The 72,089-nt window shown below is 34.1% G+C and overlaps 5 protein-coding genes across 7 annotated transcripts in view; all 5 read left to right on the top strand.

Moving 5' to 3' along the window:
• The window catches only part of LOC127097857 (glycine dehydrogenase (decarboxylating), mitochondrial), a 5,919-nt gene extending 4,523 nt beyond the window's left edge, over positions 1–1,396 (top strand). Inside the window, exons 11-15 of the mRNA NM_001426970.1 lie at positions 78–155; positions 244–369; positions 457–555; positions 701–818; positions 938–1,396. Coding sequence (NP_001413899.1) covers positions 78–155; positions 244–369; positions 457–555; positions 701–818; positions 938–1,032 — 516 coding nt within the window. The 3' untranslated portion in view covers positions 1,033–1,396. The remainder of the gene's footprint in view (positions 1–77; positions 156–243; positions 370–456; positions 556–700; positions 819–937) is intronic.
• Positions 1,397–4,651: 3,255 nt separating this feature from the next.
• LOC127097856 (uncharacterized) lies at positions 4,652–7,193 on the top strand. 3 transcript variants are annotated; one of them, XM_051036343.1, is made up of 3 exons: positions 4,652–4,944; positions 5,158–6,193; positions 6,592–7,193. In XM_051036343.1, exon 2 carries the CDS (start codon positions 5,177–5,179, stop codon positions 6,185–6,187), a length of 1,011 nt encoding a protein of 336 aa, XP_050892300.1. In that variant the 5' UTR covers positions 4,652–4,944; positions 5,158–5,176; the 3' UTR covers positions 6,188–6,193; positions 6,592–7,193. The 3 variants fall into 3 exon arrangements, with proteins under 3 accessions (XP_050892300.1, XP_050892299.1, XP_050892298.1); XM_051036342.1 differs by having other exon boundaries at positions 6,553–7,193; XM_051036341.1 differs by lacking the exon at positions 6,592–7,193 and having other exon boundaries at positions 5,158–6,509.
• A 23,810-nt stretch (positions 7,194–31,003) lies between these two features.
• Positions 31,004–34,887, top strand: LOC127097855 (protein CHUP1, chloroplastic). Its single transcript, XM_051036339.1, has 7 exons — positions 31,004–31,951; positions 32,544–33,443; positions 33,582–33,713; positions 33,806–33,987; positions 34,077–34,188; positions 34,274–34,417; positions 34,577–34,887. Exons 1-7 carry the CDS (start codon positions 31,223–31,225, stop codon positions 34,655–34,657), a joined length of 2,280 nt encoding a protein of 759 aa, XP_050892296.1. The 5' UTR covers positions 31,004–31,222; the 3' UTR covers positions 34,658–34,887.
• Positions 34,888–42,586: 7,699 nt separating this feature from the next.
• LOC127097854 (probable serine/threonine-protein kinase SIS8) lies at positions 42,587–51,264 on the top strand. The gene is made up of 13 exons (XM_051036338.1): positions 42,587–43,186; positions 43,980–44,420; positions 44,814–44,917; positions 45,917–46,983; positions 47,287–47,327; positions 47,590–47,658; positions 47,742–47,842; positions 48,095–48,173; positions 48,667–48,765; positions 49,784–49,852; positions 49,977–50,026; positions 50,107–50,283; positions 50,746–51,264. Exons 1-13 carry the CDS (start codon positions 42,761–42,763, stop codon positions 50,837–50,839), a joined length of 2,817 nt encoding a protein of 938 aa, XP_050892295.1. The 5' UTR covers positions 42,587–42,760; the 3' UTR covers positions 50,840–51,264.
• A 2,223-nt stretch (positions 51,265–53,487) lies between these two features.
• LOC127097853 (uncharacterized protein ycf36) lies at positions 53,488–56,890 on the top strand. The gene is made up of 4 exons (XM_051036337.1): positions 53,488–54,058; positions 54,278–54,306; positions 54,464–54,520; positions 56,554–56,890. The coding sequence occupies exons 1-4, from the start codon at positions 53,584–53,586 to the stop codon at positions 56,761–56,763; spliced, it is 771 nt and encodes a 256-aa protein (XP_050892294.1). The 5' UTR covers positions 53,488–53,583; the 3' UTR covers positions 56,764–56,890.
• Positions 56,891–72,089: the final 15,199 nt, after the last annotated feature.

Genomic DNA, 72,089 nt, shown 5'->3' with positions numbered 1-72,089 from the left:
TTACATTTTGTTTTATTTTCTTGTTAGTTTCATGCACGATGAGCTTTGGTCTTATACTTATACTTTGACTTCTATAGAGTTATTACCCAGTTCTTTTCCGCGGAGTCAATGGAACAGTTGCTCATGAATTCATTATTGACTTAAGAGGATTTAAGGTTAGTCCACTTGATGATTGAAATTGTTTTTCAAGTAATCATTATAATTATTCAAGCTGTGATTAACTGTAAGGTATTTCCTTTGTAGAATACTGCTGGAATAGAGCCTGAAGATGTTGCGAAACGTCTCATGGACTATGGATTTCATGGACCAACAATGTCATGGCCTGTCGCTGGTACACTCATGATTGAGCCTACTGAAAGTGAAAGCAAGGTATGTTATTTATGGAAGTGAAAGAATTATCCTTGTTTGCAATTTCTCGTGTAACCTCTTATCTGATTCAACTAAACATTATTGCAGGCTGAGTTAGACAGGTTTTGCGATGCTCTTATTTCCATTAGAAAGGAAATTGCTGAGGTTGAGAAAGGAAATGCTGATGTTCACAACAATGTTCTCAAGGTAAAGAATTTCTTCTCCGATCTTTCAAATTCTTTAACTCTTAGCTCAAACGAGTTGACACTTATATGTTATTAATAAAAGATAATTTGCCGCATTTTTTGTTAACAAATTCAACCTACGAGTGATTATCTAAAATGTTGTGCAGGGAGCCCCTCATCCACCATCACTGCTCATGGCTGATGCATGGACCAAACCATACTCCAGGGAGTATGCAGCCTTCCCAGCTGCATGGCTCCGTGGTGCAAAGTTTTGGCCTACCACAGGTAATGAACTAATCATATTGCTTAAGTAATTATATGACCCCTTGGTCGACATTTGAGTAAAAAAATGGTTTGATTAAGTGCTTACTCAATAAGCTATTGTATGTGTTTTTGTGTATCAGGACGTGTTGATAATGTGTATGGTGACCGCAACCTGGTTTGCACCCTTCTCCCAGCATCACAGGCCGTTGAAGAACAAGCTGCTGCAACTGCATAATAGTGTTATTCCTTTGTTACCTATATTTCATTTTAATTTCCAGTTGTACATAGACTCTTCCTATTCATCATACAGTCACAGTCACTGCAGCTGCTATTGACTTTTGCTTCCTCCTTGATAATCATGATAATCCACTTCTCTTATTAAGTTTCATATCATGAAACTGTTTTATCCAACCATAACTCATATCACTCTCCTCAGCCTAAAAGGCTAAAAGCAAGATGAAAGTTATTCCTATGCAGAAAAAAAAGCTAAAAAGTGTATCTTATATTGCTGTTGCTATTTGGATTTTAGAAATGTATCTTATGCATACATGTCACAGAAATCTTTTGACTATCTCGTAAGAGCTTAATTTGTATTCTTAACTTATTTTAAATGTTTGACAATTCACACACAATAACTAAGAACACGTTCATATAAATGAACCATTCTCCATCATAGTTGTCTTACCAAACTTCTCCAATGTTACAAATTTTTTAAAAATGTTCATCTGTTTTTGCAATGTAAAAAAAATTAACACTATTGGAAACAATCTGATATGAGAAGAGATCTTTTTGTAATTAGGGCTTGTTTGATTGTGTTCTGTTTTTAGTTTTTAATAACAATTTTATAAATCTTTCAATTGCATATGATATGTAGGTTGTAACTATTTACTTTATAGGAAGTCATGTAAAAAGCATCGGAGGATAATTAAATGCTCTAGTGGCGATTATACATGATAAAAATATTGGCTTGACTTGGGATCTTTGAGATAATCTATAGCTAATCGATGATAGTCTGTAGAAAATAATCAACGACATTGCACCATTCATACAAGATGTGTTCTAATGCTGATTCCCTGCTAAAAATTGAAAAACACAAAGTAGAGTATTTGATGATTGTTTCCGCAATCATCGGGACTATGTTCATTTTTATCACATAGTTTTCCTCTTTGTCATGCTTAGTAAGTTTATTTTTAAACGAAAACACTTCATTAACTATCAAAAGCAGAAGAAGGAACAACATAAACTTCTAAGGCGGGGATATAATCCAAGTTCTACGACCAACAACTTTTTCAATCCCAACCATACGGTGAGCATTGGAATTTGACTCTTTCATTAACAAATTACAGTTCTGAATTATAGTTTCAAAACAACTAAGACACTTATGTGAGCCACAACTAGAGCATCTGAATGGACGATGATCTTGTTGAGCTTTAAATCGAGAGTCAGTTGAAGACCCCAAGCAATGGCCATTGCTTCTGCAATACTTGCATCAACCGAATTTTCAATCTTTTGCACGAAGTCATTGTTACCTGCAAGTCCGTGTTTCTGATAACACATCCCATAACTAGTGTACCATTCCTGAAACATCCAACATTGACCTGAATAATATGACACTCAGAGGGATTTTCAAGAGCCCCATGACAATGATCCTCTTTTCACACGTAGATGATGGTTGGCTTTGTTAAATTCCAACATGCGGTCCATAACTTCTATGGCCACCACCCGAGGATTAGGGGTTTTGTTGGAAAACACACAATCATTCCTACCTTTCCAGATTCTCCAAAGGATGGTATAAACAAGTTGAACACCAATCGGATCCTTTAGGTCAAGACCCTTCTCCAGACACTTGAGAGGATCAGGGTTGTAAGGAATACGAAATCCAAGAGGAGAGGAGAACAAGCCAAGTTTGGAAAAATGACAATCCAAGAAGACATGTTAAATTGTTTCAGAGTACTCATAACATAAGGGTCAAGAAGAATTGATTTTCATATATTTTTTCATTAGGATGGCCTTAGTAGGGAGTATATTCTTTCCAAAGTGCCAGACAAAGTTTCTGATTTGAAGGAGAATAAGAGCTTTCAAAATTTTCCTCTAAAGGGAAGCATTATGCATTGCAGAGGGACATTCTTGTAGTCCTTCTCTTCTGACTCTAAGCAAATGATAAGTTGATTTCACATAGTACTCATCATCTCTTTCCCAATGCCAAATTAATTTGTCCAAACATTTATTTCTGGAAGTTGGGATGCTCACTATCTGGCTTGCTTCCCAAGGTTCAAATCATTTCTTCGTCAAATTTATTTTCTAGTAACCCAAATCAGTGTCAATTAGATTAGCAATAAGAGCCTCCCGATTCAAACCCCGACTTGCACTAAACACTTTGAAGTTAGTATTATTTGGGGTCTAGTTATCCCCCCACACATTAACTTTGGATCCATTATCAATTCTCCAACGGGAACCAACCAATACCACCTCCCTGGCGCTCAGGATGTTTTTCCTAACATACTTTGGTGCAAAACCAACCTTTCATGCTTTGTAAATTAACTTCTAAATAAATAGTTAATTTTCAAACACACTCCACGAGACTTACTTTCTTTCACGAAACCAATTGAACAAAAATATAAAGAAATTGATATTTTTGAATTTTTATATAATTTATGAAAACCATGTAGAATATAAACAATAAATAATGTCCACTTCAATTAAAGTTCGTTTAAGACAAAATCTATTTTTTTATAAATAAAACCAAAAAAATTTAAATAAAATATTCAAATAATCAACATTCTAAATTATTTATCAAAGTAACCATATTTTAAATATAAAAAAATCATTCTTACCTTTCCAGATTCTCCACAGGGTGGTATAAAGAAGTTGAACACCAACCAAATCCTTTAGGTCAAGACCCTTTTCCAGCCACATGAGAGGATCAAGGTTGCAAGGAATACAAAATCCAAGAGGAGAGGAGAACTAGACAAGTTTGGCAAAATGACAATCCAAGAAGACATGTTGAATTGTTTCAGAGTACGCATAACATAAGGGTCAAGAAGAATTGATTTTCATATATTTTTTCATTAGGTTGACTTTAGTATGGAGAATATTCTTTCTAAAACGCCAGACAAAATTCCTGATTCGAATGAGAGTATGAACTTTCAAATTTTTCCTCCAAAGGGAAACATTGTGCATTGCATAGGGACATTCTTTCAAATCCTTCTCTTCCGACTCTAAGCAAATGATAAGCAAATCTCCTAGAGTACTCCCCATCTCTTTTCCAATGTCAAATTAACTTGTTCAAATATATATTTTTGGAAATATGGATGCTCGCTATTTGACTTGTTTCCCAAGGTTCAAACCATTCCTTCATCAAATTTATTTTCCAGCAACCCAAATCAGTGTCAATTAGATCAGCAACAAGAGCCTCCTAATTCAAACCCCGACTTGCACTAAGCACTTTGAAATTAGCATTATTTGGGATCCAGTTATCCCCCCACACATTACTTTGGATCCATTACCAATTCTCCAACGGAAACCATCCAACACCACCTCCCTGGCGCTCAAGATGTTTTTCCTAATATAATTTGGTGCAAAACCAACCTTTCATGCTCTGCAAGTTAACTTCTAAATAAATAGTTGATTTTCAGACACACACCACGACACTTAGGTTTTCTCACAAGATCAATTCAACAAAAATGTAAAGAATTTGATATTTTTGAATTTTTATAGAATTTATGAAAAATAATGTAGAATATAACACAAATAAATAGTGTTAAAAAATAAATAATACTTCAAAAAGAAAATCGTTATAAATAATATACACTTTATTTTTAACCCATATATCATGATCTCTGATGCATGCATTAGTATTGTACTAATGTTTTTAGTCATGTTTTCGAGACCTAAAAGAAGAGGTCAATTTAAAATATAGAATGAGATTTTATAATCTCAATGAAAAGTCTATAGCCCTCGATACAACAAATAAAAACATTTCAACTAAAAAATCTAAAACCCTAAAACAACCACTCATCAAATCAAAACCCTCATTGCATAGGAAACAAATAGCAGCGCACTGAACATAGCAGGCCGGAAAACGCCGGCGGACTTGGTCGGCGCAGGGAGCATCTCCACCTCCAGAAACAGAGACAAATCCGTCTAGGTATTCCTTTTCTTCTTCATATCTTCCTTCCCCATTCCTTTAGCTTCTGCGATTAATCGATTTGCGGCCGCGATAGCTGCTATCAAACCGTAACAAACCAGAGAATCGCGTTTCAGCAAAAGCTATCCTTTCCGATTTTCGCAGTGATTGACTTGATAGTTTAGTTTTTTTTAACTGTTTATTGAATTAGTCTAGCTATATATGTGTGTGAAGGTGAGAGAAGAAGAAGAAGATGAAGACTCTTTCGGGACGATGTGAATCATCTAAAGAGATATCACTTTCCAAAGCTACCAAAATTCTCTCCAAATTTGTCTCCGCTGACAACGGTGCTTCGCAAGTCATCAATGCTTATCTCCATCGTGCCTCGGATGCTTTCAATGAGCTCAACCAGCTTCATAGGGAGCTTAAACCCTCCTCGCAGTCTCGTAGGAAGAAAAGCCGAAGCCACACGACAGATGATAGTGGGAGAGTAGGTGAAAGTTCTTTTATAAGTGCTCATGTGAAATCTGAAATCGGGATTATAAGGGAAAAGGTTCGTGGTGAGAAAGAGAATGTTAATGAAAAGTCAATTGAGAATGATGTTAAATTGAGTCCAGAAATTAATGGTTCTGTTGTGGGTGGAAGTGAGAAGCCTAGTAAGAAAGATAAAAAGAAGAGTGAATTTGGAGACAAGGAAGGTGCTGGAAAACTACCGAAAAAGGAGCAAAATGAAAATAAATTGGGTCAGGGCGATGAAGGAATGGAGGAGGGAAAGAAACCGAAAAAGGACAAGAAGAAGAAGGACAAGAATCTAGAAGGTGAGAATGCAAAGGGACGAGAACAACAGAAAGATATAGAAACAAAGATAAGTAACACTGGAAAAGTAGCTGCTAGGGTAAAAAATGAAATTGAATTAAGTCAGGGCAGTGAAGGAGGAACGGATGAGGGAAAGAAGAAAAAAAAGGAGAAGAAGAAGAAGGAGAAGAATCTAGAAGGTGAGAATGCAGAGGAACAAAAACAACAGAAAGATATAGAGAAAAAGATGAGCAACAATGTGAAGGTTGAAAATGGAGGGCTGGTTGTTCCTCAGGATATAGAAATTAGGTCCAAAAAGAGACATGAAGCAGGGAGTGAGAATAAATTACAAGCTGAAGAGATAAAGACGGAGCAAAGGAAGAAGAAGAGGAAGAATGAAGATGTGGAAGATAGATCCGAGGAACAGTCCAAGAAGAAAATGAAAAGGAAACATGAGGGTCAAGCTTAAATTTAGGTCTTCATTATATTCTCTTGATAGCTGTTACATTTTTTTTCCAATTTTGATCAGGAATTTTCACTTGCAAGAATGCTTACATTGTTGCATCACTTTTTGTACTATCATAGAACATGAGAGGAGTTTGCTTATTGATTCCTCTTCATTTTTTTGTCATACTAGGGCTATGTCTAATTTTATGTCTTTACCAAAGTCACTTGATAGTTGGTAAATCTTTTCAAAATTGATGAAGTGTTTTCTTTCATTTGTAAGGTTGCTTACATTGTAGCATCACTTTTTGTACTGTTATATAACATCAGAGTAATTTGCTTCTTGATTCCTCTCCTTTATTTTGTTTTTGTGGATATATTTCTTTGCAGTCTTACAACTCTTACTACAACAAAATACAATTTTTCAAGGTAACCCGATATCACGGACTCACATTCTGGAGGCTTGCTTCCCCAAAGTTTGGTGTTTGGTAGTTGCGCACACCAGAGGAGAGATTGCCACCACTCCTTCATAGTTGCACCCAAAACTCTTGCCACCCCTCCACATCATGCCTCTGACACCAACCAATGTGGTTTCCGTTTGCCCATCTAACTCCATCATGACACTCAGCCTTTGCTGTCAGACAGTCCACTCACAACTGTCCACCACCGCATAATTTCTTCTTTTGTATGGAGGAGGATCCTCTGACTTTAGTGCGGGAACTGCACTCTGCCTTTCCCTCTATCTCTCTCTAAAATGGCAGTACTTCTCTTGTTGTTTCCCTCCTTTTCTCCATAACTTTTTCACCTCTCTCTTAATTTGCCTAAAGTTAGGGGAAGTTAGAGAGACCAAAGTTAGAGGATCTGCTTCCGTGTTTAGGGATATTGTCCTCTGTAGCCACTGGCGTTTTGTGTCCTGGTGGAGATTTATCATTTGTATTTGATGATGTTTTTATGCCTTCTCTGATGGCTTCCTTAACTAGTGCTCATTTGAATTGTTAGACGAAAGATCTTTGTGACACATTTTTCTACTATATGACTCTGTTTGATCTCATATATAAGCAAACATTTTATATTTTATGTTAATTAAATAACTGATTTATCTCTTCTATATATAAAAGGTGGTCTGGATGATAAGTATTCTAACAAAATTGATATAATTAGTTTTCAAAATTATGAGTAGTCTTTCGCAGGTATTTGGTATCATGTTATCAGGTGGGTCGGATTGCTTGCAGTATTCCCAAAGACTGCATCGACCATCTTGACCAATTTGAAGCTATTCTTGGCAGCAGAAAATCTACAGTAAGCAAAGTCAAGGCGGTGTGGTGTGCATGCATTTTGAGCATTTGGAAAGCAAGAAACAATTAACATATTTAAAACAAGGCTGTTTTGGTAGACCAAATGTTCGAATCTATTCAAAGGTTATCATGGAATTGTTAGAGCACGCTAAATCTAAATTTCTAAATTGCTGGATATCTCAATGGTACTTGAATCCAAGAGGAATTCTAGAATATGTGATTGAGGGAGGAGATCAGAAGAGTTTCGATCCAAACCAGGAGCAGGTGCAGGTCTGGTTTGTTCAGAAAGTGCAGTTTTGGGAGGCCCTTTATTTTGCATCAAGCAAATCTTGGAATATCATCGAAGTTGTGTGCTGACCAGCATCGGATCTTCTATACATTCTGCATACCAGAGTTATTTTGCTGCTGTTCCGTGTTTTTCGATTATTAAGTGTTAATAGTTTTGCAGGAATTTAGTCTCATTTTATCAGGCGACTTGGCTTGCTTTTGGTGCTGCCAAAAGATAGTGTGGATCATCTAGATCAATTCGAAGCTCTTATTGGCAGTGGAAGAAATGCAGTTAACGGAGCCAGAGCGGTGATGTTTGCTCGCATTTGGAGCATTTGGAAAGCAATGAACAATAACATATTTAAAACCAAGGCTGTTCCTGTCGAACTTTGGTTTGCTTGCTGTCCAAAGGTGATCGGGAGTGGAGTCCGAGCGAGGTTTAGACTCATCATAGGAGCCGCTGCAAAGGATGATTGAGCTTAATTGAGCAGAAAGTGAAGACTTATTCTATAGTATCCTATCGGCGGGACTGACTATATTTAGCTTTGAAGCGGGGTGCAGTGTCAGGTTCATAGTGGAATCAGGTTGCAGCAGTCAGATTGTTTTGTTGAGTGTTGGCAGCATATTGGTCCGGTAGTTCTTTCAATTGATGGAGCAGGTTTTTCCTGTGGGGATTTGCTTCAGTTTGGCTGTTGTGGGTGTTTCAGAGCTTGTTTGTTGTTTCCGGCTGTTCTTCGTAGATATTTTCATTGTGCTTTGGAGTTTCTTTGTGCCTGTTGGCGCTGTGGAGAGTAGCCAGTGTTTTTTGTGTTTCGTCCAGCTGCAGTTTTGCTCAAGATGGGTGGGTGTCTGGGAACATGATACGGACAGAGATGGGAAGAAGCTTGTTAAAGATGGTTGTCAGAGTTTTTGAACTTCTACCTATAATTGGGAAACTCCATCCATCTTGGCATTATTATGCTAGGAATCAAGCGGAATTCTTTGTCTCACAGGCTCAAGTTTACACAGATGGGCTCCTTATTCTGACTGAGATGTTGAGTTTGCAAATTTTTTAATTTTATCCTGCTATTTTTCCTGAGTTCTTCTAAGTAAAGAACAGTCCTATTTCATCCTTCGTTCGGTGAAGATTTGCACTCCAGTTCGGTGGAAGGGGTTTGAATCGTGGTGTCCTTATCATTTGAGTGCGGCTTGGGGTTTGATGGTAAGTGGAGAATGCTCATGAAATCAAAATAAGAGTTGGTGCTGGACATTGAGCTTGAGCAGGTGCAGTGCAGGTAGTAGGGTTTTAAGTCTGCAGCAAGTGAAGTTGTCTTATTGTTTAGTAGTTCTATTGAATCATCTCACCAGCTAGTAGATCTTAAACTTTTGTTGTTTGTGGTTTGCAAAAGGTTCTTTTGCTGTCCTTATTTTGTGAATTGTTTGCTTTTTCGTCTGGGCCCAAACTCTTTGCAATTTTTTGGCTCTTTTATTAGCATGTCTTGTGCTTAGACTAGAGTTTAGTAGTGTATTTCTTTGCATCTTCAAAAAAGAAAAGAGTAGTTTTTCTGCAAATTCAATAGGGAACTTTGGAGCTTTGAAATGTGGTAGCAATCCTGAAATCCAAGTGAGATCCATGTTGCGACTACAACATCGATTTATTGCCTCATGAAATTTAAACTAGAGCATGATCTTAATTGTCTTGAGATCAAATTTAAATTGTGTTTTTATTTAACTACAACCTAAACAATTCTCTATACTATAAACACTACATAAATGTAATGAAGATTTGAAAACAAGAAGAAGAAGAAACAATGGCTAAAAGGTTTTGTTAGTATAATCTTTATAACATGGATAGTTTATAATTTTATTTGATGGATAGTTTATAATCTTATTTGGGAATGTTATCTGAGTTAAATATGTAATTCTTTGTGTTGATGTCAAAATAGTGTGTTTGTATTTGATCGGTGTCGAAGAGTCCATATTAAACTATATTTGACAAAAAGTCAAATACAACTCGTTGAAGCATATAGTCGAAGTATGTAGTTGTCGAAGAAGTCGAAATATATTACCTTAACTTAGTTTTAGTTAAGTTATTTATTTTGTGATTGCTTACTGTTCAAGTAATTTGATCTATGAATAGAGAGGAACTTTATATCATTTGAATGTGAGAATATCAAATTTTGTAGTAGCATTGTATAGCTTCATAAATTCTAGTTGTCATTAACACACATTGTAACAAACACTTAGAGTGCAGTTTGTACAACAATACATTCTTCTTCTTCTTCCTCAAGAATTTTTTTTTCTCTCATTTTCAATTGTCTTATTTTCTTTTTTTAATTCTTTGTGTAGTGTAGAATCATCTTGCAACCAAAGAGTGATTGTCTCACATGAGTAAATGGTGAAGAACAAGAGGCGTGATCAATCAGAAAGACTGATTCTTGTTCATAAAGATTAATTCAGTTAACTTCAAAATGAGAGTTTTTCCAACATCTGATATCTAGAGCACTGGCAGTGTGATCTTTGGGACGCATTGAATCACGATGAATCATCTGAATGGGAATTTTCCAGCGAATCTTCCAATCTCAAATGGTAAGAATTATGAAAAATTATGTAAGCATATGAAGATGAAGGTTATTTTCTATTATCAAGATCTTTGTGATCTTGTGAAGAATGGAGTAACACCAATTGAAGAGAATGTTATGCATAAACATAAGGATGCACACAAGACTTGAAGAAGAAAAATTACAAGACATTTTTTTAATCTATCAATGTGTTGATCCAGACAACTTTGAGAAATTTGGTGATATAGATTCAACAGAGGAAGCATGGGATATCCTGAAAAAATCATTTGGAGGTGCTGAGAAAGTGAAGGAGGTAAGGTTACAAACTCATAAAAGAACGCATGAATTGCTTCAGATGGAAGACAATGAAAATGTGACTGATTTCTTCACCATAGTAACGAAACTGGTGAATCAAATCAAAACATATGGAGAAGTGTTGACATTAAAATCTGTAGTGTCAAAGATTTTGAGGTTGTTACATCCAAAGTCGATCAGGTGGTAATAGCCATAGAAGAATCGAAGGATTTGTCAAGTATTACAAAAGAAGAGCTTCAATGAACTCTTGAATCTCACAAACAAATAATGGCTGAAAGAACTGCAAGCAAGTCAAAGACTGGAAATGGCAGAGGAAGTTATAACAATTTGTCTGCTAGAGAAAACCATTAAGAAGGTAGTTCATCAAATCAGAGACAATCTTCTAATTGAGACAATCATAGAGGTGGTGGTGCAGGTAGACGAAGAGGCGATGGAATAAAACATGATAAAAATCATATTCAATGTTACAATTGTCAAAAGTATGACCATTATGCAAGTCAATGTCGATGAGGCAAGGAAAATTAAGAAAGTGACGCAAAGGTTGCAGAAGACGAAGTGATACTAATGGTCATAACAAACGAAGAAGAAAAATTCAAAGATCAATGGTATCTTGACTCAGGTTATTTGTCACATATGTCTGGAAGAATAAGGTAAAATTTACAAATGACAATACCTTATAGCTGAAGGTATTTGTGATGTTCTGATCAGAAGAAAGGATGGTAAAAGATCAGAAATTTCCAATGTGTTGTACATAACTGGCATGAAGAGTAATATGCTAAGTATATGTTAGTTGATTGAGAGGAACTACAAAATATTGATCAAAGATAGAATGATGAGAGTGATCGAATTGAAAAACAGGTTAATATTGAAGGCTCCTATGTCTCAGAATATAATCTTCCTGTTATGGTTAATCATTTTCAAGCAATCACACTTATGTAAAAATAAAACATAAGCATCAATATGGATTTAACTAGTTGACAACATACGTATTGCAAGAAAAGAAATATACCTCTCAATGCCAGACATGCCTAGCAGCATGCTTTGCATAATTATAAAGTAATAATGTGTCAAATGCCCCTTCTAGATAAATCTCTAATGGGGCATCCAGATCGACTTGCTCCTGGACTTCAGGGGTAACACAAGCCTCAGGAACCTTAAGTTCAGCTTCATCATATGCCTGAGATGCCTGAAACAGTCGGCTACAAGAACCAGATGGTTGGGGTTGCGAAGTAGATGCAACATCAAACGACTTATTAGTAACTCGTGGCCTCGTGGTCCTCATTGCGGCCTCTCATGTTATACTAACGCAATTTAGGACACACGTCTGAGTCTAATCCGACTAGTGATGTCTTCATCCATTGCACATGCATTATAAACAAATACACATATAAACAACATGTCAGGAGAAATTACTAGAATCCACAAAATCACCCAATTTTTTGACTGAGTACAATCTGGAGATGCATATCCAAGTATAGTTCAGAGGAAATCCGGAGATGCATCTTCAGATAAACCTTCGAAGGTCTCCCATGGTCACAACCCATTTTCTGCCCTAATAGTTCCAAAAATCCTTATTGCTTGTTGTTCTAACCTACAAATTTTGTTTGCGATACTACCTAAAGTGACTAAAATAGCTAATGTATCCTAAAAAACTAACTACAAATCAAAACATAAAAAGAAAAGAAAATTTGAAAAACTGACCAAATGAAATTGATTGATGAGAAGGATAAGCTTGGATGTTATGTGATGCTGGAAAGGAGGAGAAAGAGCTTTATTGATGATTCAATACAATGAAGAGATGCTTCAATGGTTATGAGAGGCAGCGCTTAAATGAGTTTTTTAGAACTTTTGAGAAAATGAAGAAGGAATGAGAGAGAATGGTATGGCGCGGGATATGAAAGAATAACATCCAGATATGCATCTCCGGACCACCAACATGACTTTTCAATAAATGGTGTTTACGAAGATGCATCTTCAGACGCACTTTTTACACATAAAAAGATGCATCTTGTAACTCCCCACACTGCTTTCAGGATTACCGACTGATCCCACAAACCAACACAAGTCTTTTAAGTATGATTTGTCCTCACTCACACGCTTTCTGAGAAATTCCCAGAAGCTCGCCCATCAAAATATTACTCCAAGTTAAACCACCTTAATTATGAAGTTCTTATTTGTTAGGCTATTGAAAAGAAGTTGCATCTTATTGGAATAGGTAGTGTTAACCATTCCTTATAAGCCTTCCTTCAATCATGTAGTACCATCCCTACATAGCCTCATGATCCCTCTCATTCCGATGTGAATTTAGAGACCTATCTCCGCTCTCTTAGGTCTCAAGCATTACATCCACTCTCCTCACTCTTAGACCTCTAGTGTTTCATGCCCACCAGCTTCTACTTAGTTCGTCCCCAAACCACATCGTATTGGGAGATGTTTGGCTTTGATACCATTTATAACGCTCCAGACAACTTTTAGGATTACCAACTGACCTCACAAACCAACACGGGTCTTTCCAGCATGTTTTATCCTCACTCACACGCTTTCTAAAAAGCTTATAAGTAGTTCATCCATCCAAATACTACTCCAAGTCAAGCATGCTTAACTATTGAATTCTTATTTATTAGGCTACTGAAAAGAAGATTCATCTTGTTGGTATAAGTAGGACAAATCAATCCTTATAAGCCTTCCTTCAACCATACAATCCCATCCCTACATAGCCTTGGGATCCCTCTCATTTCCATGTGAATTTGAGGACCACTCTCCATCCTCTTCGGCCTCAAGTGTTACATCTACTTGGTGCACTCTTCTCCCTTAGGTGTTTCATATCTCCTGATTAAATTTTAATGTAAAAGAGGTTTCTCTTCAATTTGGTCTGAGAAATGACAAAATAGACATGTGTTAGATCAACTGAGAAGAAAGTTGAATGATAAGTCGAGTCAAATGATCCTAGTGGGATATCATTCGACTGGTGGATACAAACTATTCGACCCAGTGAGCAAGCAAGTCTTGATCAGCAGGGATGTGATCGTAGATGAGTTTAAGGAGTGAGAATGGACTAAGAACGTCAATAAGAATTCAACGAGAATCATGTGTGATGAACCAACTAGTGAAGTTGTTAGAGAAGTTCGACAAGAAGTTATCGAAAGTCAAGCTAGCACAAGCAGACCTTAGAGAACCAGAAACATGTTTGCAACACTGCATGAATGTGTAATCACATCAGATGATATGGTCGATGATGAATGTGAGTCAGCACATTATGCCTTTTATGCAAATATTGAGCCAATCAATGCAGCTGAAGTATTGAAAGACTCAATGTCGATGAAAGCCATGGTAGATGAGATAAAATCCATAGAAGACAATGATACATCGACACTAGTCGAATTTCCGAAAGGGAAAAAGTCAATTGATGTGAAATGGGTATACAAAGTCAATCTAAATCCAAAAGGTGAAGTAATTCTACACAAGGCAAGACTTGTAGCCAAAGGGTTTCTTCAGAAAGAAGGAATCGACTATGATAAAGTATTTTCACCAGTAACTAAAATCAAAACAATCAGGTTGGTTGTTGGTCTAGCCAATATGTGTAACTGGACGATATGTCATATGGATGTGAAATGTGAATTCTTGAATAGTCCTCTAGATAAAGATGTGTATATAACACAACCAGTTGGGTTTGTGAAACATGACCAAGAAAGGAAAGTATACAGGTTTCATAAATCCCTGTATGGACTGAAATAAACTCCAAGAGCCTGGAACAAGAAAATAGATGGATTTCTAAGAGAATGAGTATGATAAGTGCTCGAAAGAGCATGTTATGCATATTAGGAGAAGCGGGAACGAGTTGTTTAAACTATGTCTCTATGTCGACGACCTGTTGATAACAGGAAGTTGAAAGAAGGAGATCGCGGATTCAAACATGACTTAAGTAATGAGTTTGAAATGTCATACTTGGGAAATCTCTCATACTTCCTTGGTATCGAATTCTACGAAAGTAGTAGAGGCTTAATGATTCACCTAAGAGGATATGTAGGAGAAATACTCAAGAGATTTGAGATGCAAGATTGCAACCCAACTTCGACCCCAACTGAGCCCAAATTGCAACTAATAAAATATTTGACTGAAGATGATGTTGACCCAACGTAGTACAAAATACTCATTGGATCATTTAGATATATATGTCACACAAGGCCAAATTTAGCCTATTATGTAGGCATTGTCATCGTATTCATGCAAAAGCCAAATGTATCCCATCTTACAGCCACCAAGAGGATACTAAGGTATCTCAAAGTAACACTCGACTATAGTGTTTTATTTCCTTCAGTCAATGAAGGAAAAGAATGCAAGCCTGTGGGCTATACTGACTCTAGTTGGTATGGTGATGCTGAAGATAGAAAATTGGCAGCATGATATGTGTTCAAGTTAGGTTGTGCCCCAATCGTGTGGATTTCGAGAAAGGAACCAGTGGTAGCTTTATCATCATGTGAGACAGAATACATAGAAGCTTTGCTATGTGCATGCCAAGCAACATGGATGGTGAATCTAGTCGAAAAAATTACAGGGAAGAATCGTGGAGCAATGACCATGAAGATCGACAACATGTCTGCTATCAATCTGACAAAGAATTTGATAGCATACAAAAGAAGCAAACACATTAAAATGAAGTTCCATTACCTAAGAGAGCAGGTAGCGAATAGAAGGTTGAGTGTTGAGTATTGTAGATCAGAGAATCAGATTGCATATATAATGACGAAGGTTGTGCAGGTTGAATTGTTCAAGAGATTAAAAATAATGATGAATGTAGAAAGGTTAGACACAATGAATTAAACAGTGTGTTAAATATGTAATTTTTTGTGTCAAAGTTGAAATAACATGTATGTATTCAACGAGTGTCAAAGAGTCTGTATTAAATCATATTTAACAGAAATTCAAATACAACATGTTGAAGTTTACAGTCGAAGAATGTAGTTGTCGAAGGAGTCGATAGATTTGAAATAAATTAACTTAGATTAGTTTTAGTTGAGTTAGTTATTCTGTGATTGCTTGTAGTGCAAGAAATCTCATCTATACATAGAGAGGAACCCTATAACATTTATATGTGAGAATATCAAGTTTTGTAGTAGCATTATGTAGTTTTAGAAATCACAGTTGTGATTAACACATATTGTAACAAACACTTAGAGTGCAGTTTGCACAACAATACATTCTTCTTTTTCTTCCTCTAGAATTTATTTTTCTCTCATCTTCAATTATCTTGTTTTCTTCTTTCAATTCTCTATGTAGTGTCGAATCATCTTATAACCAAGAAGTGGTTGTTTCGCCTGAGTAAAAGGGTGAAGAACAAGAGGCGTGATCAGGAAGACTTATTCTTGTTCATAAAGATTGATTTGGTTAACTTCAAGATTTGAGTTTTCCCAATAATTTGAGCACCAGAAAATTAAAATTGTATTTTACACCGTAGATCAATTGTATATTATGGTATCAATCTCTCTCCTACTTTTTAATCTCATACACTTGCACAAATTTCAAAAATACATTAATAAGAGTATACCATAAACTTATAAATGACACCTTTTGACACTCGATGTTAGATATACAAATATCATTTATTTATTTGAAAGATTAAAAAAATAAAAATCATTCATATGTAATGTTAGAGATTTAAATTCTTTAACTAACAAATAATTTTTTTTTGTTTTTTTCTTCTAAATAAACTATCAAAAGTAAAAATTAAGATGACATGTATCTTTGATAAGGTTTGTGAAATGAGTACTAAATAATGATTTTAATACTTTCTCAGCGTGTTAATGTTTTCTTACATCATTATTTTCTATACTGCTTATGCAATCTAAATGATTTTCGGCTAGATTTATTTCAAAAATATAATTTTGAATTATTATTATTTTTTATAAAATGAAGACGTGGTTTAAAAATGTCTGAATTTTGTGTATTTGAAGTCCGCTCGAAGATGTATTTCTAAATTTTAAAAGTATTTTGGATTTCTTATGAATATGTGATGGTAATATATAAGTTGTCTTAAGTATTTTTCTATATTTTTTTATGACTCAATTTTGTGTTCTTTTAAAACTAATGTTAGCTTGTGCTCTAAAAATTAGTTGGAAGAAGAATGTTCATATCACTTGGATTTTGATGATAACAAAATACTTAAAGAACAAATGGGTATACTGACATATGTTCAAGTGTGCAGAATCACAAACATAGAATTTATTATAAATTAATCATGTCAAAAGCATATGTGGAGAAGTAATATAACTCTGATTTTGATTGATCAGAATCTGATAAATTTGAATTTGTTCATCATCCTCTGAAGGTTCTGACTTTAATCGTGTATTCTAGCCTCTGGTGACTGCTCAGACTCTGAAGACTTGAAGAGCCTCTGATCTGTACACTATACTAAAGCAGACCAGTCTTATCAAAATGCCATATTTCTGGATAGAGACAACTAGGGTTTCATTTTGCAAGGCTCAAGGAATAGTGATGTGACCTCTTCAATTTGTGCTATCTTTTGGTAGATACATAGTACTTTGAAAGGTGTTGTGAATAATCCCATTATTCAGTGGACAATGTTTCTAACCAGATACATTGTACAACGTCGTTCTTTGCATGCTTATTCACTAAGTTTTCTTTTATGCTCAACCCTCTAATGACTCTTTCTCTACCTTTATAAAAGGAAGCTGAAGATTTGAAGGAAGGTTATAACAATGCAATACAATATCTTAAGCATAACTTTGAGCCTTAATTTGTAAATATTATTGTGTAAGGTCTTAAGATTTCTTATTTTTGCTTATCTTAGAAATCTTAAAAGGTTAAAAACCTTTGTGGTTGTTGCACAACTACTATACTTCTGATTGTGTATTCAAGTGGTTATCTTTTCTACTAAACTTTTTGTTTAAAGTATATGAAGTATTTTTCTTGCGTGCTTGAGCCATGAAGTCTCTTGTCTGTGTACTTGAGTAGTGAAGTCTCTTTCTAGGTTGATTGAGCAGAAGTCTCTTGTAAGGTTTCTTGAGCAAAAGTCACTTTCTAGATTAATTAAGCAAGTTAAGTCTCTTGCGAGTGTGCTTGAGCAAAGTGTAATTGGTTGATTATAGTGAAAAGCTCATGTTGAGGCAATGGGATTAGACTACTCTCAATTAAGGAGAGGAACCAGGATAATCTTTGTGTGTTGCTTTCTTTTACTTCTGATCATTATTTTTTCTGCTTGTGTCACTATTTATGATATCAAACTCTGAACGTTGTTCAGATTCAGAAGTTGCATTATCAGAAGTGAAACGATTTTTGGCATACACAATTTAACCCCCATTCTTGTGTATTTTTCTCACCTTCAATTGGCATCAGAGCACGGTCTGTACTAACACTTAACTGTGTTGCAGTAAACGATCCCGAGAAAAATAGACTTGCATGTTGGGTGCTTCTGTTCCTTATGACTATAGTGCTAATGAGAAAAGTCATTATTCTGCTAAACCACCTCCATTCAGTGGTGATTCCACTCAATTTGAATGGTGGAAAAGAAAAATGTATACTTACATCATTGGCCTTGATGATGAGTTATGATACATGCTTGAAGATGGCATAGATATGGTTGTCGATGGTGTTGGGATGGTTAAAGACAGGAAAACTCCTACACCATCTTAAAAGAAAGTGTATAGAAAACATCACAGAGTAAGTGGTATTCTGATTGAGGCTCTACCTCACTCGGAATACATAAAAATCATTGATAAGTCTACTGCCAAAACTATCTTTCAATCATTGTATTCGACTTATGAAGGGAACCAACAAGTGAAAGAGGCTAAGGAAAATCTTTTTGTTCAACACTATTTGTTGTTCAGGATGAAGGATGATGAAGAAATTGGAACCATGTTTTCTAGGTTTCAAACTCTTGTATCATGCCGTCAGATCCTGAGTAAAAGTTACACTACAGTTGATCATGTAAAGAAGATCTTGAGAAGTCTTCCTTCTAAATACAGACCTAAGGTCACAGCTACTCAAGAGACTAAAGACCTGAATACATTGAGTCTTAAAAGTATGATAAGCAATCTTTAGAGCCATGAAATGGAACTGAATGGAGATGAGCCGGTGATGAAATCCAAAGCACTGACGTTGAAATTTGTGGCTAGAAGATCTGGTTGTAAAGCCGCCAGATCCTCTAAAGTCTGGAAATCAGAAGAAGCTTATGATGAAGAAGTTTATGATGGCCTTTATCACAAGGAGGTTTCAGCAACTGACAAGAAAGAACAAAAGATTCTCTGGTAAAAGCAATGGCTTCAGAGGGTCTAGTTCTAAAGACAAAGCCGATGATCAGAAGAACTGCTTCAGCTGTAAGAAGCCTGGTCATTTCAGGGCTGATTGTTCTTATCTGCAGAAAGAAAGATCAAAGAAAGGAAGCTTCCAAAAGTATAGCTTCAGAAGCAAATTCAAGAAGAGTCTCATGGCAATATGATATGGACTTAATAACGAAGATGGATCATACAAAGATGAGAGAAAAACAAATATGGATCTAATGGCCACCACACCCTCAGATACAAAATATGAGTCAACCTCTGATTCAAATTCAGATGGAAAAGATGAGGTATTTTCTAATCTATCCTATTCTAATTTAATTTATTTAACTCAAGAGCTCATGAGTCGTTGTCAAGATAAAGTAAGACTCATGAAGACAGTGAATTATGAAAGAAGAACTAAAAATTTCTCAAAATAAAGTTGAACCTTTGGAGAAAGATCACATTACTCTAGTAAATAAAATATCTGATAAAAACTTGAATGAGAAAGAGATAGCTCTTCAAGATTTTATCATAACTGGTCTTGAAAGGACAAAACTTTCTTCCATGATATATGGAGTAAGTAAGAGCAAAGGAAAATGTTTGGGTTACAATGAGAAATGTGTTAATGCTAAAGCTCAACTCATGAAAACCTCATGTGTTTCTTCTTCAAGCAGTGCTCAAACATGGTTGAAAACTTGTTTTCTGCCTGCTTCTGACAAAGGTAAAAGTCTGAACAAATCAGAACCTAAGATAAATGAATCAAAGGTTTTGAAGAAATCAACACCTACGATGTAAAAATCAAATGTAGTGAAGAAATCAGAACCTAACATTAAAAAATCAAAGGTTCTGAAGAATCTAAAACCTAAAAATCCCAAGTCTAAGGTTCTAAAGAAAGTGGAATCTAAGACCTATGAACCAAAGGTTCTAAAAGGTTTTGATGTCAATATTATCCTAGACAAAACTTTTATAAGCAAAAAGTCTAGAATGAGTATAGACCTTTTTATCAAAAGAAGACTCAAAATAAAAGAAATCATGTTAGAACTAACAATAGAGGACCCATAAGAGTATGATTACCTGAATATCAAATTGGTTTTGCTATAGATATGCCTAAACATGGAAGCAAGGTAACAATATTGGTACCTAGACAGTGGCTGCTCATATCATATGACAGGAGAAAAGCTTATGTTTCAAACTCTTACTCTAAAAGAGGAAGGCATTATGGGGTTTGGAGGAGGATAAAAAGGAAAGATTATTAGTATGGGCACTATTGGTAACTCTCTAATCTCTAGCAATAATGTTTGGTTAGTGAGTGGATTTAAACATAACCTTCTAAGCATAAGTCAATTTTGCGACAATTGTTATGAAGTTTTGTTTGATAAGAACTTTTGTTCTGTTATCAATGAGTATGACAAATCCACCATGTTCAAGGGTAAGAGGAATGTAAATGTTTATAAAATTAATCTTTCTGAATTGACTGATGCCTTATGTCAGTAAGTGATGAAAAATAGGCCTGGCACAAAAGGTTAGGCCATGCTAACTAGTCCAAACTTATCAAGCTAAAACTTGTTAAGGGGCTGCCAAGTCTTGATTATTACTCAGATGCTCTATGTGGAGCATGTCAAGTAGGAAATATTAACAAAACTTCTTTCAAATATAAAAACACTGCCTCAACCTCTAGACTCGTAGAATTACTTCACATCAATTTATTTAGTTTTGTTGGGACTGCTTCAATCAATGGAAAAAAGTATGGATTGGTCATCGTTGATGATTACAGTAGGTGGACTTGGGTTAAATTCCTCATATCTAAAGATGAATCATATAAGGTATTCAACATCTCCTGTACACAATTTCAATATGAAAAGAACTAAAAAATTTAAAAGTTAGAAGTGATCATGGTGGTGAGTTTAAAAGAGAGCCTTTGAGAGTTTTTATGATAAACATGGAACTATCCATGTGTTCTCTTCTCCTAGAACTCCACGACAAAATGGAGTTGTAGAAAGAAAGAATATGTCGTTGTAAGAAATGGCTAGAACTATGATCCATGAGAATCATCTTCCTAAATACTTGTGGGCAGAAACTGTTAATACTTTTTGGTATGTTCAGAATAGGATCTATATCATACATATTCTGGAAAAAAAACATCATATTAGTTGTTTAAAGGAAGAAAGCCAAAAATATCTTACTTTCATCAGTTTGGATGTACTTGTTACATTATGAACAATAAAGTCGATCTAAAGAAATTTGATCTTAAGGCTTAAAAGGGTGTTTTTCTAGGATATCCGGATCACTCTAAAGCATAAAAGCGTATAACTATGAAACCAAGATGGTTGAAGAGTCTATACATGTAAAATTTGATGACAAAGGGCCTGACCATGATATGCTAGAGCATGTTTAAAGTTTTATAGTTTTTTAGGTTTCTGAAGAACATCCAGAGGTTGAGCCTTCAAAAGTTAGTATCTCAGAAGTTAGAGATTCATAAGCACTTATATCAGCTGACCATATATCTGAAGCCTCGCCAAAAGTTGAGGATTCAGAAGATGCTCAAGAGGTTTTAGAAGTGTCAGCTCAACCCAAGAAGTTCTTCAAAATAAAGATTCTCGTATAGAAGATCTAATAATTGGAAATGAGGATGATCCCTTAAGAACTAGATCAACTTTCAGAGATGATAATTGTATGTTAGGGTTTATTTCCTTGATTGAGCCAACTTATATGGATGAAGCTTAATCAGATGATGAATGGATTGTGGCTATGCAAGAAGAGTTGAATCAGTTCCATAGGAATGATGTTTGGGATCTGGTTCCAAGACAAAGTCAGAAGAACATTATTGGAACAAAATGGGTATTCATAAACAAGTTGAATGAGAAAGGAGAAGTGGCAAGGAATAAGGCTCTACTGGTAGCTCAAGGTTACAATCAGCAGGAAGGTTTATATTTCTCTAAAACCTCTGCTCTTGTATCAAGGTTAAAGGCAATTAAACTTCTTCTCTCTTATGTTGTTAATAATGATATTGTTCTATATCAAATGGACGTTAAAAGTGCATTCTTGAATGAAGTCATTTCTGAAGAGGTGTATGTCAAACAACCCCCTGGGTTTGAGGACTCAGTCCACCCAGATTATGTATTTAAACTTAAGAAATCACTTTATGGACTCAAACAAGCTCAAAGAGCTTGGTATGAGAGATTAAGCAATTTATTGTTGGGAAATGGTTTTGAAAAGGGTTAAGTTGACACTACATTATTCATAAAGACTCTGAACAAGGAAATCTCAATTGCTCAAATTTATATTTATGATATGATTTTTGGTTCCACTAATGCCTGTGTGTGCCAAGAATTCTCTAAGACTACGCGGGCTAAATTCGAGATGAGCATGATGGGAGAATTGAAATTCTTCCTGGAAATCCAAATCAATCAAGGCAAGGATGGAACTTGTATTCATCAATCCAAATACACAAAAGAGCTTCTGAAGAAGTTTAATCTTGAAGAATGCAAGATTATGGCAACTCCTATGCATCCAACCTGCAGTCTGAACAAGGGGGAAAGTAGCTCCAAAGTGGATCAAAAGTTATACTTAGGTATGGTTGGTTCTTTACTTCACCTCATAACTTCTAGGTATGATATATTATTTAGTGTGTGTCTATGTGCAAGGTTTCAATCAGATCATAGAGAAACTTATTTAATTGTTGTTAAGAGAATCTTTAGGTATCTGAAAGGAACAAAAAATTTGGGACTTCTTTATAAAAAATCCTTAGATTATAAGATGGTTGGATTATGTGGTGCTGACTATGCTAGGGATAAAAATGAAGAAAATACACTAGTGGGAACTGTCAATTCATAGGTGAAAACCTAATATCTTGGGCTAGTAAGAGACAAGCAATTGTTGCTCTTTCTACAACAGAAGCAAAATACATATCTGGTGCTAAATGTTGCACATAGATGCTCTCAGAATTAGGGTTGGGCCTAACTCATTCCTACAAAACCGACTTATAAGGTGAGGATTGCCCTCGTTTATAAACATAACACATACCATATATCTAATCAATATATGACTAAATTCACCCCTTCAAAGCCAACATAATGAATGTGTTAAAGGCTGCAATGAGGTAAGCCAAAATGCCACAATTAAGGCGACTGGGGCGGACCACAATTAAGGCGGAAAGTCCAACACCCCCCACGCTTGGGTCTCAATGAGCCTAAAGCATGGACGATGTGTGAAGCCTAACAATGGATCTAGGATAGGCTCTGATACCATCTCAAAATTTGGGTTGGGCCTAACTTATCCCTATAAAGTTGTTTGGTAGAGTGAGGATTGTCCTCACTTATAAACACATGTTCATGTCATATATTATCCTATGTGGGACTCTTAACACACCATCTCATGCTTAGGACTAGACAAATGGAGCATGGAAATAAATTGTGGGTGACCCGATAGCAGAAACCATGGTAGGTGACCTACCGGATCTTAAACGAGGCTCTTGATACCATGTTAAGAATGTGTCGTTTGGCCTAACTCATTCCCCATCATCCATGCTTCGAGATTATTGAGGCCCAAGCGTGAGGGTGTGTGTTGGACTTTCCACCTAAATTGCGGTCCGCCCCTAGTCGACTTAATTGTGACACTTTTGCTTGCCTCATTGAATCCCTTAGCATATTCATTATGTTAGCTTTGAAAGGGTGGATTTAGTCCTACATTTCTTAGAGATATGTAATGTGTTATGTTTATAAGTAGGGGCAATCCTCACCTTACAAGTCAGTTTTATAGGGATGAGTTATGCCCAACCTAACTTCTAAGAGCTGCTCTAGATGAAATATCAGCTAGAGGATTATCATATTTGTGGAAACATTATCCCTATATTCAATGATAATATTGTTGCTATTTATCTAACAAAGAATCGAGTTTAACACTCTAGAACCAAGCAGATTGAGATTAAACATCACTTCATTAGAGACTATGTTCAGAAGGGAGTTATAGATATTCAATTCATTGATAATGATCATCAATGGGATGATATATTTACAAAACCATTAGCTATTGAAAGATTGTATTTTATCGAAAAGAACATGAGCATGGTCTATATTGAAGAATAATGCGTGTTTCTAATTAGAGTATCAAATTCTAATATTGCTCAGAAGTAGCTTCAATCAGAGCTTGGAAAACTGCCTCTGATGAAAAATGGCTTTTGAAAAGTATCACACTCTAAGACTCTGAGACTCTAGGAGTCGATTATATCTTTCAGATAGTGTTCACATGTATGATAATCATGTTGCACAATAGTTGTGTGGGTAAAAATTGTTGGGTAATGCGAGTCTTTGATTTTTTGTGAATCTGCCCATCTATCATCACCTAATGTTTTCATACTTGTTAATTTTTCTTTAATGTTTTATTTCCTAAATATTATATTTGAGTGGTATTAAAGAAAAGACAATTGTCTTGCATCTTTCTGACAAATCATTGTCTATCTCTATGGAAACATCTTTAAGTTTATTTTTATCCAGCTTCTTCTCTTTCTTGAGCTTATTCCCTTTCTATAATTCCTCTAGATCTAATCTTGGTATGAAAGACTAGTTGGTATTGACCATTGAAGGACTTGTTGATTTTGAAGAAATGATGACTCACGATATTGATCTTCAAAATAATGTCTCCCAAAATGGTTGCAACAATTTCTTTGATATGTTATATGGTCCTACTTACCCTAACTTGATCAAAGAATTCTGGGTGAATGCCTCCATCCATGAACTAAATCTAGAATATGTTATTCTTTTTGTCGTATTTGGAGTTTCTATCACCATCACCCCCACGACTATTTCTAATGAAATAAATTATGAAGATGAAGGTGTGGTTTTGGATATGCTCTTTTGGGAATCTTTTTTGTCTCCTCATCTCATCTTTGATGATCTCTCTGATCTATCCAAAGTTTCTAGTCTCAATTCCAAGGCATTAGTCTAGTATCACTTATTGATTTTAAACTTTTTGCCAAAGAAAAAGGATCTGAATCCTTGGATATTGATGAAAAAACTTTTATGTTACTTCTAAACTCAGATCTAAAGATTAACCTCCCTCAAGTTATGTTTGATTATTTAAAAATGACTCTCACATCCTTTCACAAGGGAAAGTCATGTTTCATTCCTTATGGAAGGGTTCTTTCTGAACTCTTCATTCGACAAGGAGTTGAGAAAACTATGACTGAGGTTGATTCACAAGTCTCGGGAGACAAGTTAAGGCTTACAAAAGCTTTGTAAGTTGTTGACTTGTTTAAGGTCAAGGTGGTCTCTGTGGATGGATCATCTTCTTCTATTTAGTTATATTGTGTTTTGCGTATATCTTTGCAGCTTATTTGCTTTATATTTAATAAATAATTCTTTTTTTACTTTCTGTGTTTTGTCTTTCGTATCTTCTTACTGACTGATTGAAAAACATTACCTTAATTGAAGGATCTCAAAGGAAGATTGTGAATATTGTAAAAGGAATGAAAACTTTATTCATTCAAAAGACATTACATGATCTGATCCTAAAAACTATTACATCTATTTTCAGACTTGATCATTTGTCTTCTTCTGTGTCTCCAGAAATGTTTTCCAGTCATAATCTCACTCCTCCTCAATAAGAGTTTTCATATATGCATTTGGAATCTTGCTCTCCTCAAAGACTCCACCAGATGTGCCTTCTTCATATGCAGTTTTGGATATATGAGTTTTTGTTATTTCTTTAGACTTTTTTTCTTGCATCTTTTCTCATAAAATTATGTATCTCTTTTGCAAAATCTCTCTTGTCTAACTTGAAAGTATTTCTTTTACCCATTCTTGAAACTCTGGAGTTGTGTGATTTGGTGTTTTTCTACATCTGCTCTTATAAGGGTTTGTTTCTCATCTCAATTTTCTTGATATTTTTGTTCTTTGAATCTTGTGCCTCAGTGATTACTGTTTCTTGAAAACCATGTCATCATAATCTACTTTTGATCATCTTGAAATATGTGGTACATATGCTTATCAGTCATCAATATTTGTGTTTATTAACTTTTTCTTGATGACAAAAGGGAGAGAAGTTCATGGGAATATTTAAGAGGGTTAAAAGTATTTATGGAATGCTTTTAATTTACCTAAACCCTAATTATTTTGATATTGCTTTCATTTGAATATTATTTTATCAAAATAAGTTTAAATTATCTAGGATATGACTTTAGGGGAGCTTTAAAAACTCAACTTATGGATTATTAGACTCAAAGGGAGCTTACAATCCTCGAACTCTGATTTCGTCAAGTTAGTTAAATTGACCAACCATTATTCTTAAATACATTTTTTTGTCATCATCAAAAAGAGGAAGATTGTTGAAACAAGATTTTTCATATCCCTTGGGTTTTGATGATATCAATGTACTTAAAGAATAAATGGGCATACTAACATATGTTTAAGTGTGCAAGATCATAAGCATAAAATTTATTCTAAATTAATCTTGTTGAAAGCATATGTGGAGAAGCAATATAACTTTGATTCTGATTGATCACAATATGATAACTCTGAATGTGACCTGAAGCTTCTGACTCTGGTTATGTATTCCAACCTCCGGTTATGTATTCCAGCCTCTGGTGATAGCTTAGACTTTGAAGGCTTGAGGAGCTTCTGAGTTGTACACTGTATCAAAGCAGACCAATCTTATCAAAGCACTAGATTTTTGGATAGAGTCAAATAGGGTTTCGTTTTGCAAGGCTCAAGGAATGGTGATGTGACCTCTTCAGTTTGTTCTTCCTTTTGGTAGATACCTAGTACTTCATAAGTGTTGTGAACAATGCCATTATTCATAAAACAATTCTTCTAACTAGATATGCTCTCCAACGTCTCTCTTGGCATGCCTCTTCACTAAGTTTGCTCTTATGCTTAACCCTCAAATGACTCTTTCTCTACCTCTATAAAAGGAAGCTGCAGATTTGAAGGAAGGTTAACTCTTAGCTTTCAGATAATGAACTTTAAGATAAGATCAAATGGGAACATGATCAAATAGAACATAGTAAAAATTGAACATCCTTTTATAGAGGTCAAATGGGATATTGTATTGCGTTGTTCCCATTTGATCTTATCTTAAGATAAGATCAAATGGGAACATGATCAAATAGAACTTTAAGATAAGATCAAATGGGAACATGATCAAATAGAACATAGTAAAAATTGAACATCCTTTCCGCTACCTGATTTCATGGGCAAGGAAAGTACTATACATCGCCCCTGTCACCGATTTTATGGGCGAAGGACAATATGCAATATCACTCCTTTCCCATCCAACAGTAGACAACCGCTCAATGAGATTTCTCTATTTCGCCCTCTAACGGTCTTCTTCTTATTTTATATAAGTTAAACTTAGAGACTTGAAGAAAAACGTCGGTGACACAATACTTTGACAAGCCTATTTTCTTTGTGAAAAGCTATCATTTGTTTGTACACATTTTTTCTTTTAAAATGTTTGTTACTCATTTGTGTAAAATTTGCTTGTATAAAAGCATCTTGTAAGACATAAAATATTATTCAAAATATTTGTTTGATTCCTTTAGGAGGTTATCCTTGAGAAGACAAAGAAGGTTGTTCTTTGTGAGTCCTTAAGGAGACCAGGGTATAGTTGGATCCTTGAGAAGACAAAGATGGTTATTTTGTGTGATTATTTTAATATGTTGATTATAGTGGATTAATTCCTTGTGTATAAGGAAAAACCACCTTGGCGGGTGGACTGGAGTAACTTTGAGTTTCAAGCGAACCAAGATAAAAATACTTGTACTTTTATCTCTTTGTTTTTAACTTGTTAGTGGTGTTCTTATTTTGGAAAAATCTTTTGCTTGTAAAACCCAATTCACCCCCCATTTCTTGTGTTTTCACACCTTCAATTGGTATCAGAGCTCCGGTTCTGATTGTAATAAAAGCTTTATCAACACCTCATCGTGTTCAGTATCGATCCAATTTATGTGAGAAACAATGGTCGCTACTAACGCTGCTAACGTCGTTAACAATAATGAAAAGATCATTACAGTGCAAAACCACCAATCTTTGATGGTGAGAAATTTGACTATTGGAAAGATATAATAGAAAGCTTCTTTCTTGGTTACAATGTTGATCTCTGGGATCTTGTAGTTGATGGGTACGTTCACCCAATGAATGTTGAAGGAAATATTATAGCAAGAAGTGTTATGACTGATCAACAGAAGAAAGATTTCAAAAATCATCATAAAGCCAAAACCATATTGCTCAATGATATCTCTTATATGGAGTATGAGAAGATAGCAAACACAGATTCTGCCAAATCCATTTTTGACTCTCTGAGGATGACTCATGAAGGAAATGCTCAAGTAAAGGAGACAAAGGCCTTGGCCTTAATCCAGAGATATGAGGCGTTCAAAACGGAAGATGGTGAAACAGTTGAGACTATGCTCTCAAGGTTTTAGATGCTTGCTGCATGAATTAAAATTATGGACAAAGGATACTCTACGACTGATCATGTCAAGAAAGTTATCAGAAGTCTTCCAAAAAATGGAGACCTATGGTAACTTCCTTGAAGCTGGTAAAGGATCTCAACAACATCAGTCTTGAAGAACTAGTTATTTTTTTTAAGAATTCATGAGATTGAGCTTGAAGAAGATGAAACTCAAAAGCGAGGTAAATTCGTTGCTCTAAAATCCAAGTATGAGAAGACAAGAGCTTATCAAGCTGAGGAAGAATTAGAAGGATTTGATGAATACTCAGAAGATGATGATAAGTTGTCTTTAATCTCAAAAAGCTACATGCTCAAGGAAGTTGGGTGGCCTGACGGTTAAATCAACTAGAGATTCCAATGTGGCCCTCCTTGACAAGCTGGTTTGGGATATGCTTCAAAAATCTGATAAAATTTGGGTATATCTTATATTTCATAAGTCTTTATCTGGCGCATGTATTGGCTCTTGCTAAATATCATGCTTTCTACTTTTCAGCATCCTTCAAACTTAAATCGACCAACTAACTACAATCTCAAGTATTCAAAGTATTGATTTTCTGGATAAATACGTTGGTTTTCCTATTCTTAGAGGAGGTGGAGCTAAAAGATCTGATTTTAACTTCAACGTAGAAAAAAATGAAAACGTGTGTAACTTCCTAGAAAAACAAACTTTTCAATAAGACTGGTAGATTAACTCTTACTACATTAGTTATCACCTACATCCCCTCTTACTACATGCAAAGCACTTGATTACCTCAAAATATTTGTGACATAATTGATCATATGACTCAAAACTTTATTTAGAAGGATACTTCCACTTTTGATATTCATTTTTTTGGTTGAAAACAATTACACGCCAAAGAAAGTTGGGTGGCCTGACGGTTCGATCAACTAGAGATTCCAATGTGGGCCTCCTCGACAAGCTGGTTTGGGATATGTTTTAAAAAACTGATAAATTTTGGGTATGTCTCATATCTCATAAGTATTTATCTAGCACTCATTTACTCTCTCTTATGATACTACAAGTTCCTCCAATTAGAATTTTATTGTTAGAGCAAATAATGTGCTAAAAGATGGATATGACTAGAGGTCTGAGTCTATCTCCTCTTCTTTCTAGTATAGCCACCAGACTCCTCTTTTTCTTCTAACTACCCTTGTTGACTATGTACACATCCATGACATTAGTTTAATAGTTAAAGATTATTACTCTATGACGCCTCCCCACACCCACCACTTGTGCACCCAATTACCTCATCCCATTATCAATGAGCTCACGCAAAAAAGTTTCAGCTTCAACTCCACTACATAAGACGTTTTCATTTAGTCTGATCATATAAATGGTTTTTACACCACTAAAAGTGGCACCTCTTAAGTCCTAAGCAATAAACAAGATTTACATGATCCTAATATGAAAACTTAATCCTAACGATGGATATGAAAATTATGTCTCTTAGAAAAAATCAAATTCTTCTCTTAGCCTATTTGTCACTACTATGTTCCTAATTTCTCTCTCTTCTTCACCATCACAACATGGTTTCGTTGAAAATATGCTATATATGTGGCATTTCAAAAGAGACTTTCCTACATTGTGTGTGTGACTTTAGGAATTCCAAAAATCTTTGGTTCCATATGCTATATATGTGGCATTTCAAAAGAGACTTTCCTACATTGTGTGTGTGACTTTAGGAATTCCAAAAATCTTTGGTTCCATCTTGGATTTAATCATCTAGAATTTTTCTTGACTAATGATGGAAATGTTTGGATAAAAAATGAGATTCATGGTACCTGTTTCAAACTTTTTCCATAAATTTGGTGGGTTGGACAAGTCGAAATTATGCGTGTATATCTCATGAGACTATTTCTTTGTATTAACTATCATTGGTTGACCACTCCATGGCAGACTCATTTCATACTTGCTTCAATAAAACTCTTGGAAAACAAACAACTAGTTCATAAGGTGGATGTCCCATAGCTTCTCCTACGTTATTACTAATGTTGATAGAAGTTGTAATGGCACACCAACCATCACTTTCTTTTGTGGTGCCTTTAGCACCTCATTTGAGATTTGGCAAAGTAACTTATCTGGTTTCATACAAATCTCTGCAGATATCCTTTAGACAAAACTTTTGAACTATTCACAAAGGTCTCTGCCTAGTCAAATGTATGAAAATCATTGACTATACATGTTACACATACTCTTCTCTCAATATCAATCTCATCGAGAATCCTTTGAATAAATATTACAAACATGCAATATCGATCCAAATTGTAAAAATATCTTAAATGAAACAACATCTACAGAGTTATCCACACCATCTGTTAAGCAATCAAAATATTGATTTCATCGTTAAGCTCGATACATCTGCTAAGATTGATATCCTGATTCACATCATACTTTTTTTGAGATTGAACAACATACTTGCAGCCGACGTTTGAACTTTACTATTATTATTTTTAAACCTTACAACTATAAAAATAATTAACCTTGAAACCATAAAAAAATTACGAAAAAAGAGAATTCAGTTTTATATCTGAAATAATTTTTTAATTATTTTTTATTTTACACAATGTCTGAAATAGTTAATCATGCTACTATTAAACAATTATTTTGTACTTTTTCATTTAAATTACTCTCAACAAAAACAAAAAAGCTTTTTCATTTAAGGGGAAAGGTCAACCTATTACACGAGTTTTCCGTGGCAAAGTGGCCCCCCTCCCCCAAAAAGCTAAAACCGACCGTTGCACTTCTCTCTCCCCAACCTCGAAATGCTCCAACACTCCAATGTCTTCTCTTTCTAACATTTCAAATTTCAAACTTTCAAATACTAACTCTCATTACAACATCATCATCATCTCCAAATTCAATCTTGTTCTGTTCTAATAACCTTTTCAACTTCTCACACAACCCTCTCACTCTCACACAATGAGGGAAGAAATTAGCAATAACCCATCAGAGAACAAGTCCAAAGCTTCTAAATTTTCCGATCAAAATCAACCACCAAAGCTTCAACCTGCAAAAACAACCAACCCCAACAACAATCACTCAAAACCAAGGTTATGGGGTGCACACATTGTCAAAGGCTTTTCAGCTGACAAGAAAACCAAACAACAATCATCTCTTCCGACAAAAAAAACAACAACCTCGGATAATGCTAACCAGAAGAACCCTTTTGTTCCACCTCATTCCAGAGCGAAAAGATCCTTAATGGGTGATTTGTCATGTTCTCAGGTTCATCCACATGCTTTTCCGACACATAGGAGACAATCATCGACTGATTTGTTCACGGAGTTGGATCATATGAGAAACTTGTTGCAAGAGTCTAAAGAGAGGGAGAGTAAGCTGAATGCTGAGTTGGCTGAGTGTAGGAAGAACCGGAATGAGGTTGATGAGCTTGTGAAAAAAGTTGCTTTGTTGGAAGAAGAGAAAGCTAGTCTTTTTGAGCAATTGGCTGTATTGAGTAGGAGCTGTGGATTGGAGAGACAAGAGGAAGTGGTGAAAGGGGGAAATGAGGATAGTTCTATGCAGAATCTTGAGCTTGAAGTTGTTGAGTTGAGAAGGTTGAATAAGGAGCTGCATATGCAGAAGAGGAACCTCACTTGCAGGTTATCTTCTATGGAGTCTGAATTGTCTAGCTCTGCAAACTCTTCTGAGGTAGTTTTTGCAATTTGACTGGTTCGATTTCAATGAAACACAGTTTTTTTTCTCTTGGATTGTTAGGTTGGAAAGGTTTTAAATGTTTTAAATAACTAGTGTGGTTGCGTTGCGGCTGCATAAAGACTTTTACGATTTTGGTTGGTTCGGGTGTTGTGTTGCGACACTGATTGTGGTCGTCACGATGTGAATTAACCATAATTTATTCTTTATCAAAAAAAAAACGGTGAATAATAGTATCGATATCGGCACCTTCGACACCGTTTGTCACGGAAGGACTTGATTGAAATAGTGTAGAAGATAAGAATAGGGCCTCTTTAGATAAATAACTTAAGTACTTATTTTATAATTGTTTATTAAGTGAGCTGAAGTTTCTTAATCAGTACTTCATTGTTAATGCAGTTAGATTCATTTCTAAGCCTAAGAAGAATTTTTTTCATTTTAGATTCCAAATTTCTTTTTCTTATTGATAATTTGTTTTGGTTGCATGTTTTTCTCTTCTTAGAAATAAAAATTTTGAGCTTCTTAAGCCCAGTTTGTCATTGCTGATTCACTTTTTTCCCTTCATATTGTCCTTTTATGATATGATCAGAGTGACATTGTTGCCAAATTCAAAGCCGAGGCGTCATTGCTCCGGCTCACGAATGAAGACCTGAGTAAACAAGTAGAAGGTTTACAAACAAGCAGATTAAATGAGGTGGAGGAGCTAGCCTACTTGAGGTGGGTGAATTCGTGTTTACGAACCGAGTTGAAGAATACATGCTCAACATTGGATTCTGATAAGCCATCTAGTCCTCAATCTGTGGTGAGTAGTAGTGGAGATTCTATTATTTCTTTCTCTGATCAATGTGGTAATGCAAATAGCTTCAATTTGGTTAAGAAGCTGAAAAAGTGGCCAATAACTAGTAGTGATAATTTGTCACAAGTTGAGTCCACAAGTAGTACTAGTAGTAGTCTCTTTGAGAAAAATTGGATTGAATCAATATCTGAGGGAAGCAATAGAAGAAGACATTCAATTAGCGGTTCCAATAGCTCAGAGGAAGATGTTGTTGTATTGAATAAAAGAAGACAATCTAATTGTTTTGATTCTCTTGAATGTTTAAAAGAAATCGAAAAGGAATCGGTGCCATTGCCGTCGTTGTTTGTTCAGCAATCTGTTATGGAGAAAAGGCCACTGAGGGTTCCCAATCCTCCTCCAAGACCTTCTTCATGTTCTATTTCTAGCAAAACAAAACAAGAAAACTCAGCTCAAGTTCAAGTTCAACCTCCTCCACCTCCGCCTCCTCCACCACCTCCTATGAGTTTTGCCTCAAAAAGTAACACGGCGATGGTAAAAAGAGCACCACAAGTGGTGGAATTGTACCATTCACTCATGAAGAGAGATTCTAGAAAGGATTCTTCAAACGGAGGACTCGCTGATGCTCCTGATGTTGCTGATGTTCGTAGTAGCATGATTGGAGAAATTGAGAACCGTTCATCGCATTTACTTGCTGTGAGTAGTTTTACATCTTATGCATTCAACTTACTAACTTCTAGCTTTTTTATGACAAAGTTTGTTTACAAAATAGCATATGATATTTGGCTTGAAGACATCGTCTACAATGATAATATCCTATTCTTTGATATACAGATAAAGGAAGATATTGAAACACAAGGAGAATTCGTAAATTCGCTGATTAGAGAGGTGAACAATGCGGTTTATCAGAACATTGATGATGTTGTAGCATTTGTGAAGTGGCTTGATGATGAACTTTGCTTCCTTGTAAGTTGTTTTGGGCTTATTCCATATGTAGCATGGAAGTGTATTAAAGTTGCTTCTAAAATTTGTTAATCTTATGCATATATTTGCCATAGGTGGACGAAAGGGCCGTCCTTAAGCATTTCGATTGGCCGGAGAAAAAAGCTGACACATTAAGAGAAGCATCATTTGGATACCAAGATTTGAAAAAATTGGAATGTGAAGTTTCCTCCTACAAGGACGATCCTCGGCTACCTTGTGATATTGCTCTAAAGAAAATGGTTGCTTTATCAGAAAAGTGAGCTACTCAAATATCTGCAAGAGTGCTTTACGATGATTCTATCGCTTCACGTTGCAAGATACTTATATTTGTGGTTTTCTCTGTAGGATGGAACGCACGGTTTATGCTCTTCTCCGCACGAGGGACTCACTAATGCGAAATTGCAAGGAGTTTCAAATTCCTGTAGAATGGATGCTTGATAATGGAATTATTGGCAAGGTTGCACCATCTGATATTTTGCTTCTTTATAGCATTTTCTATATTTTGCCATAACATTGGACTCAACTATTCCATATTTTTATAGATAAAACTCGGGTCTGTTAAATTGGCGAAAAAGTATATGAAAAGGGTAGCCATGGAAGTTCAAACAAAGTCAGCATTCGACAAAGATCCTGCAATGGATTACATGGTTCTCCAAGGAGTGAGATTTGCTTTCAGAATCCATCAGGTATGTCCTAATTGAAATTCATGTTTTTTCTCTCTAGTTTACCACGAGCGAATCCACATTGTGTTTCGCGGCTTAAAATTTCTGGATCCGTCCTTATTACTAACTATTGATTGAACACGTGGTGAAACGTAATCTTTATCTATTTGTGTGTGAATGCAGTTTGCAGGAGGATTTGATGCAGAAACAATGCACGCGTTTGAGGAACTTCGCAATCTTGCTTCTCTACTAAACAAGACATGAGGAGAATGATGAGTTTCAGCTTACCATCTCAGTAAGCCATAGGTTAACCTTGTTCATAGGTGCAATCTGGATTGGACCAGTTGTTATTTGGTCTGTGATTGCATTACATTTTGGTAACAAGAGATTGGGAAGATTTTGTTGTATACTACAAACTGGAGAGTATGTATCTAACTAGAGTATTTTGAGAGAGAATAATTGTACCATTCAAATAGAAGAACAACTTAATCAAATTATGTTGTGTCTCTGCAACAATGAAGAAAACATGTATATTTTTTTAGTCATAGACGAGGTGTTAATAACCACTAAAAACTCACACATAATCGTGAGTATCAGGATTTGAATCCTGGTAATGATGTCCAACCTAACAATATCGATTTCCGTCAGTTGAGTTAGGATTTACGGATGGAGAAAATTATATTTCTTAATGTCCTATATCATTTCTAATTTGTAATTCAACCATTTATCTAAAATGGTTGATAATTAGGTTTTAAGCTTTTTAATTTTAAATAATGTACTAGTAGAGCTCTATCATTAAAAACCTATTTGTAAATCACTTTTAAGTTTGGTAATTTGATTTTAAAAGTTAGTTTAAGGGCATAAGACTTTAGATAAATGATTAGAGAATAGTTTTAGAGCATATTTCTCAATCTGTTGTAGATAAATTTAAGTTAATTAGGCTTGTTAGATATAATACGGTCTATTTAAATAATTTAGTGATTTTATACTTCAATTTATTTTTTAAATAACATATATAAAAAGATTCACAAATTTTACATTTAGCAAGACTCTCCCTCCATAAATGATAATTTTTGTTTTTATAATTCATTTTTTAAATATTTTTATTACGATTTGTTGGTTAAAATATCTTCAATTGTTTTATAATTGTTTTATTTTCAATTTTTTTATCCATATATACATTTTTCACACAATATTTTATTAAACCTCGCCATTGATACCATTCGAAAAATATAGTATAATGTGATCTATGACGAATATAAATGATTCTATAAATAAAACTTTTGTGCTAAGGTGATAATGACTCATTATGATGTACTCAAAACTCTAACCGCCCTAGAATTAAGAGTTTATCATATCTCTAAGGTTTCCATTTGATTGAAACTAGCACTTTAGACGAAAGATTCACTCGTTGCTGATTTTATTTGTGTGGGCGGAGGAGAGACACCGTCATTCGTACGAAGTTCACTATCAAATCATTTTTAATTATCAACGGTTCTACAATTCTAGAGGTAATCAATCACTCACTTATGACGAATCACAAAAGAAGTTTGCATTTTATCTTGTGTTTATTTTGATTATTCGTTATTTTCCTTTAAAATATCACTTGTTTATAAATATAGACATCATATTTCTTAATTTTTCTCTTCTAAACATATTTTTCTGCAATATTATAATTTTATTGGAAATATTGACTTTGTAAGAACCCCGTCATTTGTTCAAGAAACATTGAAAAAAGAATTGAGTTCAAACTATGAATGGTAAAATTAAATCACTTGAGTAAAATAACATTTTGGAGATTGTTGGGAGACAAGGAGGCAAAAAAAATTAGTTGGATTCATGTGGATATTTACAGTAGAACACAAATCATATGGTACCCTAAATTGTTATAGAGTTAAAGTAGTTCAAAAAATATATACTTAAATATATACATTGATTTCGTGAAAACTTTTGTTCTAGTGAAAAAAATAAAGTTGTTAAATCTTGCTATCTATCGCCACATATTCTGGATGAGAGTTGTATCAATTTGATGTAAAAAACCAAGCTCTTACATTGAGACTTAGATAAAGAGATGTATATGGAGTTTTTCATTGACTTTGGTCTATAGGTGGAGTCAATAAGATGTGTTGGTTTAAAAACGTCTTATATGTACTAAAGTTGTCCTTTTCGAGAAAGATTTACAAAGACATTGGTATAAAGATTCACACAGACATTGGTATGATTGGACTTTAAGCAAAACCAAAGAAATCACACATTGTTCTTCTAATATTCACAATGAAAATTTTATATTACTTCTTATGATTTATCTTAGAGAAAACAACTTAAAGATAAATTATATACATATTTTAAGATAAAAGATTTTGACAACTTGGGTATTTCGTTTGAATTGACATTTCTTTCTCAAAGAAAGGCATTATTATCTACCGAAGGAATTATGTGTTTGAATTTTGATAGGAAACAAGAAAACTTGAATGCAAATATACAAATGTTTCTATTTTGAAAAACCATAAGCCGAAATTTGAGGAAAGCCAAAAAAAATTGACAAAGGTCAAAATCAAAGATTAGTAACTAAGTTGATTTACTTGCACAAACTAGGTTGAATTTGACATATGCAATTAGTGTGAAAAGAAAATTCATATATGATTTGACGAGGACACACTTGTAGGCTATCGGTGACGTTCTACAATATCTCAAAGTCATTTTAAGTAGAAGACTCTTATTTAGAAGAGGTGAATGTCTAACTATGAATTCTTACACTAATGTTGATTATACATATTTAATTAGTGATAAAATATCAACTTGAGGCTACAATATCTTTCTCTAAAAAAACTCATTGCCCGAAATAAGAAAGAAATAAAATGCTCTATCAAGTCTTTAGTCCGAATTTTAAAGTCATTGTACAATTAACACATGAGTTATTATGGATGAAATTTGTGTTAAACTAAAAATTTATTAAGAACACCCTAAAGTGTATGTTGCTAAAATACTTCTTAAAATTAGGAAATTTATCAGAGAGAGAGAGAGAGAGAGAGAGAGAGAGAGAGAGAGAGAGAGAGAGAGAGAGAGAGAGAGAGAGAGAAGAGAGAGAGAGAGAGAGAGAGAGAGAGAGAGAGAGAGAGAGAGAGAGAGAGAGAGAGAGAGAGAGAGAGAGAGAGAGAGAGAGAGAGAAGAGAGAGAGAGGAGAGAGAGAGAGAGAGAGAGAGAAGAGAGAGAGAGAGAGAGAGAGAGAGAGAAGAGAGAGAGAGAGAGAGAGAGAGAGAGAGAGAGAGAGAGAGAGAGAGAGAGAGAGGAGAGAGAGAGAGAGAGAGAGAGAGAGAGAGAGAGAGAGAGAGGAGAGAGAGAGAGAGAGAGAGAGAGAGAGAGAGAGAGAGAGAGAGAGGAGAGAGAGAGAGAGGAGAGAGAGAGAGAGAGAAGAGAGAGAGAGAGAGAGAGAGAGAGAGAGAGAGAGAGAGAGAGAGAGAGAGAGAAGAGAGAGAGAGAGAGAGAGAGAGGAGAGAGAGAGAGAGAGAGAGACTCATGTAATATTATAGGTTTAAAATTGTTTATTCAAATCTAACTAGACGAGTTGTGAAATATCTTAAATTCTATTATATTTTTGTTTATAAATAATAAAAGAAAAAACTCATACTATTCATAATATTTTGTATCTTTTTGGTCAAAAGAAAATAAGATTATGTTTTCACATTATTTTATTTATATATTTACAATCTATATCTAATTCTTGGAGAAAAAAAAAGCTTTATTATTTTATATTATATACTATTCATTAGAGTTTTATAAAAACTTACCTATGAACAAAGTAATTATTATTGGATTTTACTTTACTGAAATCTTTTAATTTTTTATTTGATATATTTTTGTAATATATAAATATGAGCTACCATTATAAATACTAACATAGTAAAAAAAATCAATTGTATTAAAATTTAAATTTATAGAAAGATGTCATTATGACTTTGTAGTACTATTTATAATATACATCCGTAACCATATTTTTGTGTGTAATTAATTCAAGTAGAAAAAAAATATAAAAAAAAAGTGATCTATTAATTCAAACGGTAAAAAAAACATATGTGATTTTCAGTTAATTGATAGTATTTTGTATTAGTAAAAAATTACATGTGTGTGTTCATATTCCAAGGATACAGGATTTAGAGACCTTAATAGGTTTATAATAATTTAGGGGTGATTAGAACTTTCCCACGACGACGAGAAGCCATGCAAGGTGGTATTTTATGGTGGTTTAGGGGTCCTGCTCATGTGGGGTGAGAGGCCATGTTGATGGGCGATATGAGTATAAATTTATGAGATGTGTGATCATATGAGTTATGATCTTGTTAAGCGATATGATTTAGGGTGTAATGAATTTCCTTTCCCCACTTGAGGGGAGGAATGTTTATAGAGATATTGAGCCTAGGGTTTGGGTAGCTCTAGGTGGAGACAACCATTTCCTCCTGATTAGCGGCCTAACCTATTCTCACACATAGTGACAAGGATCCTACATAAGGATTTAAGAGTTTTGACCGCCTATATGAGCGACAAGGAACCGCATATCTAACGATTTTGATAGCCTCTATAGGCAGAAATGATCCTATATAAGGATTTAGAAATTTTGATCGTCTTTATGGACGACAAGGACCCCATATAAGGATCCAACGATTTTGATCGCCTCTATGGGCGACAAGGGTCTCACTTAAGGATCCAATGATTTTGATCGCCCTATCAGTGACAAAGATCTCATATAAGGATTGAGTGATTTTGATTGCCTCAATGGGCGACAAAGATCCCACATAAGGATCCAACAATTTTGATCGCCTTTATGGGCAGTAAGGATCTCACATAAGGATCAATCGGTTCTGATCGCCTCCATGGACAATAAGGATTCCAATTGAGTATTTAACGAATTGATCGCCCTATGGGCGACAAGGATCCCACTCGAAGATCAAGCGAATTGATCACCTTTATGAACAATCTTATCTTGAACTTTTAAGCTTCCTGAAAAGAAAAGAATAATCAAACATACAATTCTAAAATAATAGGAACAATGCTCCTCGTTAAAAACCCTTACCTTATGTAAAAGCGAAAAAGGGAAAGAGTCAACCCTCCCACCCCCGCATCAAAGGCTCAAATCCTCCGTAATCACTTATTCTCACTCCATTCTTGGTTTTGTAATAAAACAAAATTAAAACAATTAATGCATATATGTGTATAGGGAAAAATGTGTGTAAGTTATACATTGATTTCAAAAATTATAGAATTTTGTGAAAATGGTTTTTTGTTTGCAATAATGCATAGTTTCAAAATTCGGATCGATGACCGATCTTGTCAAACTATTGGATCATTGAGTTACTGGTTAGACCACATGACTTTTAGTCCATTTTATTCAAATTAAAAAATTCATGATATAAATTTTATAATTATTAAATCAATTTTATAATTTTAATATTATACATTTATTATAAATAATAATAAAATCATATTTTAAAACAGTAGTACCAAAACTTCAAAAAAATGAAATAGGAGAATCAAAGTTATAATTAAACTAAGAAATAAAAATAAAAAGATCAATCTGTCAGATAAAAAACCCACTAATTTATTGGTCTGATCAGTGAAACGTCTAAAGCACACTTATTTTTACCGGATTAATTGCAACTATAGTCCGATGATCTTACCGAATCACTCTACTCTCTCGTTCACGGTCTAACCGGTCGGAAAGATGAGTTTTAAAACACTACAATAATGAATAAAATGTCATGCAGTTTTATTAATTTTTGTTGTACATTATTATTGAAATTAGATTCTAGATTTATTTTAATAATTTATTAATTATATATTTGATAAATAGTTTATCAAAAATCTTCATCATCGCTATTACCCGTGCGTAAGCACGAGTATTTTAATAGTACTATCAGACCCGACCTTTAGCCGGTGCAACAAGTGCTATAGCTTTGACCCAATTTTTGGGAGGTCCACATTTTTTTTAATTACTACAAGTATACATTTTACACATGTGTTTTAAAAACCTGTGTTAAATTATAATGTTTTCAAAATCTATTTCAAATTTGGTTGTTAAAGATAGATATTTTCTTTTCAAAACCTATGCTTTTATATCGATTTATTTTTCAAAAATTAGGCATAACTTCGTATTCTTTTAGGCCTATATTTTAAATTAGATCGGCTCCCGAATTGATTAGGTCGGTCCTGAGTACTAGTATCTTTCATTGAGAAGTTATTATTACATTTGTATTATTTTTAGGTTGGAAAAGAAACCTGTGAGTGGGAGTCTCAATAAAATTCGGTTCATATAATGTATTATCAAGTATAACACTTTTGAAATTAGAGAAAAAAAATCAAAGATATATTATATATAAAAAAACATGTTGGGCGGTATTGGGTTTTCATGGGTTAGATATTAATACTAGAATTCATCAATCTTTAACACTTGAATCGAAAATTATAACACAATCACCTGATGACTTGTTTTGACCCAACTGAATGCCTGTTTTTTTTACTCAGTTTTATTGGTTTGAAGCGAATGTCAATTCTATGTCCAGGTCAAATGGATAGATTACCCCTAGAGATTGATCTATTGATGAGAGTTTGAAAAATGAGTGTGAAAGTGTTATTTTGTCAAAACTTCAAATTAAACGGGAAAAACTAAGCTATTTTTTTGGTAAAAGGGCCCACTGAAGTCCAAAGAGAAAGAAGAACCACAACAAAACCAATATAGGGAAGAAAATTCCATTTTCATCATCCTTAAAAAATTTCTTAATAGAAACCGAAACATCATCTACGAAACCGAAACATCATCTATGAAGGTGTTATCAACTCCATTTGCTATCGGTGCACTAACTAACACATCTACACATCTCTTAACTTCTCTACAAGTGTACACCACTCTCATCTTATCTAGATCATCAATTAAATAATGAATATACTTATTAACACATAACCATGAACCATCATTGCATTACCATTCCCTAATATTTTGACTATGACCTTAGAATCCGCATTCCATAACCTCTTGATCTACTTTAAACTTTCATATATCCCTCATAACTCAATCCTGAAAACACTATATTTTCTTAATGATTTTGAAAAAAATCACCATGACAATGTCCTATGCTATATTGTCTCTAATGATACCATCCCAATCAACTATATTATTTGCGTTACTCACCCATACATATTCAATTTATCCTAACTATTCTGAGGAGGTTTCCATCATATCATACAAAATGTCCTCCTTATTCTCTATTCTCTATGCACACAAACTATGACACCATAATACTTAGTAATTTTTCCATTCATATCTCTTCCACCCTTTTGAATTGATATTCAACCATATCCACTCTCTTTATATTTAGTTTTATATTCAACCATATAAAACTAAGCTATTAATTAATATCATAATGATTCATTCTTGATCGTGTGATTTCTTAAAGGAAAAGTCATAGACTCAAGCCATAACAGCCGTGGGATGATAGAACTGCTAGTCAATCAATCCAATGGTCAATAATAAAAGCAGCCCACTAAAAGCAACAACGCGGTGTACGTATTTATTTTAGTTCAATCTCTCATCAATGACTTGTTGGAGATTTTTAGAAATTCATTTTTGTTACAAAACTTTATAACCTTTAATGCAATGTTTGATAAAAGGAGACAAGATATATTTTCATACACAGACAAATAAAAATAAGGTCCAGTGAGTGGAGGAAATAAAAATTAAATATTTTCATTTAATTAATGTTGTCAATTTCTTTTACTCCATTCTACAACAGAGAATTAGCACATCATTAATGAAGTATTGATTAAAAAAAAAATTATATTAAAAATATTACTCGCGAATTCTATTTTAAAGTATTATTACTAAATTGAATTTAAATTTTAATATTTATGATTGTGTGCGTTTTCGGTAATTTTAATTAAATTAATATTTTATAAGCTGTATTAATTAATTTTTTTAGGGAAACTTACTCACTAAGTTAAATTCGTATTAGTATTAAAAAGTTATATTTTAAAATAATTATTACTAGAAGTCAATTTTTCAAAAGTTATGATAGAACGAATAGATAGAATCACAGAGAGAACAAAAGTTATACAAAGCGGAAATTGCAACGCGTGAATTATTTAATTTAACAATAAAAAAAATAAAAATAAAAATAACAATAAAAATAAAAATAATACTAATCAGTAGAACTAGAACTAGAAAAGGGAAAGAAAAGCGTAGAGAAATTTTGGGGAAGATTGGAGGGAATGAATTTCAGAAGCGGTTAATTTAAGCGAAAAAAATCTGAGAATCGCGTTTTAAAAATCGATTCCACGGTGGTTAGGTTGATTGATGATCTTATTCCTGTAACTGCTACCATGCCCAAAATGAAGCATCTACTCAGAAAGCTTCACATCGGTGGTGGCGCTGCTACGATCAATAATCATAATCCAAACGCAACATTGCAACTTCCTCATTCTGATTCTCATACTACTACGACTCCTCTTCCTTCTTCATCTTCTGCTTCTCTCTCTCCCACTCCTTCTCCTTCACCGTCTCCCTCTCCGACCGTTATTCAGAACCCTCCAAACGACGTCGTCGACCGAGGTGTTGTGGATTTCAATCTTTTGCAGGAAGAAGAGTTTCAGGTTCAATTGGCTCTTGCAATCAGTGCTTCTGATTCCGATCCTCATGATGTTGATGAATCTGCGCAGATCGATGCTGCTAAACAGATCAGCCTTGGATATTCTGCTTCTCTTACTGATACTCCCGCGCTTGTTCAGTTTCAATCGCTGCGTTATTGGGTACTGTTGTCAATTATTATTGTTATTAATCTCTTGTACAATTTGAGTTAGGGGTAGTTAAATTATATGTCATATGTTTGTTTCTTGTTTAGGGTAATGTTTCTGAATTGGGAATTTTTGCTTTTCATTCTCAGTGCTTAGTAAGTTCCATTAATGGTGAAATTATAAATATACTTTGGAATTTTTCTCATGACTGAATTTTGGAATTTAATAAATAGTGTAATATTACTTTTTCTATGCTATCAACTGGACAAACCTAGTTTCGAATCCCGGCCTCACATTTAGTGCTGACTGTGTCTCAAATAGGATTGCCTCCGGCGCAAGGAGCATATGCCAAACACAAATATTTTTGTTTTTTCATAAGACCTACTTGTGGCAAGATGGTGAAATATAGTTAAACAAACATTTATACACAACTTTTTGCATTGTTAGTGTATAGTTATAAAACTCATTAATGATATATGATGAAGTTTAACATTTATTCTTGAAACTTGATAAAGTAAGATGATAAAATATAATTACACAGCTGTATAAAACTTTTCTGTGTTTGTTGGTGTATAGTTGTTGAAGTCATGGGTGATGTCAAATTAAGACTAGTTGAAAAAGTGGATTTTGTTTATATATATGTTTTGGATGTGAAATTTAGTTTGCATTCATGCTGTTTAATGTTTATTTGAACTTGATAAGTGGTGATGATGATGTGTTTTCTTATTTGGCAAAAGTGAAAAACTGGTAGTTATAATCTTAATGGGAATGTGTTTTTTGAAGTAGACTGTGTTTTTCTCTCTGGCAGAATTACAATGTCATTGCTTATGACGAGAAAGTGATGGATGGGTTTTATGATGTCTATGGGATAGACTCAAGTTTAATTGAACGGGGAAAGATGCCTTTGCTGGTGGATCTGAAAACTGTGCCCACCTCACGAAATGTGGATTATGAAGTAATCTCAGTGAACCGCATTGTTGATGTTGAGCTAAGTCAGCTTGAGAAAAAAGCCTGCACCTTGTTTGAAGAGTGTTCTGTTTCTGAACTAGGATTGTTTTTGAGTGGCTTAATTCAGAAACTTGCTGATGTTGTTGTTAGTAGAATGGGTGGACCGGTTAGTAATGCTGATAAAATTATGGAAAAGTGGACTATGAAGAGTCGTGAATTGCGAGATTCTTTAAGAACCGTAGTCCTTCCTCTGGGCCGTCTAGATGTTGGACTTTCACGTCACCGTGCCCTACTTTTTAAGGTAAGATTTTCTCAATTTATTAATTTAAGAAAATTTACACGTAAAAATTCAGACACTCGAGAGTTGAGTGTTTTCTTTCGTTCAATTTTTAGGCATTTGTCCCGTTGTATGTGGAATACATTTTATTGTTAAGTTTTGTGGCCCATTTGATTTGTTCTATTCAATCATGGAGTGTGTATATATTATCTTTTGTAGTTGGTAATGCTTATCATTTGTCCAACGACAGAATTCACATTAAATTAAAAAGCAATATACACAACTAATGAAATTTCTTTATCTCTCAGCCTAGAACATTTACTTATAGGTTACCTTGAACTTCAATTTTCAAACTGGTCATGCTCACCCAATTTGTTTGATTTCAACTGAAGTTAGTTTCATTCTTCTGATGCTTAGGTACTTGCTGATAGGATTAATATTCCCTGCATGCTTGTAAAAGGGAGCTATTACACAGGAACTGATGATGGGGCTGTGAACTTGATTAAAGCTGATGATGGAAGGTATTTATCTTATGGTAGAATGGCAATTCCCTATTTAAATATTGCTTTTAAGGGAGTTTAATTCAACGGTCCTTTTTAATTAGTCTCTTGTATAGTTGATGAATGATGACAATTGACACGTATTTTCTTGAGTCAGAAACTTCTTAGGATTTGTTTGGGAGTTTGGAGGGGAAGACTTTGAAAAAAGGAAAGGATTGAGTGAAAAAAATAGAGGGATTTAGCCGGAGAGGGTTTTGGAGGGTTTGTTTTTATTCATAACACAAAATCTCCCTAAATTGGGGTAACTCAAAATTTGTATTGAAGGAGAGTTTTGGAGGACTTACATAAAATTTCCAAATATATTTTATGTTGTTATAGTATTCTGCAAGTTAAAAATATAGTAATGACAAGCACTCGTTTATCATTCTATACAAATTACAAAATCATTCTTTTAAAAAATGTCGAATATTTTCCTATATTTTTCTAAAATTTGTTTTCGGAAGCCCTCCCCTCCAAACTCCCAAACAAAGCCTTAGTGTACTTTATTACTGTGATAGTCCATACATATTCCAGAGGCAGAGATTCCAAAGCAGTTTTATTTCACATTTTCCATTTTGTATTTCTGATGCTTCGCAAAACTCTTCATGTCATTTGAGATGGATAATTGTTCTACCTTTTTATGAAGTTGATGAGTATATAAAATTGTTAAATAATTAAATTAAGTATAGGATCTGCTGGTAAATGTGATTTAGGATGTAAGGGAGCAATCATTTAATTTGTTGCAGACTAATGGAGAGTTGATTAATTGCAACTTATACTTACTTTGATCCACTTGTATTTTTTAGTTACTCTATTTGAACGGTGTTTCTTAGAATTCAGACCCCCAACAATTTATCTTTTATCTTTTAGATTGCGCTCCTGTAATATTTGGCAAACAACCTTCTAATTAAACAAACTGTGCCAATCTCGTGGTAATGTTGGAACAATTTTAAACTCTGTTTTTAAATTGTGCTGATGCAGTGAATACATTATTGATATGATGGGTGCTCCTGGTACTCTTATACCTGCTGAGGTGCCCAGCAGTCAGATCCAAAACTATGGTTTTGCCGGTAGGGATTTCACAGAGATTGCAGAACAGCCTAACAACATATACCAAATGCTTGGTGATCAAACTGGTGTGCTGGGAGTATTGTCTGATTGTAATGTAGGGAGTTTCCAGACAAAAGAATTAGTAGAAATCGGCAGTCAAACAAAACCAGATGAAATGAATCATGTTAAGGTAAATGAAGCAGGGAGATTTGAGCATACAGAAGCATATGAATGCTCATCACAATCAGAGTCATCGCATGCTGAAAACATGCATGTAAAAAATGTCTCCAAGTATGTTCTCAGTGCCGCAAAAAACCCAGAGTTTGCCTCTAAACTGCACACCATTCTTTTAGAAAGTGGTGCATCACCTCCTTCTGATCTTTTTTCAAATATGAATTCCCGAGATAGGGGTTTAGATACTGTTCAAGCTGATTCAAATAGGCTGTTATTATTAAGTTATGATAAGTCTCTCATACTCCCTCAAGGAGTGGGCTCTTCTAGTAATACTAGGTTATGTCAATCAGCTGACCAATTAGCCGAACAGCATAAGGAATTCCGCACAGATGCCAATGAATTTTATGATTCTTCTCAGATTAGTAGTACAAGGAATCCTTTTGCAACTGTTTCCGGTAAAGATGGTGATATACAACAATCTAATCCATTAATTGTTGACTTTGCTTCTCTTAATACATGTAACACGTGTAAAGAAAAGTGTCCCGAGTCTTCCTTGTCCAAGGCAGTCTTTTCTTGCAAAAGGCACAATGGTGTTGAATGTTTTTGTGATAATGATGAAACTGGTCCTAGAAATGAGGCTGGAGCTTCTTTGAATAACATTGAACTTGGGACTGATTCAGTCATTCAAATAAACGAGACAGTTGATGGAGATTGTATACTACATGATGATGGTAAAAGCAAGAAAGTTCACCCAATACTTGGTGAAGACACACAATGGGAAATTCAATGGGAGGATCTTCGTATCGGTGAGCGTATTGGTATTGGTGAGTTTATTCCCAGGCTTTAAATATGATTTGTTGGGTTTAAATTTATATAAAAGCTCAGGCTCTTGAATGTTTTGGCTTTAAATATGATTTTTTGGGTTTAAAGTTATATCTTTCAGTGAGATAATTGGAAACTTATTAATTTTGTATAGATCATTGTTACTCAAAGCAATTTAGAATTATTTAGATGTCACTATTTGATATAGTGGATTGAATTAATAGAGATTAAGTAAAAGGTGGTTGAAAATATGCTGCCTGCTATTTCTCTGCTTCGAAACTAACTTAGCAGAACTGTCCTTGTAGGTTCTTATGGTGAAGTTTACCGCGCTGATTGCAATGGCACTGTAAGTCTGCTCATACTTTTTTATGTTGTCTTAACTCTTAATATCTTCTATTGATGGATATGTACACTTTTTTTTCCTTCTACTACTGCTCATGTAGCCTGTAGCCATTTTATCTCTTCTGGGTTCTGTCTGCCATTTTAATTTGTTATTGGAACTTTTATTGCTTGTCTCCATGGGATGGTCTCATTGTATAAGACTTGCTTCATTTGTGAAAGTACTTAATACTTTTGTTTGTATGACTGGGTTGGCAATGGCATTATAGGAAGTTGCTGTAAAGAAGTTTCTAGACCAAGATGTCTCTGGTGATGCATTAGATCAGTTCAAATCGGAAGTGAGCAACTATTACTATATACATATGTTTTAACACATTCATACGTACATATATGATTCATGCTCATATATTGCTTTCTACAGATTGAGATTATGCTAAGGCTGCGGCATCCTAATGTTGTGCTCTTCATGGGAGCAATTACTCGTCCACCACATTTCTCTATCTTGACTGAGTTTCTTCCTAGGTTAGTTTAACATTGTTTTTTACGCATTGAGTTACATACAAACTTTCCCTTGTAATTTTCTTAAATAAGCTTATTGTTTATACTGATGTGAAGTGCCTTTTTATTGTTTCTGTACCATATATCTTGTTTTGCTGTTGCTGTTTTCCAACATTTCGCCAACATGCAACGTTGGCCTTCACCAAATCACATGGTTAATTAATTTCTCTATATTATTGATTTGCTCATTAAAATATATTTGTTACTTTGATACAGAGGCAGTTTATACGGACTATTGCATCGTCCCAAACTTGTACTTGATGAGAAGAGACGGTTGCGTATGGCTCTTGACGTGGTATGAATTGAAAATTATGTAATTTTTTTCATTTCATTTGGTAGTAGAAAAAGAATATATTAGAAAGGAGAGGAAAAACGCATATTGACCGGGATACGGCATTCTCCAGAACCGAAAAATTTACATACAAGAAATAAATATCTTAAGAGTCAAGAACTTATCAAGGCTGTTCTGTGCTTGTCAGTCCCTTGAAAATTGAAATTACTATAAAATGAATACCAAATAGAGGCAGTAAATTTAATTGTATTCTAAAGTAAGTTTTGGAGTTCAGGAGACTTCCTAAAATATGTGAGCATTTCTCTCCAACCAAATAACTATGGCCAACATATTATCACAAAATCATAGCCTTCTTAGCCTCCTTATTTGTGCAGAAATTCAAATTTGAGGGCCGCTCTTTCCTCACTAAGAACTCCAAATACTTTCCTCATTTTTAATTTTAGAAATAGTTTCTCACTTTCCTTTATTTGATCTGAATCTCCTGCCCTCTTGTTAGGCTAAGGGAATGAATTACTTGCACACCAGCCATCCTCCCGTTGTTCATCGAGATTTGAAGTCTCCAAACCTTCTTGTTGACAGGCATTGGGTTGTAAAGGTAATAATCATACTTGAGCTAACAGCACTGCTTTAGGTGCTTTCATTACCAAATGGTTCTCCACATTGCATATTCAAAATAACTTTAGTGATTGAGCTTTTATCTAGCTCTTGTATAAAATTATTTATGCACATACTTCTACGAATTAAAAAATTAAAATTGAATTGAGGACATTTTTGGTATAAGAACAATAAAAAGGAAGTTTTAAATCAACTTTTGCTTATATTTTATTATAAGTAGATCCTTCACAATTTGCTTATAATTTGTTAAGGTAGTAATAAACTAGTGGTAGAGTCATGCTGATATTCTTGTTGTCTTATTTAAGTTTTTTATTAGAATTTTTTTGTCATTTTAAAGATAGAAATTTTATATTGGAAGGTGTGCATTCAATTTTTTGTAAAGTTAAAAATTGTTTTCTTCAATACATATTTTCTATTTATTGATTTCTTAACATGTGTCTTTTGGGCCTAAGATAGCGAGACCCATTATTTTAATACTGATAATAACTGAAGTGTGTCTTACATGGCCTGTGTTATTATTGATAATCTAATTATGTCTTCACATTGCAGTAAAATTATCATCTTAAGCTGTTGCTTTGACGAAGTCTAATTCCACTTTTAACAAATAAACCTTATTACATTGATTACTTTTACCTTTTATTCCAATTAACTATTGATGATAATTTGATAAATAGTGCATATCTCGTATTTTGCATTGTAATAATGCCTTCACAGTTGTGTCATTTCTAAAAAACCTTTTATCTATTTTTCTTTTGTATTCTATTATAAAGTAGTTAAATTGTTACTACTTTTACCTTTTATTCCAATTAACCCTATTGATGATAATTTGATAAATAATGCCAATCTCGTATTTTGCATTGTAATAATGCCTTCACAGTTTTGTGTCATTTCTAAAAAACCTTTTATCTATCTTTTTTTTTGTATTCTATTACTCCATAAAGTAGTTAAATTGTTACTATTGTTATTGTTATTTTTATCTCTTGTTTGTTGTATGACAGGTCTGTGATTTTGGTCTGTCACGTATGAAGCACAATACATATTTGTCATCGAAGTCGTGTGCTGGAACGGTATGAATTTTGAAAATTCTGTGATGGCTCATTAATTCATTAATCATTGATATAAACTACAATTATACTTAGTGTCTTTGTAAGCGCTTATGAAAAACAACCTAAACATATCTCTTTCTCACAGCCTGAGTGGATGGCACCAGAAGTCTTACGGAATGAGCCTGCCAATGAGAAGTAAGTCTGCTCTCATGTGCATGCTTCATGGAAAGCCAGATATAAGAGATTAGGCTGTAATATTTAAAGTTTGCGTGCAGGTGTGATGTGTATAGTTTTGGTGTGATCTTGTGGGAGTTAACTACAACGAAAATCCCATGGCACGGTTTGAACCCAATGCAGGTTGTTGGAGCTGTTGGATTCCAAAATAAACGTCTTGAAATTCCAGAAGAAATGGATCCAGTGGTAGCTCAAATAATACGTGACTGCTGGCAAAGGTAAGTATTAACTTTCCATTTACGTTTCCTGATTGTTATTTTAGCATCTTAAACATCCTTTCATTGCGTTAGATTGTGGGCCTAGAGATTCACAGTTCTTGAAAAGCTGGTACTTAAAAGAAGCCATATTCTAGATATACTCATTTGATGTCGGAAAAATTGAAGGCAGATTTCCACTAGTTTAATTATCAGTTTTTCTAAGTTCCTGTTTTTTGATAATGATTGTTACAATAATAACTTAATGATTATAAACCATGAGAACTAAAACCCTATCAAATGAAGAATACAAGTGTCAATGTTGGTAGGGAATGGAATCTAAATGAGTGAATAATTAGATTGATGACATTGTATAAAATAAAAGGCTATGAGGATAAGAATACAAATTTGTGGAAATTGCAGGGACACATTTTTCTTTTAATAGATTATGCTATTGGATTGATCTTAGTTGTGTTGATTATGCAGGGAGCCACACTTGCGACCATCCTTCTCACAACTGATGTCTCGTCTTTACCGTCTTCGCCAATTGGTTGCCCGTAAGACGAGTTCTACTCAATAATTATTGTCCATAATATAGCTCTTGTAATAATACCAGTAGTTGTTCCTTGGTTCGAAGAACCAGAGCAGCTGAAGGTATGTTTTCATCATGACATATTAAAGTGTCGGGTCATTCAAAGTTGGGACTGGACTCATCCGGTTCATAAATGAACACGGGTCCCTCCGCAATATCTGCATAAATGCAGTGGAGGTTTATTTAGAGTAGGAACAATTGTAGAATCCCCCCAAGGAGAAGAAAACAAGCGGAAAAAATAGAAAGAAAAAAAGTACAAAATTATTCTTTGCCCGCAGAGGTCTTTTATTTGGAATTGTAAACATTTGATCTTTCATGTTATATGGGAAAGTGTAAAAAGAAAAAGAGCAGAAACAGAAATGAAAAAAGAAAAGAAAGTATAAAATATTTATGTGTCTCCCATTACTACTTAACTTGAGTTTTCTTGATTGAGTATGTATACTTGTTAATTATTATGATCGTTCTCTCCTCGAAGCTAATTGGACTCGACACCGAATGTATACATGTTAAACTCTTATGACTAACTTGATATTCATCAACACTATACTTAGGAACTAGTAATATATATTGACAAATGTTTGTCTCCTTTCTAATATCATTATGATTTTCTCTTTCAACTACTTATACTTTTACGTTAAATAAAATTCAAATGTTTGATAAAAGAAAATTTAATATAATTTGTTTATAAATTTATTTTCATGCTTGTTTTAGCAACAGTAAACATGATCACAATAATTAGATGCACTTTTAATGGAATAATCTCAACCATTCTTGCACGATCATTAACTTGATGGAAGTTGCCTTAGAACTCTATCAAAGCAGTTAATGGTTGTGAATCATATGCGACTCCTCTAATATTTGACATATAGGATTCCTTTGATGCTTATCAGAATTTTCAAACATTCTTCACCTTTCACTTAATCTTCATTTTGCATCTATCTTATTGAGACTCCAATCAACGAATGTCATAAATATGTTGTTTTTATTCAAAACATCAATAACAAATAACGAGACAATAGTCATCTACATCTTTCACAAAGATAATCAATGTGTAAATTTCATGACCAAATTTTGTACAACTTTTAATCAGGACATTTAGAATCGCATTGACATCTCTCTTTCTTCAAATTTTAGTTTTGTTTTCGCTATGGAAAACTTCTAGACACAAATATGATCAAAAGCTAAAAGTTCAAACTCCTAGACACAAATATGATCAAAAGCTAAAAGTTCAAGTTCAAGTTATATACATTGAGACGTGATAAAATCATATGAAACGCAAACTAAATATTATTGATGTTATTTTTTTTTTTCTTTTTATTTTGGTTTTATAAAAAAAACTATTAAAAGAGTAGGTTCGATCTATCAAACATGTCCGTTGTACTTATAATTTTTTCTTATCCCAAACCAAAATTTTAAATTCTCACTTTCTAATATATACTTAACTCTTATTTGGAATATATCATTTTGTCATGTCATATAATTATTTTAAAATTTTTAATCTGACAGTGTAAAATAAATTTACACGGTGACTCCATCATCCATTTTTTCATCAAACGGTTAACAATTTTTTTTTTCTGCATTTTAATTGAACTCTTACAAACATTAACAATTTTTTTTCTAGCATTTAAAAAAAATGTCATCCTACTCCTTACTAGGGGTGTTCGCGGTGCGGTTTGGGCGGTTTTGACGATAAAAATCATCCGAACCGCAAGAGAAAAAAATATGCGGTTCGGTTTGGTTCGATTGATTTGTAGAAACCAAACCAAACCAATGCGGTTTGGATTGGTTCGGTTGGTTCGGTTTTTTACAATATTTTTATTGAGTCATACATACACCTATAGAGAACAACGTGACTTTGTATTTAGTCATTCATACATTACTAAATAACATAAAAACTTATCATATTTAGACAAAAACTTCGCATTCAATATACACAAAATTAGATTAGACAAAAATGGAATAAAAAACATATATATAATAGTAGAATAAAATAATATCAAAGACATTATAATAAAACATAAAAAACATATGAGATGAGAGATTAGAGAAGATGAAAAAAAGAACATATGAGATGCGGGATTGAGAAGAAATATGCGATAAAAACGTAATTGGAAGAGAAAATAGTAACATAAAAGATAAAAAAGAAAGAACATAAGAGATGAAATATTAGAGTAGAAAAAGTGAAACGTACATGGTAAAGAAGATGAGAAGAATGTGCGATACTACTGGGAGAGATTTAAGAATGTTGAAATTAATATCCTAAGTGTGAGTAAGAGAAACTCGTTTTTAATTGTAAAGTTAAGGCATACTAAGTTTGAGTTTTGGATTGGATGTGGGATAATTGAAGTTTGAGTTATAACATATTGCGGTTTGGTTTGGTTTGGTTCGGTTTGAAAAATACAAACCGCAAACCAAACCAAACCGTGCGGTTTTGTTAGAGAATGACCCAAACGGATCCGAACCAAATGCGGTTTTTTGCGGTTTTGATTTGGTTTGATTTGGTTTGCGGTTTTCTATTGGGTTGGTTTGGTTTTGAACACCCTTACTCCTTACATATGAAAGATGAAAAAAAATGTCTATTTCATAGTTTATTTATATTTAAAAAAACCAAAAAAAATGATGGGAAAAAAAAAGGCTACTAAGCAACTGAATAATGATTTAACCCCTTGAAAAATATGTGGACATGAACAAAAGCAGAGGTAGAGAGTGAAAGAAGAACTAGAATCCCAACAATGGCAACAACAATACCAATACTCATGTCACCATCTACCTTTAAACTATCCCCTTCATCAACCAACACTCTATTTTGCATTCACACCAACAAATTCATCACCAGCAACATCAACAACAACAGAACCAAGTTATTGCTGCTATGTCTAAGTTCAAGAAACGGAACAGAGTGTCCTGTTCCACAAGAACAACAACCCATAAACGAGTACCAGTCCTTGTCAACGTCGTTTCCCTTTTCATGGGCCGCCGGTGACGTCGTTGAATTCGGCTCCCGCCTCTTCGTTGTCGGCTTTTCCTTTGCTCTCTTTGTCGGCCTCCCTGTAGCTTGGTTCGGAACCGTTGGCGCCCAATCCGAACCTGCCAAGAGGATCGTCTGTGCTGCTTCGAGTGGGATTTTGGCGGTTACGTTTGCGGTTGTTAGAATGTATCTGGGTTGGGCTTATGTCGGTAATCGCTTGCTCAGTGCCACCGTTGAATGTAATCTATCTTTTCTCTATACTTTTTCTTTCAATTCAAAGACATCAAAATAAAATTACTTTAGCTAATTATTACTGTTACACCGACACTTTTGAAAAAAGATGGCGGTTACGTTTGCTTCGTGTCTGTGTCTGGACTTCATATATTCTAGAAGGTGCGTCTGTGTCAGTGTTTGTGCTTCATTTATTATCAGTGATCACTTTTCTCTTGATAATGCAGATGAGGAGACAGGGTGGTATGATGGCCAGGTATTTGTTTTCTCTTTTTGTTATCTTTTTCAAGCAAAATCTTGGTTCATCCTTGTTTGTTTTGTTCTATATTACTTAATTTCTGTGTTTCTATAGAACAAGTTCTTAGTCTAAAGTAAGTTTACTTTTGGTATTAAGGCTAAATAATTTTCTACAGATATGGGTGAAAACTGCTGAAGTTTTGACACGAGATAGACTCTTGGGATCATTTTCCGTAAGCTTTCTATTTAACTACTGCTGCACTTTAGTTAATTTGTAACTTCAATGTTGCTGGGTGGTAGGAATTAGATCAAATAGAAGACTTAAGAAGCAAGTAAAGTAAAGTACTTTGCTTAGCTATCAAGAAAATCTATAATTGGTCTCTTAAGTAATTCGAAGCACTGCCCACTGTTTTATTTTCTTAGCTATTAAGATTGCTTAGCAACCAAGCATACTTAACCATTGAGAAACTCTAGTATTTTGCCTATAAAAGACAACTCATATGCATTGTAGTTGTATCAATTAAGAGTGAATGAACGTAGTGTCACTGACATCAAATTGGTATCGGAGAAGATTAGGTCATGCTAGTGTGTCAATTTTTGTGTGTGTGAGGAGCAAAATCCCAAATTAAATGCAAAATTCAATTTTAAATATCGAGGACTTTTGATGACAATGCATCTAAAATCTCATAATATTTGAATCTTTGTGGATCCGGTTTATAACAAGGAGTTGTAATGAAGTCACACGCAGAAGGGAGTTGGCACTTTAACAAATTCGTTAAGGAATAAATTACTCAATATTTGACAAAATAGCAAATGTCAAGATTGCTAAAGAAGCGTGAGACATATTGAAGTTGTCACCTAAAAGAGTTGAGAAGGCTCAAATCCAAACTGCAATCTCTGCATAGAGAATATGAAAGATACAAAACGTCTAATTTAGAAACTGTAGAACAATATTTTTCTCGTGTTATAAATCTTGTCTATACGATGAAGAGTATGTGGAGAAGATGTTCCAAATATCAAAGTGGCGGAGAAAATTTTATGTACCATGCCTATGAAGTTTGATCATGTGGTGACTACGATCATTGAGTCCTACGACACAGAAACTTTGTCTGTAGCAGAGCTTCATGATCAAATTTCATTCGCATAGTACGTCAAATTTTCTCTACCACTTTGCTATCCGAAACATATTCTCCATGTATTCTCATCTTATTGATAAGATTTATAACGCGAGAAAAATAATGTTTTACGGTTTCTAAATTAGACATTGGTATCTTTCGTATTCTCTATGCAGAGATTGCAATTTGGATTTCTGAGCCTTCTCTATTTCGTCATGTGACAACTTTAGTATATCTCATGCTTCTTTAGCAGTCTATGCATTTGCTCTTTTTCCAAATCCTGAGTAATCACTTTTTTGATGAATTTGTGAAAGTGCCAACGGGTCCCTTCTACGAGCGACTTCATCAATTGTAAACCAGGATCCACAAAGCTCCAAACATTGTGAGCTTTTAGATACATTGTCATCAAAAGTTCCAGATAACTAAAATCTAGTTCTGCATTTAATTTGGAACTAGACTAGACAAAATTGTAACAGTTTGCCATATCTCTCTCACAATAAATTTTGACACACTGAGAACTTTTTTTGTTCCTCACACACTTAAAATATTTGACACTCACATTAGCAGAACCTACCCTGCCCTGATACCACCAATTTAATGTCAGTGTGACTATTATTGTCAAATAGTCATGCTGCCGCATAGCAGAATTTTAAACAAATCACTATTTTCAGGACCTGTGATTGACAACACTGATGATCACCGGGGCTTAACATTTTGTGAGCCTTTAAGACCTTCATATCATTCACAACCGAGTATTATTTTCACATAAACGAAGCACTCACTTGTAGTAAAACATTAAGATAGTGCTGACAGCAATATTCACTCAATCACAATTTATGTTTATGTGTGAATCCTATGATGAAAATTATATTGTAGACAATGTCATCCACAATTGAAACTTGCAGTGTTGTTTTTGTGTTTTACTCATGTATGTGAGGATTTGTGGTAAAGTAAAAGCACCCTATTCAACAATACTGCTGTTTCAACTCAACAATTAATTGGAAATTCTGTTAAGCTTAATAACTATAAACCAACACTATAGACAAATATTCCTTTTAGAATCTATTGATATTATATCAAAATAGTAAAATTTGATTCGACATATGAATGAAATTTGTTTAGTCTCATTAAACTCTTTTGTAATGTTCAAGGTTAAGCCTGTACTTGGTAGATTGAAAATTACTCTAGTCGGTTTGGCAGCATGCTTGGTGACATGTGCTCTTATCTTTGTGAACATTGATGAAAGTTATCTAACATCAAGAGAAACTGGAGTTCGAGCAATACCTGGAGTTTACAATGATGAATCTGCAAGAACATTTGAACCAGATGCATTTCGTGGCGAGCCTGATCTTCAAGAATAGTACATGACTTAATTTGGAGGAAGAGGTGTGCTCTATTAATTCAATACTCTCTGTACATATATTATGTAGTAGCATTTGACAGTGCTGTGAAGTTGAAAAATAAAATGAGGAAAATGTATATTTTTAACTTGTTGAGTAATCTGCTTTTATTTTTTTTCTTTTGGTCAATGAGACTGGCTGATTCGCATAGAAGATTTGAACCATTTTCATATTTAGAGGTAGTGATGGAAACATACCAATGGAAACAAAATAATGCTACATTTCACTACATCATAGGAGCATTATTCACTATGTAAACCGATACCTAACGTGTCTGATATCTTATATGTGTTAGTGTTCGATATCGACATGACACGATACTTATACATGATTACTTTCAATTATTTTGATTATTATCTAAGGCGTTGAGAACCCTCCCTTAAAAGTTAGATATTTAGGGGAAAGTATCAAACCACTCGAATACTCTACTAAACATCTTATATTACGATTTAATCACGCCATAATACTCGACTCTCTATCATACCACCACTTCTTAGGCTATGTTTGGATACGTTAAAACAAATAAAACGGAGTGGAATGCAGCGGAGCGGAACAGAATGGAATAAATATGTCATTCCATTGTTTGGATATTTCATACGGAATAGAGCAATTTTCTCATTCCACCCAAATCGGAAGGTATAAAAAGTGATGGAATAGGATGAAATGCATTCTATCATGTTCCGCTCCATTCCATCCATTTTTAATTAAACCAAATAATAGAATATGAGTTTATACCATTCCGCTCCGCTCCATCATGTTCCATCAATCCAAACAGAGCCTTATAGTTGACCTCCATAAATGACACGATTATTCCACAGACCACTTCAATAGATGTCCCTAAAGTTAGAATAAGAACAAATGACATTGTGCAACTGGTCCATACAAATTATGAAGATAGGATATTTTTTTAGCACATCAGTCATTTACACCTCATGTCTTTCTCACACATATCGAGGAGAAAAAAATTAAAAATACCTTTACAATTTGGAATTTGAAATCTTGACGCACGAAATATCTCTCTCTAAAATAAGGAAACTCATAAGTAAATATTACCTCTAATCCTATTTATAAGAAAAATTTTGTTTTTTAAATTCATTTAATAACTAATGTATCTGATCTATATTTTGTCCAGATATATTGTTTATTCAATGAATTTAAAAAACAATTTTTTTTTTATAAATAGAGCCAAATGGAGTATGTGTCTGGAGTTCAAAATTCGAATTAACAATGTACATAATTTGAAATTCAAATCCGCCTCAAGAATCTATCCCAAACCCTATCTTAGAACCAGACCAAAACTGACTTATATCTTGTTATCACAAAAACATAAACATTTTGAGACAGAGGATGAAGAATAACATAACAAAATTTTTTGTTGTCACACACATAAAATACATAACATAACATAAATCTTTGTTAACCTAAATCTAACATGACATTTCACCACCAACAGATGATTCAGGATGATGAAGTATCTTTGGTCAATCTCGCAAGTGTCACATCCACCTCGATGGATCCTTAGTTGTGTAACACAGTGAAATTTACTTCACGTAACAGTTATATCTACACCCGTCTTCAACTCAAACTTCGTGAATTTCATCATCCCCTTCATTATCAATGAGAGTGAACGATACTCGATCTTGACCACTCTTTGATTGTTTGAATAGTGCAAGAGATTCTCTAGTTCGTATGGTCAATCGAGGTTAAAGTAAACAAATGTTATATGTTTTAGATCAATATAGACCATACAAAAGCAATCTCAACTTAGGGATTAAGTCAGAAGATTGAAATCTAGATTCAGTTATGTACACATAAGAGTTTTTTTGAATTTTGAAATCCGCATTTTGAAATTAAGATTCATCCTTACAAAGGCTAACGTAAATAACCTATTTAATAAACAAACAAACAAACTAGTTTTTTAACATACAAAATGTTAAGTCCAATATTTATAAAAGTAATGTTAGATATACATTAAAACACATCAAAAAGTATATGTATCACATAGATGAAAACAACAAATTAACATTACATACAAAAATTATGTCACCACCTAAATGCACTGTCAGATAAAATTAAAATACATTGAAAGATTTGTCACCATCTAAATCTATATCTATGGATGATTCTGTCTTTGATTGGCTTTCAATATAGTTGAACTTGGTAAAATTTTACATCCTATCCAAAAAACTATCCAGCCAAATTCTACTTATTTTGTGGAATGAGATGTCCACTCAAAGGATGCTTGTAGTATAGGACGTCTTGGTTTTAAAAAAAATGAACAAAATATTATGATTTTAAAAGCCACTCAATACACATATTGTGTGCTATTAGATTTTGAGGTGGACTATAACACCTCAGTTTTTAAATTAATTTATTTTACTATGTTATATGTGCTTAAATGATTTTATCGGTGGGTTGTGCATATTTTTGGTGTTGTTAGAAGTTATTGAAATTTTTGTAGAAAGGGAGACAAAAGCTAGTAAATTGGACGAAATCAAAGTTAGCTTCGCTCCACAAGAAAGGCTAGGGTGACAGAGCCTTACCATTAAGAGACCTTTAAGCACCCACATCCTTCGAGGTGGTCGGAAAAACTCCGTCCCCAACAACAACGAAGAACCCCTTTCGTGTTTTTGGGGTTTAGTAGTAGGCGAATCAGGAAGCTCTCCTTCACTCACCTATTATTTCATTTGACAATAAAGCTCTTAGGATGACTCTGAGGGCTATCAGTTTTCCCACATACGACTTGGATTTTATCCCACCTCTTTTTCCACTCCTCTAAAGAAATCTTTGTCAATGCAAGATAATACATAAAGGTCAAACATTATTTGAGGATACCCATAAAAAGCACCAAAGTATTTGAAGCCTACTCAGGTGCTCATCGAGGAAGTCATCGCTCTCATGCCACAACTCAATCACTATACAAGAACCCACAACCTCAAACTTTCTAGGAGGTAAAATATATTTGCCTTCAGGAGAGTGATATACTTATCAATGTATCCCGCAATCGCCACGGGAGGGGCTTCATCTTCTCCCACAAAAACACGATAGCTCTCTCGCCCCTCACTTGAGCAAACTTGTCTTTCCAATTCTTATAACGACCGGAGTAGGGTTTGAATGAGGACTTTCTCACCATACCAACTAGAATTACGCCGTCTCTTTTTGAGAGCTTAGTGGCGTAAAACGAAAAAGAATATCCCAACAGTGGGAGAAACTTCTAACCCATGGCATACCACTTTGAGTGTCCTAACGAAGCTCAAACTATTATGGACTAGTTAAGAAGACGCAACATTGAGGATCTTAGAACCTCCATTACAAAAGGAAAGAAAGGGAAAATAACCCACATATCCTTAATAAGGGGAGTTTAAAGTAGAAATATATGGATGGAGAGTTTGAAGGAACGATCATAGTAACCATCTCTGATGGTGAACAGGCCTCCAAAATGACAATTTCCTCGTCTTCTGGAGAGGAGACACCCATTTTCGCCCAAAATGAGAGGACCACTTCTTCGGTGGTATAAGAGGACTCAATATTTTTGACTCCTTTAGACACAGTGGAAGGAGCAACCATTATCTCTTTCTTCTTCTCTTTCTTCTTAAGAAAATAAAAGAACAAAAAGAAATCACTACCACCATCGCAATCGTTAATAGGACTACTAAAACCCTCGGTCTCACAACGCTACGTTAACCTAGACCCTACTATAAGTTTTTTTTTACTTATAAAAACCTTAAACCACAATTGTTGTGAAGGGAAAAAGGCATAAGGGATCCATATTTAAAAAGGTTGCGAGCAAGGAGAAGTTGGAATAAGCTTGTGTCTGACGGCTGGACAAATAAGAAGCTTGCAGAAAACCGTATAAGAAAAATGAGTAAAAGTATGAAAGCGGGAGTGCAAACCATTTATAAGGAAATTGAAATCAAAAGTGTTAAATAACCTTACAGACTCCCCTAAGAACTTTCAAAAAGCTTAGCACGTTCTTAAATCAATTATTGTTCTTGGCACGGATCGCGAAATGTTATACAATTTGGAAAAAATATATATAATTTAACCAAAAAAAATTAATACGGTATAAATTATATTTAACTATACATATAAATTTAAAATGAGTTATTTAATTATAAAATTTGTATTAAATAGTCATACACATTTTTTTTTATGAAATGGAGAAAGAAAAAAAGATAAATTTTAATATTTAAAAATAATAATTTTATGTTTCAAATAAAGATAATTGTTAATTATAATAATAGATATTTTGATGATAAGGAGGGAAAAAATTGATATTTAAAAATAAGAATGTTGTATCTCCAATTGTTAATTAAAATGAAATAGATATATTAGTTAATAGTGATCCATAATAGTATAGAATTTAGTAATATAATGAATCACCAAAAAATAAAGTATTTTTTACACTTTTGATACATATTAAAAATTAATTATAATATATTAATATGTATAATTATATATGATTATTATACTAAATGTTTATTGGTGTATAAATATATACAATATTAACGCTTAATTTTATTTTTACGATATATTCAATTAATTCGGTTTGTTTATTATTATTAAAAAAATATTAATTAATCTATTTATTTATTTTAACTAAAAATACTATTTTTAATCTATTTTTATTATTGCGGCATATTTAATATATTAGCATTTATTAAAATTAGTGAGTTGAGTTACAACCTGAATATAAGAGTAATGTTGAGAAAAAAAGATAATTGAAACTGTTAAAGTTGCATATACTTTTAATCTATTTTTAGGTGGCCAGTAACAATGACTAAATCAAATTATTGAGATATACTAACATGAAAGATAGACATTCTCACTAAAGTAATAAAGTGCAATCCAAAAAGGATTAAGAATACTAGTATGTGATATTCAAATTTCACCGCTATGTATAAAATAGCATCATATAAGTGACACAAAATAGTTATTTTCAAAATATAAAAAAAAAAATTATTTTTCCCGAGTTGTAAAATGTTATTTCCTTTAAATAGTTAAAAAAATATATAATTTAACAGAAATAAATTATTTAATATTATAAACAAAGTAACTAATATTTAGATGAGTCATTTGATTTAAATATTTACTTTTTTTTACATAATGCAAAGATATTACATTTATTTTTTCCCGTCTCACAATAAGTGACTTATTTACAATAAATGTATCCCAAAATAAATGATTCATTTTAGTTTTCAATGTATCTTTTTCACTTTTATCCTCTAATTAATATTACTTTCATCATTCTCAATACATAATAAGGGTAGTTTAATAAAAATATAATTCTCTTTCATTTTTTTTTAAATTTGTGTGAAATAGTCAATTGGATCACTCATTGTGGGATAGAGGGAGTTTTAATTAACATTTGTCATGTGAAGTTTTCTTAATCATATGATGCAAAGATGAAGATCTTTAGTATTAGAGATAGCACATTATATTGTCCAGAGGACACACCTTAGCTTACACTACATAGCACTTTTTTGTATATATAAACCATGTTGTAATCATTATTCATCAATCAATGAAACCGTACTTTCTTCTTCTTCTTCTTCTTGAATGTAACTAACTTCTTCTTCTTCTTCTTGATGAATACCTAACTGTTTTTCATCTCCCATTCATGATGAACATTTGTTCTATTGACATGGTATCATAGCAATCCCAGCTCTGGTAGCCATTGTTTTTCCCCTTTCTTCCTTCTTGCTTTTTTCTCTGCAACAATGGTTGCACAGAGTTTTACGGATTTCGCTACCAACTCTGCTAATCCTTATTACCTGCATCCGAATGAGAATCCGACTCTTGTTCTCGTTTCTTCACCGCTCGATGACAAAAATTACCACACCTGGTCTCGTTCAATGTAAATCGCGTTGATCTCCAAGAACAAAGACAAATTTATCGACGATACTCTTCCCAAACCCGATGTTTCAGACGTTCTTTATGCGTCGTGGATTCGTTGCAACACGATGGTTCTTGCATGGATACAACGCTCAATCTATGCATCAATTGCACAATCGGTTCTATGGATTGACACGGATGTGGGTGTGTGGAAGAATCTGCAGGTTCGATTTTCTCATAGTGATATTTTCCGCGTATCCAATTATTTTACTCATTTGAAAGTTATGTGCGATGAATTGGAAACTTATCATCCAATTCCATCTTGTTCCTGTGCGATTCCATGTTCTTGTGGTGCTTCTGGATCGATTCGCCGTTATAGGGATCAAGACTATGTGATTCGATTTCTTAAGGGTTTGAATGAGAAATTCACTCATTCCAAGGGCCAAATCATGATGATGAACCCGCTACCTGATATTGATAAGACTTTTTCTTTGGTGATTCAACAAGAAAGAGAAATGAATCATGCTACTTCTGCAGTTATTCCTGTTGTTGGCAATATTGAAGAGAGTATAGCCTTGAATGTATCTCATGATGCTCAGCCAAACAAATCCAATTCGTATAGAGGAAAATATCAGGGTGCAGCTGGTTCAAGAGGTCAAAATCGTGTTTGTACTCACTGTGGAAGAAATAACCATACCATTGATACTCGTTTCATCAAGCATGGGTATCCACCAGGCTTCAAGAACAAGACCAAAGGCAATGGATTCAGTTCTCAACGGTCTGCAACAACCAACAATGCATCCAAGACACCTGCATCAGGTTCAAGTTCCACTAATCCCTCTTATGGCTTGACTCAAGAGCAATACAACAACATTTTGGCACTGCTTCAACATTCAAAACCTGTTTCCACAACTAATTCAGTGTCTACATCTCCTCTTGTGCTAAATTCTTTGTCTTCCACTGCCAATGGTAAGTCTCATTCTTTGTGGATCCTTGATACAGGAGCTACAAATCATATATCCTTTAATCTTTCAGCCTTTACTAGTTATCACAATATTGTTCATATCTCTGTCACTTTACCTAATGGTTCACAATTATCTGCTTCAATTTCTAGCTCTGACAAACTTACACCATCTTTAACACTGCACAATGTCCTTTACATTCCCTCTTTCAATGTAAATCTTATCTCTGTAGCAAAATTGTCTCAAAGCAACAATTGTTTTGTTCAATTCACTGCTAACTCTTGTTCTATTATGCAGAACCCTTCCATGGAAACGACTGGTATAGCTGACTTGCAATATGGTTTATATGTCCTTCATTCCAATGTTTTCCATGCTTCTTGTAATTCTGTATCTACTAATGATGGTGATATATGGCATATGAGGCTAGGCCATCCATCTCATAAAGGTTTACAAACCATATCAAAAGTTTTTCCTTTTTGTTTCTTGTAACGACAATGTTTCCCCTTGTGATTCTTGTCATTTTGCCAAACAAAGAAAACTTCCCTTTCTTGATAGTGTTACTTGCACTAATGATGTTTTTGACATTCTTCATGCTGACTTATGGGGTCCCTTTTCTACTATCTCTATGTTAGGACACAAATACTTTCTCACTCTAGTTGATGATCATTCTAGGTTCACATGGGTGACTTTTCTTAAAACCAAAGATGAAACTAGAGATAGTCTTATAAACTTTGTAGCATATGTTGAGAAATAGTTTAATAAGCATGTAAAATGCTTGAGGTCTGATAATGGTACAGAGTTTCTAGCCTTACACAGTTTCCTATCTGCTAAGGGCATTCTACATCAAAAATCTTGTGTTGAAACCCTTTAACAAAATGGGATTGTTGAGACGAAACATCAACATATCCTTAATGTAGCTAGGCCCCTACACTTTCAATCCAGTGTGCCTTTAACAATGTGGAATTTTTGTGTGCAGCAAGCTATCCATATTATTAACAGACTCCCTACCCCTTTGCTTAAACTAAAATGCCCTTATGAAATTCTATACCAAGAGCCTCCCTCCCTTATTCACCTTAAAGTGTTTGGATGTCTAAGTTATGCTACCTCTCTTATGGCCCATAGGACCAAGTTTGACCTAGGGCAGACAAGGTTGTCTTTATAGGCTATAAAGAGGGAACTAAGGGCTATATCCTATATGATTTGACTCATCACAGTATTTTTGTCTCAAGACATGTCATCTTTTATGAAAACATCTTTCCATTCAAATCTCAACTTCATTCCCAAGATAGCTAAAGTTTTGCTCCTCCCTATGATGATAGTACAAACCCTGACCTTCCTTTATGTGATGATACATCCCCCATTGAACCATCAGACAATAACTTGTCCACCCTACATCCATCAGACAATACCTTGTCCAATGTCTCTGATACTCCCAACTCAGGTTCTCCTTCCAACCTCCTCATTAATGATAATATCAGCCATAGCTCTCCTGTCCATAACTCTCCACCATCCTCTTTATCCATCAGTCCTACTTCTGCTCTTGTGAATACTAATGATAATAGTTCTCTACATTGTGATCAGCCTCCTATAAGACATTCTACTAGAGTCTTTAATCCTCCATCATACCTTACTGATTATCATTGTTTTTCTACTTCTGCAAATTCTTCTTCCTCTAAAATTCTTTATCCTCTGTCTTCAATTCTGTCTTACATCAACTGCTCCTCAGATTTTCATCATTTTTGTTGCTCTATTTCCTCTAATCCTGAACCATCCAGTTTTCTACAGGCTAACAAATTTGAATGTTGGAAGCATGCTATGAATGTTGAATTGCAGGCTCTTGCTGATAATCATACTTGGACATTAGTGGATCTTCCATCTGGTAAGGTACCAATTGGATGCAGATGGGTCTATAAGGGGAAATATAGGGCATATGGATCCATAGAAAGATATAAAGTCAGGCTTGTGGCAAAGGGTTATACACAAATGGAGGGAGTAGACTACTTTGATACCTTTTCTCCTGTGGCTAAGATTACCACAGTTCGAGTTCTTTTGTCTATAGCTTCAATCAAAGGTTGGCACCTAGAGCAATTAGATGTTAACAATGCCTTTTTGCATGGAGATTTACATGAAGAAGTGTATATGACATTACCTCCTGACCTAGTTACTTCTAATTCCTCACAGGTCTGCAGACTTCACAAATCTTTATATGGCTTGAAGCAAGCTAGTAGGCAATGGTATGCTAAACTTTCTTCTTTTTTGATATCTCTTGGCTATTCACAATCTCAAGCTGATTGTTCTCTATATGTTAAATCCACGTTCACAGCTTTACTAGTGTATGTGGATGACATAGTTTTAGTTGGTAATTCCCTTAATGAAATTAATTCTGTTAAGCATCTTTTGGATCAACAGTTTAACATCAAAGATTTAGGCAAGCTGGGTTATTTTTTGGGATTTGAGATTGCTAGGTCAACTAAAGGTATTTTCATGAACCAAAGGAAATATACCCTCCATCTGCTTGAAGACACAGGTTATTTGGAAGCCAAACCATCTTCTGTACCATTTGACCCCAATCTGAAGTTGTCTACTTTAGCTGGTCAACCTCTTGCTGATCCCTCTTCTTACAGGAGACTTATTGGTCGACTAATTTACCTTACAAATAGCAGGCATGATATATCTTATGATGTACAACATTTGACTCAGTATGTTGCAAAGCCTTTTGCCCCTCATTACCAGGCTGCCACTAGAATCCTAAGATATCTCAAGTCTGCACCTGCTAAGGGAATTTTCTTTTTTGCTGTTAGTCCTCTCAAATTATATGGTTTTGCAGATTCAGATTGGGCCAGATGCCCAGAAACTCGAAAATCAACTACAGGGTTTTGTGTTATCCTTGGATCCTCACTCATTTGCTGGAAATCTAAGAAACAAAACATTGTTTCTCGTTCTTCCACTGAAGCCGAATACAGAGCTTTGGCCTCCTTATCTTGTGAACTGCAATGACTTCAATTTCTTTTTCGTGATTTCCTCATTGAGTTTTCTCAGGCTGCTTCTATTTACTGTGACAGCAAATCAGCAATGTACCTTGCTCACAATCCTACATTTCATGAAAGGAGTAAGCACATTGAGTTGGACTGTCATGTTATTAGAGAAAAGATTGTGTCCAAACTCATTCACTTGATGCCTATCTCTACTAAAGAACAATTAACAGATGTGTTCACTAAGCCTTTACACTCTCCAACCTTTACTTCTCTTTTATCCAAGCTTGGTCTTTGTAGTATCCAAAGTCCACCTTGATGGGGGATATTAGAGATAGCACATTATATTGTACAGAGGACACACCTTAGCTTACACTACATAGCACTTTTTTGTATATATAAACCATGTTGTAATAATTATTCATCAATCAATGAAACAATACTTTCTTCTTCTTCTTCTTGTATGTAACTAACTTCTTCTTCTTCTTCTTGATGAATACCTAACTGTTTTTCATCTCCCATTCATGATGAACATTTGTTCTATTGACATTTAGTCTAGTGCATATAAATTTTAACTGAGAAGTGTTATTTTTATTTCAGGGTTTTTAGGACTTTGTAGTGGAACATTTCCGCAACCGAGCTCATGGTATTATGGGATCATGCAAAGCATATATGGAAGGTGTTCAAGTGGGTTCTTTGGTAAAAAAGGAAGGTGTTCAATTGGGTTCTTTGGTCAATAAGGGAGTTGTTCAAGATATTTTTAAGAATTACCAATGGAAGAGCTTGTCAGAGAGTTTGATAGAATTGGTGTCAAGTACAAAAAAACTCCATGGCTGCAAAACAACATTCTCTATGAATTCCCAAATTTGATATTTGATTCAAAATTCTGCTAAGTAGTTTTTTTTTGTTTTTTTTAACTTTACAAAGAGAGGTATTTAGTAATTTGATCCAAATCAAAAGATATAAACCTTCATGAATTTCAGTAAAAATCAAGGAAGAAGGAGTTCATAGAAAATTTGAACGATCTAGTTCAATTACTTAAATATGAAGGAATCCAAACTGAAGAATCATTATCCTCATCATAATACTAGCATACAACTCATGTGCAATCCTTCGAAAGAACATACTTAATAGTTGAACGATCCTCAAAAAATTCAACATCCAATGAATGACCATCTTGTTCAAGGAATGACAAAGAAGATGAAGAAGTTTCTTCAATATTCGAACGAAGAAGAGGAGGAGAACCATCAACTATGGGGAGAAATATGAAAAAGTATTCTTCCAACAAAGAAGGTTAAATATGCTTAAAGACATCCTATGAGGGAGATACTACTTCAAGTATAAAACAATCTTACGCTCAAGTCTTTAGAATGATTGACCAATTGGAGGGAGAAAATTCTAAACTAAGAGAGTGTATCCTATGTCTTAAGGAATCCCTAAGATATCTTAAGGAAATCAACAATTCTTTCAAAATAGAGATATCTAAGCTTAGAAACTCGAAAGAAGAATGTAAGCGATGTGACTCCCTTATAAAAGAAGTAACTAGGCTTCATGAAACCTTAGGAAAGTTTACCTAAGAGAAAGAAAAGCTTGACCAAATTTTAACTAGTAAAAGGTCCTCCATAAATAAAAATGAAATATGATTCAAAAGGCATAGAAAACACATGAAAGATATATATTGAAAGGATAATAAGCATTCAGTTTATAAATGCACAAATTGTAAGAGAATATGAGATTTAGAACCCTTTTACTTCGATAAAATGAAAGGATCTAAAGGTAACCAACCACCTTTGATCTTCAGTGACTAATGCACATGGGCCCCAAGAAGATATGGGCACCAAAGATGAAACATTAGTGTTTTACAGGTGTGCTTTGCAGCTTGGAATTTTGATGGTTATTAATGAAGATGTGCAAAGAATGGTATACTTAATAAGTATACAATATTTATGAAGTCTCTGATCTGAGGATAAAACGATGACAACCGTTGTGGTCAAAGAAAATTATTTGAGAAATATCTCAAATTATATGATTACTAGTGATCAGTTAAATGGACATGTCTGTAATAGACTTATTCATTTTGTGGTTTTACCGACTCTCACATCCAACGATATGTAGAAAATGATACACCATTTGGTGTCTTCCCTCTTTGGGAAATATTTTTCTTGATAAAGAAAGATATGTGTTATTTTAAGGTTGAAATAATTAAGAAAATATGATTAAACCCTTAAAATAATGACTTTAATTGTTTGCTCATCTAAATAAAATTATTTTCTAACCCATAAAATGAGTGTTCTAGTGTTTTATAGCAAGAGGTACAAATAAAGCCAAACACGGGTACAAAATCCAAAACCCAAAAACAATATATGTTGAATTAGGGCAAAATAATCAATTGGCATTTGTGTATAATCGATTAGATCGTTTGATAACTTAAAAATTAGAACGTTGAAACTCACCACGATCGTAATTGGGTGAGTAATTACGATAATGGATGCATGCAACAAATAACTCTCATTTTTTTTTACCATTTTTAATCAATTGGCACATCGATTAGGCATAAAACTATAAATAGAGGTAACTACTCGTTGAATTAGAAACATGTTAGTTCTCTCACTCATCATCATCACCTCAAATGGCATAAAAAAGAACCTTTTCTTCCCAACCTTCATCCTCATACTTCTCCTATCAAGCTCAAGAAACCAACTTCAATCTCTTATACTTAATAGATAAATCTTTTCATATCACTATCTAGATGAAAATCTCTTCAAAAATTGTTCCTTCATAGAAGCATTCACTACTACAGAGCTGAGAAACTTTATCTTTGAAAAAACACGGGAAAGGTACCCGAAATTAGTAAAAATGTTTTATGCCAATCTCTCATACAAAGATGAAATCATCTCCTTTAAAGTTAAGAAACGTCACATCACCCTGTCTCTTGAAGACTTTGCTCATGAATGCAGCCTACCCTTCATAGAACAAGACTATAATCAAATGGATCTTAAAGGTAATGAGATTAACTTTGATATCCTTGCCCACTCTCTCCTTATTGATCCCACTTCCATTATTCCAACTCCATTCAATGTTGGACTCATTCTCTCAAACATTAGATTATTTCACTACATCGTGAAACATGCGTTGTTCCCAAGGAAGGGTAAATATAGAACCCTATAAAAATCAGACATCCTTTATTGTCTAGTTCTTAGAAAACCAAGCCTTGAAAAATTGGGCAGATGCGATCCTTCACCAAATGCTAGATAGCAAAAGAAAAAACAACACCCTACCTTATGCCGAAATTATCACAAAAATCCTAAACTATTGCGGATATAATTTTATAGATGAAAAACCTGTATATGCACACACAAAAATAGGATAAGTTGTCATAAGCAAAATGGGATATGCAATTCAAGAAGGAGAATTTTTCCCTTATCAACCAAGAAGAGCAAGGGAGCGAAGAAACACCCCCTCATCCAACACCATCAATTAAATATGTGATGAGCACAGAAAGATGAATGCTAAATCAACAAGTTCATTGAGAAAATGGCGAGAAACAACTTTATCTCTCCAACAACCTTTAGCGAGGATGATGATGTTGAGATGAATTAAGTATTTCTTATATGTTTTGTTTCTTTGTAATTTTAGTTAAGCCATTTCCCTTATGTGCTTTTAAATTTATTAATAATATGAGTGTTTGCTATTCCTTCTCTAAATATCTAAAAAATTGTTCGTATTTTTATATTTACTTTTCGCAATGCATCTTTATCCGTCTTTTTTTATTATGATAAAGGAGGAGAAATATAATCTTAGAGGGAGTAGGGTATACTCTCTATTTAACTCAGAGGGAGTTTAATCACTCCAAATATATATGCATTATTTTCTTTTACCACCTCTATGAGAGATGTGTTATCATAAAAAAGGGAGAGAGTGTGGAACCTTATTTTATAGGTGATATGCTTTTAACAAGGGCATCAACTTTTAATGATGACAATTGATGTCTTATGATAAGTCAAGCATGAACGGTTAAATGTATAAATATGCAAACCTAATCATTAGGGTTTGATGGACTTGACCATCCGATTATGGAAATCAAATAGAATGTAACTAAAGCCCAGTCTCAAAGCTACTCAAGCAAGTGTCTACAAAAGAGAAAGCATATGACAAAGTCTTGAAGTGCTTATGACCCTCCTAATTTAGCAGTGGCTGAATCAATTGTAATGCAAAAGGACTTTATCATAAAAGCGCATGGCTAAAGCGCGCGCACACACATATATATTTTCAAACTGTTTTTACCAAATAAAATATTTTCAAAAACATCTTGAAATTGTGTCAGATGAATTAGGAACTATCAAAATTGATATAGGCAGAATTTTGACTTATTTAATCAATTGGAATTTTTGTCTAATCGATTAGATCAGTTCAAAATGGAGTCACAATCGATTAGGACATCGCCTTAATGATGTACAATTGCTAGATATCTTTTCCTTTCTTTTTAAAACTTATAATCAATTATATTTAAAACTTCTAATCGATCGTGAACATGTGTCAATCAATTAGATTGTCATAAAAGTCATTTATTTGAAATTCCTTTTTGAGCAAACCTTTAGCATATAAATAAAGGTTCTTTTTCTCATTTCATTTCATCCAAAATCGTATTTTGATACAACATTCTCTCTCTCTCTCTCTCTCTCTCTCTCTCTCTTTTATATATATATATATATATATATATATATATATATATATATATATATATATATATATATATATATATATATATATATATATATATAAACATTTTGTTTACTTTATCTCTTTGATATTTTTAACCTAAGTGCTTTTGTGAGAAAAGTCCTTTTGTGAATGAGATTATTCTGTAATTTTAGAAGGGTAAAATTATAAATTCAACAAGAGAATATTTTATATACACCTTGGTTGAATATTTTCCATTTAGGGATTATTCGTGGATTAGAAGCTAAACTCGTAAAAAGCTTTAGTTTGCGATTGTGTGATTCAGCTCCGGTTTAGGTTCGAGATTAGCCCGTTATAAAATCTCATAGGTTATTGGTCAGTTCAATATTAAAACCAAGATAGGTTTAAGCTCATCCAGGTATTGAAAGCTTCATAGGTTCAAGATTAATTCAGTATTAAAATCTCACAGGTTATTGATTATCCCGTGTAAAACCAAGGTTTAAAGGTTCGTAAACTCAGTATGTGTAAAAGCTTGCAAGGTTTAAGGAACTTGAAGAATAACCATTCCAAGATCCTTGTTTGTGGAGAGAATACTAACTGCTTTAATCTATCGTGCAGAGAGAATACTAACCGCTTTAAAATAAAACTCACTTGTAAATGAAGATAAGTAGTAGAAGGGGATCACTTCTTAAAGGAGTTTTGAAAAGGAAGAAACTAGATCAAGCTTTGAGCAATATTTCCTTCCTATTTAGGAAGTAGTTCAGGTACCAAAAATATGAGGAATGAAAATGAAAAATAATGGAAAGGAACGATTACTCCTTCTTAAACACGTATGCAG

This window comes from Lathyrus oleraceus, chromosome 6 (assembly GCF_024323335.1).
Source record: "Lathyrus oleraceus cultivar Zhongwan6 chromosome 6, CAAS_Psat_ZW6_1.0, whole genome shotgun sequence".
Classification (NCBI taxonomy): Eukaryota; Viridiplantae; Streptophyta; class Magnoliopsida; order Fabales; family Fabaceae; genus Lathyrus; species Lathyrus oleraceus.
Note: the sequence above shows the minus strand (reverse complement) of the source record. Positions and strands in the feature narration are given on the sequence as shown.

Coding starts and splice junctions, on each gene's coding strand:
- LOC127097856 (XM_051036343.1), top strand. CDS start 5,177: ATGAAGACTCTTTCGGGACGATGTGAATCATCTAAAGAGATATCACTT.
- LOC127097855 (XM_051036339.1), top strand. CDS start 31,223: ATGAGGGAAGAAATTAGCAATAACCCATCAGAGAACAAGTCCAAAGCT. Junction 33,714..33,805: donor ATGATGAACTTTGCTTCCTT/GTAAGTTGTTTT, acceptor TATTTGCCATAG/GTGGACGAAAGGGCCGTCCT. Junction 34,189..34,273: donor ATAATGGAATTATTGGCAAG/GTTGCACCATCT, acceptor ATATTTTTATAG/ATAAAACTCGGGTCTGTTAA.
- LOC127097854 (XM_051036338.1), top strand. CDS start 42,761: ATGCCCAAAATGAAGCATCTACTCAGAAAGCTTCACATCGGTGGTGGC. Junction 46,984..47,286: donor CGGTGAGCGTATTGGTATTG/GTGAGTTTATTC, acceptor CTGTCCTTGTAG/GTTCTTATGGTGAAGTTTAC. Junction 48,174..48,666: donor TGCGTATGGCTCTTGACGTG/GTATGAATTGAA, acceptor CCCTCTTGTTAG/GCTAAGGGAATGAATTACTT.
- LOC127097853 (XM_051036337.1), top strand. CDS start 53,584: ATGGCAACAACAATACCAATACTCATGTCACCATCTACCTTTAAACTA. Junction 54,307..54,463: donor CAGGGTGGTATGATGGCCAG/GTATTTGTTTTC, acceptor AATTTTCTACAG/ATATGGGTGAAAACTGCTGA. Junction 54,521..56,553: donor GACTCTTGGGATCATTTTCC/GTAAGCTTTCTA, acceptor GTAATGTTCAAG/GTTAAGCCTGTACTTGGTAG.